The sequence below is a fragment of the Phaseolus vulgaris genome, unplaced genomic scaffold, assembly GCF_000499845.2.
Source record: "Phaseolus vulgaris cultivar G19833 unplaced genomic scaffold, P. vulgaris v2.0 scaffold_13, whole genome shotgun sequence".
In the NCBI taxonomy this organism is placed as follows: domain Eukaryota; kingdom Viridiplantae; phylum Streptophyta; class Magnoliopsida; order Fabales; family Fabaceae; genus Phaseolus; species Phaseolus vulgaris.
The window spans coordinates 876,413-937,030 of NW_027174082.1; the positions used below are offsets into that span (position 1 = coordinate 876,413).

The window sequence follows — 60,618 nt, forward strand, 5'->3', positions numbered from 1 at the left end:
AAATAATTGTAGCAAAATTCAAAATTAAAAAAAAAATGATAAACGAAATATGTACAAAGTGCAAAATTCTGACCCTAAAAAAAAAGTGAAGCGACAGTGATTTTGAAAACTTTATCACAATTAATTGGCACTCACTGTTTTGGTACAATTCCAGTGTCTAATTTGAGCTAAGACATTGAGTTTTTTGTGGTTTAAATTTCACATTCAAATTTGAAATATTCGGCTCAGCATAAATTTTTAAACTCACGCAAATTTTACACAAACTTCCAGTAGTATTGTTTTTGGTTTTCTTCATCCAATTCTAGTACCATTCTCTAGGTTCAATTTGTGTACTACCTTTTCTTGAGTACCTTAATTTTTGTTTGTCAGTTTTATTGAATACTCTTTCAAGTCTTGTCATATATCAATTTCCTTTGTTGTGGTCCAATTTTTAAATTGAGCTTTTGTTGTTTTAAACTTGTTTGATCTCTTTCTTGGAGGAAACAATTCAAAAAGTGCCTTGGTGAGTAGTGGAGCTGGAATTTTGGGTGAGAGCTATATCACTAAAGAGGTGCATATTTGGATACTCAAAGTTGAATATCCTAAAGAGGTATAACAAGGGACAACAACAAACTAGCACAAAAAAAAAATACACAAAGGAGCTACAAAGTGAAGGAGTGCATAGAATAGGTCTTAAAAAATTTTGTGCTTCAAAATTTGTTGATTCAATTTTCATTGTATTTTCTTTGATTTGTATCTCACAAAACCTTGAACAGTCAGTGGATTAATTGCGCATTAGACGGTGAATGATATGAGTTGTGTTGAACAAGATGCTTTGATGTCTCCAAATCCAAGAGGAAAGCTTGAAGACCTTGCTGCTGGGTGTGTGTGTGTTGTCTAGTTGTTTGAAACTTGTTAATTCACTCCTTAAGATGATCCAAGTTCATTTGAATCTTTAACCTTTTGAAAATATGTGTTTTCTAAAAAGCTGTAAAAAATTCAACAGGTTGTTTTACCTTAGCTGTTTTTGAAAATCTTGGTTGACTTTGCTGTCAAACCAAAACAATCGATTGTTTCGACAAAACAACCGATTGTTTTCCTGCAAACCTTAACAGAATTTTGTTAAGCGGTTTTAATATGTTTTAAATGATCCTAACTAACTTGGCTCCTTTATTAAATACTTTTAACCACTTGGTTGGTCTATATAAAGGTGGTTTTACTCTCCTAATCTTGGAGTAACAGAAAGAGTTTATCAAAACAGTTTTTCCAAGATTTGAAAGAGCTTTTGGATCATTCTTAAGTGTGTGGAATAGGATTGGGTTGTAATTCTGAACTTTAAGCTTTGTAATACCCAGGTGTATTCTATTCCCTTCTTCCTTGATTACTGTATTTCTGTATTTGTGTTGCCAAGGAGTGTTGTGTGTTCTTGAGGGGTTCAAGATCAACACTCTTGGTGTGGTTTGCCAAAGGTAGTGTGTTTCTTGAGGGGTTCAAGGTCACTACTTTGGTGTGTGGTGTTTGTAATCTGGTTTTGATTGCATAGTGGAATACCCGGTGGTTTCTGGGGACTGGATGTAGCTCTTGGTGTAAGAGTGAACCAGTATAAATTGCTTGTGTGCTTATCTCTTACCCTTAACTCTTTAAATTCTGTTTTTAAGTTGTTTTTATAAATTGCTGATAAAAACAACCGATTGTTTTTCTGATATCATCTTAAAATAGTTTTGGGTATTTGTTTCCTAGATTCTTTTCTCTGCAATTCAGCATTGATTTTCATTATACCTTCAAAGTTTGCGAAAATCCCTCTTAAACAATTCACTCCCCCCCCCCTCTCGTTTAAGGCCATATATTCTAACAATTGGCATTAAGAGCTTGGTTCTTGAAAGATATTCAAGTTTTGATCCTAAATCTTTTTTAAAATGGCTGAAAAGTTTTCTTTTGGGGAAGGTGCCTGTTTAAACAAACCACCTTTGTTCTGTAGTATGAACTATGAACTGTGGTGCATAAGAATGAAATTCTTTGTTGAATCTATAGATAGAAAAATATGGAATGTTATTACAAGTAGCTATCTCATGCCTATATCTGAAAATGTTTCTTCTGAAAGAGAACATCTTGATTGTGTAGCTATGAACATCATTGTATCTGCACTTGATTCTAATGAATTGCTCAAGGTTTCAAAATGTAGTTCTGCCAAAGAAATGTGGAATACCCTTGAAGAGTATCACAAGAATCCAAGGAGTGCCTTGATGGACAAAGAAGAATCTGGATCAAGTCAAGCTGCTGGAATTAAAAACTGTCAAGACTAAAGTGATGAGAGTGAAGAGTAAACATTTAGCTTGCTGTTTAAGAAATTCAGCAAGTTCCTAAAGAAGAGAAACATCAAAAGTGACTTATTCAACAGGTATGATAACAAGAAACCTACTGAGTTTAACACTAACAAATATACATGCTTTGGATGTGGTGAACAAGGTCATATTAAAACTGAATGTCCCAACAAAAAGAGGAAAAACTTTAAGAAGCATGAAAAGAAAGGAAAATCAAGAAAAGCTTATAATGATGACTCACCAAGCTCCTCTTCAAGTGATGAAGAAGAAGCAAATTTATGTCTAATGACAAGACAAGAAAGTGACATAAGCAGTGTAAGTTCAAGTACTTCTATTAATTTTGAGAATTATAGTCAACTTCTTGAGGCCTTCAATGAGACTCATGAAGAAGCTAATAGGTTGGCCCTTTTGAACAATCGGTTGAAAGGTTTAAACAACTGGTTGGAAAATCGAGTCAAGACTTTGGAAGAAGAGTTGAACTATTCAAAAACAGATTTTGAAAGTTTGGAAATGATTTACAAAAACTCTTCTTGCAAGTGTGATTCTAGCTTTTGTGAAAATTGTGAATCTCTTCAAAAGAAGGTTCACTGTCTTTTAAAAACCATGGACAAGTTTTCCAAAGGCCAATCCAATCTTGAAACTGTTCTTACTTCTCAAAAATGTGTTTTTGGCAAGGCTGGGTTGGGGTTTAATCCAAACAGCAAGAACAAATCTGTTTCAAAACCCTTTTCAAGTTTCTTTGAAAAACAACCTATTGTTTTATCGAAACAACCGGTTGAAATTTGTCATTACTGCATGAAAAGGGGCCACACTATTAGATTCTACAAAGTAAGAAGGTTTTCTGTTCCTAAAGGTATTTTGAAATGGGTTCCTAAGGTTTCTAAGGTTCTTAAGACTCCTACTAACATCATAGGACCCAAATTCATAAGGGGACCAAATCTTGCTTCTTAATCTTTTCTTGTAGGGATCTTTGGCAGCCAAGAATCATCTTTGGACTTGAAAAATGACTGCTAAAGGGAAAAGATTTTTTCTGGACTTCCAATTACTATTGAGTACAAAGCCTAGTTTTCTTGAAGGTCAAGAGAAGTTACTTGATTATGGACAATGACTCATTGAAAGAACTACATTGTCAAAAGGATAAGACTTTCCTTGTTTTTATTTTCTTCTCTTGAATTTTTCTTTAATTTTGTAGTATGAAAAATATTAATTGATGTCTTTATCTTTCATCTATGTAATGTGAATATGAAGTCTATCATTCTGATTCATCTTTACCTGTCAATTCTGAATATGTGAAATGCTTAAATTGCTGTCACATAAAAACAACCGATTGTTTTCACGAAACAACCGATTGTTTTTCCTCTGGCACCTTTGTATAATGCTTCCAAGTTTGCTTATGCATGATTAAACCTATTTCTCTTTTTCAAATCTTGCTTTTGGTCAAATATACATTGAATGTGCCTCAGAATTTGATAATAAAAGTTTTATCCACTTGTTTTCTTGAAAGCTCTATGACATGTTCTATTCTTGAAATGTCAAAATTGTTTGTACTGTTGGTCTACTATATTATCATTCTGTTTTCTGCTTTGTACAACCCTTCTCTTTTTCTATTTGTGAGAGCAAATAGGGGGAGTTGTTTATGCTTGATTTGGTTGTATAAGATAGCTTTAAAATTGATGTATTATGTTGTTGCTTCTCTGCACTTGAAAGCACTTGATTACTTCAATTTTTCTGGTTTTTCTGCTAATGTTGTATATGCAGAAAACTGGTTTGTGTGTGTCGTGTTATCTTGTTGCTATACTTGCTTTGTATATGTATCAATTCTATGTTACAGGACCCTTCAAGTACAAGTGCTATGATGAAGAATGATCAAAGTGATCTTCTGGTTCAAAAGCATACACCTTACTCAAATTCTTGATAAGTCAAAATTTATGACCTATGTAAAGTAAGTTGTATATGTTCATCCTATGCTTTTGGCTTCATAAGACCAAATGAGATTCTAAACATGCTTGAGGTAACGCAAAGGTACGAATGTATTTCATTATGCATTTCCCATCACTTTGAAAGATGATTTGCTTTGAAAAATAACATTTTCTTGCTGTCTCAGAAAAACAACCGATTGTTTTCACAAAACAACCGATTGTTTTACCTCTGGAACATTTGAATAAAGCTGTCATGATTTCTTATGCATGATTACAACTGTTTCTTTTCTTTCATAACCCATTATGAGTCAAATATGCATTCTTTGTGCCTTTGAATTAGATCATAAAGAGATATATTCTTTGTTTTCCTTGAAATTCAAAGCTTTTTATGAATGGCAACCACATTGGTGGTCATGGGGTTGATGAATATTTGTGAATGTAATCTTTGGAACATCTGGAAGGTTTGCTCTTAACAGAAGAAAGAATATTTCTACCAAATCCACCTCTTGAGCAATCATTTGACCAACTTGAATTGCTGGATGAAGAAATGATAGGGGGAGAAATTGTGGTCTCCTTGCTGAAATTTCTGGGGTCTATGGTACTTTGATTATACTGCTGTCAAAGATTTGTTGCTGCAATGGTGCTGCTACAACACACAGGTTTTTTGGTTTATCATGTTGCTGTTATATGTTGGTGTTCAATGCTGGAAATTCTGCTGTTTGTATCCCTTCTTTCATTCTATTTGAGAAGACAAATAGGGGGAGAATGGTGAGGTTTTATGTGTTGTGTTGCTGCTACTACACTATGGTGTTATCTGGTTTTATCATGGTTTAAATTTTGTTGTTTCCATGCTCTTATTCACCATAAGTTTTGCTGCACACAAGTCTCATTTTGACACTGGTTTCTATGGTTATTTGACTGGTTTTTCTGCTTAAAGGCTTATGCAGAAAACTGGTTTTGTGTGCCTTGGTATCCTGCTGGTATACTTGCTTTGTATATGTACAAATTCTGTTTTGCAGGACCTTTCAAGTTCAAAAACAACAACACAAACAAACCAGGGATTTGCTTCATCAAATAGGGGGAGATTGTTGAACAAGATGCTTTGATGTCTCCAAATCCAAGAGGAAAGCTTGAAGACCTTGTTGCTGGGTGTGTGTGTGTTGTCTAGTTGTTCGAAACTTGTTAATTCACTCCTTAAGTTGATCCAAGTTCATTTGAATCTTTAACCTTTTGAAAAGATGTGTTTTCTAAAAAGCTGTCAAAAATTCAACAGGTTGTTTTACCTTAGCTGTTTTTGAAAAACTTGGTTGACTTTGCTGCCAAACCAAAACAATCGATTGTTTCGACAAAACAACCGATTGTTTTCCTGCAAACCTTAACAGAATTCTGTTAAGCGGTTTTAATATGTTTTAAATGATCCTAACTAACTTGGCTCCTTTATTAAATACTTTTAACCACTTGGTTGGTCTATATAAAGGTGGTTTTACTCTCCTAATCTTGGAGTAACAGAAAGAGTTTATCAAAACAGTTTTTCCAAGATTTGAAAGAGCTTTTGGATCATTCTTAAGTGTGTGGAATAGGATTGGGTTGTAATTCTGAACTTTAAGCTTTGTAATACCCAGGTGTATTCTATTCCCTTCTTCCTTGATTACTGTATTTCTGTATTTCAGTTGGCAAGGAGTGTTGTGTGTTCTTGAGGGGTTCAAGATCAACACTCTTGGTGTGGTTTGCCAAAGGTAGTATGTTTCTTGAGGGGTTCAAGGTCACTACTTTGGTGTATGGTGTTTGTAATCTGGTTTTGATTGCATAGTGGAATACCCGGTGGTTTCTGGGGACTGGATGTAGCTCTTGGTGTAAGAGTGAACCAGTATAAATTGCTTGTGTGCTTATCTCTTACCATTAACTCTTTAAATTATGTTTTTAAGTTGTTTTTATAAACTGCTGATAAAAACAACCGATTGTTTCGACAAAACAACTGATTATTTTTCTGATATCATCTTAAAACAGTTTTGGGTATTTGTTTCCTTCATTCTTTTCTCTGCAATTCAGCATTGATTTTCATTATACCTTCAAAGTTTGCGAAAATCCCTCTTAAACAATTCACCCCCCCCCCCCCCCCCCCCCGTCTCGTTTAAGGCCATATATTCTAACAAGTTGATTTTAGGATTGATCGTTTAGGTGGCACTTTTAGAATTAGAATTGAGATTGTTAAACAAATAAAAGTGAAAACCTAAGGAAAATCCCCACTGGACATTAACTTAACCAAGTGGTTAAGTAGATGTGAAGGTTCATTTCACAAAGGCAAAAGGAAAAACACAATTCTATGGTGAATATGATGACAAATATGGTGCGGAATTGAACAGACAAAAAATAATGGAAGAGATTATGAAAGAAGAACTTATGGATGGTGAAGCAAGAATGTATCACGCCACTTGATGGGGTGGAATCACCAAGATGAGTGTAAGGAGGCCACCACTTGAGAGCATCATATCTCACAAGATAAGACCAATTTGGAGGAGACTCACTCACTCACTACTCACACAAAAATTGTGCAGAATTTCTTTACTATAATTTTAACTTGTGTTTACAAAGGGGAAGGCCTCCTATTTATAAATTTAGGAGCCTTGGAAAACAAGAAAAGAGGGTAGAAGGGGAAGAAGCAAAATATGGTGCGGCTAGGGTATTGATCTTCGTCAATGCCGCACCATTCAACATATTCTAGAAGGTAGGGTTTCCTTCCTAACCCTAATGGACATCTCATAGGCCCATTCTTATGTCTTCACCTCCTAATTATGCTATATAGACCTACTCTATGGAAATTACAAAAAGGGAGACCAACTAATGCTCAACACCCAGAGTCTGTGCTCTGCTCCTAGTAATCCTCTGAGGTATGGGTGTTGAGGTCATGGGTTGGGCTTGGTCATCATCATGGGTAGGCGCCCTCTCTCCTTGGTCCTCATCAGTGAGTGTATCTTCAATGGTTCTAAGTGCCTAGAAGCCTCACCTTAGGATAAGTCTAGTTTAAAGCTTTCTAGTTAGCAATTTTCAATTGTGTTTATTGCTTTGCATTGTTTTCTTGCATAAAACTTTGTTTTCATCTTTGATTGTGCTCTAAGTGAATTACTTAGAGAAGGGTTTGTGAAAGTATTGTGGAATAGAATCTGGCTAGGAAAGGCTTGGTACTTAAGTGATCCAAGTGATCCACCTCCCTTTCCTGGAAATCTACCTACATTACTTCACCTGTCTTTCTTGTGGTAAATTGCTTTTAACACATAACTTTCAACATGTCTTCTCATTCTTCTAGTCCAAGTGAAAGTGATAGAAAGTCTATAAAATCTCTTTTAAAACAATTAGCCAAAGACTTTCAATCACTATCACATAGACAAAGACTTCATCAAAAAATCTAAGTGTAGAAGAATATTGGCAAAAGATGGTGTTATATATAATAAGGGCAGAGATTAAAGAAAAGAGTAATACCACCATATCAAGGTTCTTAAGTGGTCTTAATCTTCAGATAAGAAACAAAGTTGAACTTTTAGCTTATAAAGATTTAAATGACTTGATTCAACTTAGCATTAAGTTGAATTTTTTTTTTTTTGAGAAAACAATCAAGTCAAAAACAAAGTTCATACTCTGTATCTTATAACAAAGATGAGTTCCAAAGAGGGGGAAAGCATACAAAAGAAACATCTTTAGAACCTTCTCAAAACCTATCCGTCTCACACACTCGAGCTAGAGAAAATAAGTGTTTTAAATGTCTTGGTAAGGGTCATTTAACATCTCAATGTCCCAATGAAATAACTATGATCTTAAGGGAGAAAGATGAATATAGTAGCCAAGAAGAAGAAACTAGTGAGTGCAGAAAATGAGAAAAAAGAGAAAATAAAGAGAAAGTCCTTAGGGACCAAGCTAAGGCGTGGGAGAAGAGTGTTCCTTCCCACAAGGTCATTCAGAAAGAAGAAAAATTTGAAAATAAAATTGAAAAGATACTTCTATCTGAACAACCTTTTGGCCTCCTTCTTTGTAAAGGAACACTTACATGCACTGCCACACTTGCTGAAGTTTGTGAACTACCTTCTCAAGTCAAAAGACTTTTAAAAAAACTTGGTGATGTATTCCCTAAGGAAGGAGCCATTGGACTTCCATCTTTTAGGGGTATAGCACATCAAATAGATTTAGTTTCTGGAGCTAGTCTACCAAATAGATCGTCTTATAGAACTAATCTTGAGGAGACTAAGGAGATAGAATCACAAGTTCAAGAATTGTTGGAGAAGGGTTGGGTTCAAAAGAGTCTAAGTCCTTGTGTTGTACCTATTTTGTTGGTGGCTAAGAAAGATGGCAAGTGGAGAATGTGTTGTGATTATAGAGCCATCAATAACAACACCATCAAATATAGGCATCCAATTCCTAGACTTGATGATATGCTTGATGACTTTCATAGGTCCACTATATTTTTCAAGATTAATCTTAAAAGTGGATATCACCAAATAAGAATCAAAGAGGGTGATGAGTGGAAAACTACTTTTAAGATCAAATTTGGACTATATGAGTGGTTAGTGATGCCTTTTGGACTCACTAATGAACCTAGCACTTTCACGAGGCTTACGAATCATGTCTTTAGGGATTGCATAGGTAAATATGTAGTAGTTTATTTTGATGATATATTAGTTTATAGTCAAAGCCTAGATTCCCACTTAAGTCACCTTAGGGAGGTTCTTTTAGTGCTTAGACAAAATAGTTTGTTTGCTAATATAGATAAAAGTACTTTTTGTGTTGATAATGTAGTGTTTTTAGGATTCATAGTCAAGAAAAATAGGGTACATGTTGGCCCCGAGAAAATCAAAGCCATCCAAGAGTGGCCAACCCCACAAAATGTAGGAGATGTTAGGAGTTTTCATGATATAGCAAGTTTCTATAAAATATTTGTTCCTAACTTCTCAAATCTAGCTTCACAACTCAATGAGCTAGTGAAGAAAGACACTTCATTTTGTTGGACGAAGAAGCATGAGCAAACCTTTCAAAGGTTGAAAGCTCAACTCACCAATGCACCCATTCTAACTTTACCAAACTTTTCAAAAACTTTTGAACTAGAGTGTGATGCATCGGGAGTAGGAATATGTGTTGTGTTGTTGCAAGGTAGGCATCCAATTGCATACTTTAGTGAAAAACTTCATGGTGCAGCCCTCAACTACCCCATCTATAACCAAGAGCTCTATGCACTTGTGAGGGCCCTGCATGAGTCTTTAAAATATTTGAAGGGTCAACACAAGTTAAACAAAATACATGTAAAGTGGATGGAATTTCTTGAGCAATTTCCATATGTTATCAAATACAAGAAGAGCAATACAAATATTGTGGCAGATGCTCTATCAAGGAGACATTCCCTCTTTTCTAAACTTAGAGCCCAGATTTTTGGATTTGAAAACATACCTGAACTTTATAAAGAAGATCATAATTTTGCACCCACTTTTGCTAAGTACCAACATAGAGCACAAGGAGGGTTTTATGTTTATGAGGGGTACTTATTTAAAGAAGGAAAACTTTGCATACCCTAAATAACACATAGAAAACTCCTTGTAAAAGAATCACATGAAGGAGGATTCATAAGTCATTTTGGAGTTATTAAAACTCTTGAGCTTTTGAAAGAAAATAAAATTATGTACTCCTCTCTAAAGAAATGTTGTGAAAAGTTGCCAAAATAATTGAACCAAATATTTGGGCCAAGTAGCAAAGGTTTTTGGGCTTGTATTTGAACCAATAGTAAAATAGGTCTAGTTAGGGTTAAAAGTGACTAGTTAGGGTAACAATTAGGCTTCTTTGAGCCCAATGTAACCCTAAAACATCCAGGGTATACTGGAGGACGAAAATCACCTTGACAAGGAGCACGTGGACGTCCACATGGCAACTTAGGAGTGGAGAGGATTTAACATGGAAGGTGTGAGCTAAACATGGAAAGCATGACTCCACATGGCACCTTCTCATTGTAGAGTTTTATTTTGAGTTTTAAAATTTTGGCTCCAAAATGTTCAGTCCTATCTCCTATAAATTGAGGTGCTTGGCTCTCATTTTGTAAGATTAATGAATGAGTGAAATTGTTGCCAAAGTTGCTAGCCTTTCTCACTCCCTTGTCTTGCCTCTCTAGGATAGACACTTTAATCTTCTTCTTCACCTAGCTCGAATGATATGGCTCAACCAATCACTCTCCCTACCTATCATGCACTTTCAAGGAAATCATAGCTCTATATGAGCCATCCTTGTTCATCTCCTTCATTGAAGCTTCCGCAAATCCTCCAAAATTCAAGAAATCAATTCGGTCATGAAGGCACAATCCATCAACAAATGTGGTTACGGATGCTCTTTCAAAAAGGTATACCTTGCTAAATGTTTTGGATGTTCAATACTTAGGTTTTTATCACATAAAGGAACTCTATAAAGATGACCTTGATTTCTCTCAAATCTATCAAGAATGCTCAAAGGGAGGACACAAGGACTTTTTCATACATGATGCCTCTCTCTTCAAACGGAAAAGACTTTGTGTCCCCCAAGGGTCTTTGAGGCAATTTCTTGTTAGAGAGGCACATGAGGGTGGTCTTATTGGACACTTTGGGGTAGCTAAGACTTTAGACACATTGCATCAGCATTTCTGTTGGCCCTACATGCGCAAATCCGTACAGAGCTTTTTGTGATAAGTGTATAACATGTAGTAAGGTTAAGTCTAAAGTGCAACCCCATAGTTTATATACCCCTCTCCCCATTCTGGACATGCCTTGGGTAGAAATCTCCATGGTTTTTATTCTCGATCTTCCCAAGACATCCAAGGGTATGGACTCTATCTTTGTGGTAGTGGACTGGTTTTCTAAAATGGCTCATTTTATTCCATGCCACAAAGTAGATGATGCTTGTTTTATTGCAAATCTCTTCTTCAAGGAAGTAGTTAGATTGCATGGGCTTCCTAGAAGTATTGTATCAGACAGAGATTCTAAATTCTTAAGTCACTTCTGGAGGACCTTGTGGGGAAAACTTGGAACTAAACTCTTGTTTTCTACTGCTTGTGATGGAGATCAAGTAAGAGAGGATTTCACTAATGGAGGAAGAGGCCATCCACCCAAACATTTAAAGTTCTTCCTTCTAGTCTTCTCAAAAATTAAAGAAGAATTAAATAAAGAGAGGACCAAGCCTAAAGCCAACAAGAAGACTACAAGCATTCAAGAATGGGCTCCAATTAATATCTCTCTTTATAGTTGCTTTTGTATAAATTTGTAAATAATATAGAATAGCTTTAGGATGTGCTAAAGAGGGAAACCTTAAAGACACCTCCATTGTATAGCACTTTAGGTGCTAGTTTTAGGAAAAATCTAGAAAGTTGTCTCTTCACATTCCTTTAGGCGCTGGAATAGAAGGAGTTAGAAGGCAACCTTTCAAGCTTCTCTTGTAAGCTTCTCTTGTACATTTGTGACCAACCCTCTCTATTATAAAAGGGGTGCTTAGGTCTTTGAAATAATAAGATTGATTTTTTAGAGTAAAGAACCTCTACCAAATTGGTGAGTGATTGAGAGAGACTTGTGTCTTCTTCTCTTCTAGTCTTACCTTGAGTGAATTCTTGGGCTCTCAAGTGGCGGCAACAACACTCATCTTGAAGCCAACCATCCTTCAAGTGGCGTGCACATTCCAAGAGCTTCATCCACATAAGTTCATTTTTCCCTTCATTCCAAATTACCCATTTTTGTTCTACTTGTTTGTTTTCACTTTCAATCAGTGCAATCTCTTCCTTATTATGTCCTCTTTCATTTGTTGCACTTATATTCAATTTTAATCGGTGCAAATTGGTTGTTCTTGTTGTTTTGGTCACGTCCTCCATGGGTATAAATGCTATATGTTGTGTTCTTGAGTTTCTATCCATGGGTTTGTTGTTCAAAATGGGTTTCTATGTGAGTTTGGCTTGGTTACTTGTATTTTGGTGAGTTCTTGAATGATAAGAACATTGATCCAATTCTTAAAATGTGCCTAATCATATTCCAACTCTTGTTGAATCCATAACATGTTCATATCATATCTCCATCATGTTACTGGAATCATATCAACTTGTCATTCCTAAACTGATGGTCAAACAGAAGTGGTTAATAGGACTTTAGGTCAAATGTTGAGATGCCTTATTTCTAGGAACCCAAGGGTGTGGGACAATTTGCTACCTCATATAGTAGTAAATTCTACTACCTTCCACACCCCTTTTGAGGTTGTGTATGGGTTCAATCCCCTCACACCCCTTGATCTCCTTTCTATTCCCCTACTTCATGAGGTGTTGTGCAAAGATGGTTTTGAAAAAAGCTTCCTTTATTAAAGACTTGCACCACCACATCAAGCTTCAAATTGAAAGGAAGGTAGGCAAGTATGTCGAGCATCCTAATAAGGGGTGCAAGGCTTTGATCTTTGAACCCGGGGATTGGGTTGGCTTCACTTGAGAAAGGATAGATTCCCTACTCAAAGAAAGTCCAAACTTATGCCACGAGGGGATTGTCCTTTTCAGGTCCTCAAGCGGATCAATGAATATGCTATGAGTTGGATCTTCCTTATACTTACTTAGGTAGTAATTCTTTCAATATCAGTGATCTGACTCCTTTCTCAGCAGGACTTCCAAATTCGTGGACGAATTCCCTCCCACCCGAGGAGCATGATGAAGACCTAGGAGAGAGGGTGCCTACTGACCAGGCCCAACCTTTGAGAAAGACGACTACGAGCATGACCCAAGACCTAAGGCCTGGGCAAGTTTCTCCAACCATAACCTTAGCACCTACCATACCTCAGAGAATCACTAGGAGCAGAGCACAAACTTTGGGTGTTGAGCATCATTTGGTTTCACTATTTGTAATTTAAGTAGAGTAGGTGTCTTTTAGCATAAATGGGGGGTGTGCCTAGCTTTTTAGCTCATGAAGCCTTGTAAGGAAGGAAGCTTAACCTAGCTTCTAGAACTTTAGGATTGTGGTGCAACATTGACCATAGTCAATGACCTAGGCCGCACCACTTTTACTTTTCCCTTCTTACCCTCACTACTTGTTCTCCAAGGCTCCTCCTCTTATAAATGGGAGGTATCCCCTTTGTATTTCACAAGTTGAAATTAATAGAAGAAAAGTTACCCTGCACAAATTGTGTGAGCTTGAGTGAGTGTTATCTCCTCTCCCTTGGTCTTATCTTGATGAGAATGAAGCTTTCAAGTGGCGTCCTTCCACTTATCTTGATGGTTACCACCCATCAAGTGGCGTGATCATCACTCTCCTTTTCCATAAGTTTCCTTCTTCCATTCTCCTTCATTTTCGCCTTCCATTTATGTTCATTATCTTTGTTTTCTTCCTTGTATTGCTCTCGGTTTTGTCATTATCAATTGAGTTTTGCATCCATTCTCACCATATCTTGTCTTTTGATCTTTGCCTTTGTGAAATGAACATTCACATCTACTTAACCACTTGGTTAAGTTAATGTCCAATGGGAATTTTCCTAAGGTCTTCACTCTTAAATTCCTAAAATCTCAATTTAAGTAAAGTGTCACACCATAAAATGAACAATGCTAAAATCAACTCACATCAATAATCATCCTCGAGTTCACACCTTAAACATGCAGGAGTGTCTTATCAAAAAGACAATAAACAATTAAGGAGCAAAGAACAATGAAATAAAGACAATCAATGCTAATATTTGACGAAAAAGTATTTTGTCCATATGGGGAAAACAAAGTATCTAAGAGAAACATTATGAATAAAGATGTGAAGTGAAAAGGAAAGAGAATAACAAAATAATAATGGGAAGTGGAGAAGAGGACAAATAAAAGAACAATAGAAAAGTAAAGCATTTAATGCATCTTTATGCATCACAAAGGACAAACAGAACATGAAGAAGAAAAACTTCTTTTTGTCTCCCAATGCCATGTGGACAGACCCAACATGGAGTATTATGAGTCTCGGATACTTCTCTTAAATGGGTGTATCCGTGTCGGACACACGTATCGGTGTCGACACTCGTAGGACACTTATCGGTGAAGTGTTCCATTCAAAAAATATTTGTTGGATTTTTTAAAATTCTAACACAGTTCTAACACAATTTTAAAAGGTATAAATACAATAATTTTCTAAAAACTCAAATTTATTGTATAAACTTTTATTATGATTATAAAAATAAGGAACAAATTCTTTTGAACCAGTCATGAAAAATATCTTTTTGCTTCCAAAAGAATCTGAAACATACTTTTGCACATAAATATTTATTTTTAATTTATATAATTCAAAATTATATAATATATAGATTCGTGTCTCCGTGTCCTACAATTTAGAGATTATACGTATCTCCGTGTCGTGTCAGTGTCCGTATCCGTATCTGTGCTATTAGCCATAAGTAGCTGAGATCCAATGAATGTGAAAAAATCATCATAATGCATCAATCAATTAATGTTAGTCAAAATGTCCTAAGGAAGAACAAAAATGAACTAAAGTGCTACAGTAGGGGCAAGAAAAAAATAATAAAAATTTTCATTTTTGAGTTCACACCTTAAATATGCAAGAGTGTCTTATGAAAAAAGATAAATGGACAAATAATGAACAAAGAACAATAAAATAAAGACAATGAAGTAGATGTTAATCTTTGAAAAAGCAATAATGACATAACATTTCATCCATATGGGAAAACTAAGTCTCTAAGCTCAAAAAGAAACATTACCTTATGAATGAACAAAAGAATAGTAGGAAATGATGAAGAAAAAGGACAAATGAAATAACAGTGGAAAGTAGAGCATTTATGCACCTCTACGCATGACCATGGACACGCCCAACATGAAAAAAATAACTACACTTTGTCTCCAAACGACATGTGGACAAATGCAACATAAAGTATTAGCCACAAGTAACTGGGATAAAACTAATACTTGCGAAAACATATTCACAATGCATCTATCACTTAATGTTAGTCAAAGAGTCCTATGGAGGGAGAATAATAATGTACTACAATGCTACAACAGAAGCAAGGAAAAAAAAAGAACTTTCAATTTCGAGTTCACACTTTAACCATGCAGGAATGTCTTGTCAAAGAGACAAGAGACAAGCAAAGAAAAATGAAATAGTTGCTAATTTTTTAAAAATAGTAACAAAATAGCTTTCCATCCATCTAGGAAACAGAGTCTATAAGCTTAAAGAGAAACATTACCTCATAAATGAAAGAAGAATAGTGGGGAATGAGGAAGAAAGAGGACGAATGAAAGAATAATGGGAAGTGATGAAGAAAGATGAGTCTGGCCAAGTATGGAGTACTGATTTATAACGAGAATAGAAGGAGTAATTTGTGTAGCATAAGTTCCATTAAGTGAGAAATTGGTCTGATGTAATAGATTGGTGTGATGTTGTAGTGAAATGTGTTCTATAGAATGCTTGTTTATTATAGATATTATATTTTGGGTTTTAAGATGATGTTGAAATAGGATGTTAATTTTTTATGAATTGTTGGTGAAAATAGTATGTGATAGTCACTATTCGACACAAATTTAAGTTGATCGGATCAAGTAGTGTGAAAGCTTGCAACAAGAGCACAAAGGTTAAAAAAAAGAGAGGAGGTTCACAAAAATAACGAGAAAGTAAAGTAAAAATCGGACAAAAGACAAAATAATGAAAATGGAGAAAAAAAAATAGACATACTACTAGAGATTTTCAAGATCAGTGATGAAGAACTGTCACTTGATCCCAAACAAAAAAAATAAGATTCATATTTACAAAAGAACTCTTTCTCTCGTAAATTTACTATAATATTTTTTCTCATTCAAATTCATGTTCAATTATAAGTGGTGAATGGTCTTACCTATAAACTAAAGGGTTGTCACTTTGATTCGCTTCTTGGTGAAACATTCAAATTCAAATAGCCTATCACTATGATTAACAATTATTTTTTTCGGATTAAACACTTATTATTAGGTCAAAAAAAACTATAACACATAATCAAGGTAAACTTTTTGTACTTAAGAATATAACAACTCAAACATCATTGTTTGATTATGAATTGATCCATCTAATCTCTGTCATAAAACAATTGATGTCACCTACAACAATTTCTCTCTTAACAATAGAGTTATCCCAATAGTTAAATTGGGCACTTGCCTTGCAACTAAAGCAAAAGTTATACCTAAAAGTTAGAATCGAACTTTTTCTATGTATAACAACGTAAATGCTACAATTCAATTATAACTTAACTTATCTTACCTTTACCACAAGAAAATTGATGTCACAATAATACTAACTATTATAAAAGATTGCATGTCGAACATTAATCTAAACCCTAACATCTTAATTAGACTCACATTGCAGAGCTTAACAATCATATGTACTTGCATATAAAATCATATATAAATGAAGAAAAACACAGAAAAATATAGAACACCAAATCAAAACTGATGCAAACCAAATACAATAGAACTCCAATAAAACAACTCAAAACACATAAAGTCAGGGAATTTATATCTATTACAAAAAGAATGTCTAGAATAAAACTTGAAGGACGAACATTAAACCAAATGAACTTTTTTAGTCGAAACAGAACTTAATCTTTTTCTAAACTTTCATGGTAAATGTAGATACCAATATTTGTTATAAATCTGTAAAAGTTCTTGATCAAATGTCAAGTTAATTCCATTAGAATTCTTCCAAATGCCCTTGCTCATTTTTACCCTGTATACTTTACTTTGATAAACCCATTTTCATTCGTTATTAGTGGGTTGCTTAACGGAGAGTATTTATTCAACTGCTTTGCATAAAACTAATCTGCCCTTAAGATATGATACATGTACAACAATAAGTTACTACAGACTTGTAAAAACCTATAAGTTAGCAAACTTCAAATACAATAGATACACTGCATTTTCTAAGCCTTTTTCGTAAGATATGTCCCATGAAAAGAAAATTTGATGCTTTACTTCTTATGCTTTTTAGATAGAGGTTCTGACTGTGCATCGTCCTGCCAAAATGTTACATCGAAACGAATATTAATATTTAAATAGAAGGCATTATCCAGTAATGAAACGGATTTTTGGATAAACCAATGTAAATTAAGCCCCAAAAACTGAATATATATCAATATTTTCGATAATAAATTACAAGGCATACTCGAAACATACTGAAAACTTATAACAACTCAGATCAGCAAAGTGTCATATGATCTATGAATATGTGCTTAGGTCTACGAACAGTACAAACCAATTTGAATGATAAATAAAAACTTTAACATTGCCTATATAATGCTACAAATACTAGCTTCAGTAGCAGGTTTTATTTTTGAAAATAATTTAATATGATACAAAATGCTAACGATAAGCTAACTGGTGCTTCAGCTCTACAAATCTCAAATCATTGTACTCATTTTCATGTTCTGCTTTTAGAGAAATTTCATGTGTTGCTTTGATCAATTAAACTCGTTAAGAGTTGTCCGAAAATTTTAACTGCTATATACCGTGATAAATTTGGAGAGAGGCAAACAGAAGACAATCCGGGAGCTTAATCATGAAATAGTCAAACTTCAAGCTTTAGGAACTACTTAACTTTTGAAGCAGTGACAACTTAAGGAGGATGGCCTCTTTTTTTTTCCTGTTCACATGGTTTTCTTCAAGAGAGTTTCCCGATCAGATACGCAGAGGGATTACACAGCTCTATTTAGATGGTTGATATACTGGGTTTCATTGCTCTAAAACACTAAATAGATGCTTAAATTAAAAATAGAACATCCGGATGCACCATTTCTTTACTCTTTCTAATAAATCTTTGTTGGAGATCCCACATAGAGATAAGGTCAACTAATAGAATATAAGTGGATGCATATTTCATCTTACAAATTGATTTTGTAAAGTTTAGTTAAGCTTAAAATTCACTTCTTAAGACAGTATCAAAATCATTTAGAATTTATTGTAACGAGAGTTTGTTGGACCTACCGTGTCACCCACTATCATGCAGTAATTGAATCACTAATAAATATCTAGTCTCACGCACAAGTTGGGAGGTCTCAAAGTGAATCTCACCTTATAAGTTGGTTTTATAAGGTTGAGTTAGCTTTAAAAATGTCAATTCTTAAGAATTATAAATAGTCGTTTTCATCTGTCATATAAAAGGATTCCACATTATCAAGTTTCTCGATTACTCTGGATATCTGCAAATTTTACATGGGCGGGCTGGTCGACAGACAACTAATTATTATACATGGTAGAAAACATAGAAGAAAAGAAAGAACACCTCAGATAAATTATAAAAGTTTTATATCATACGCATCCAATATAGAGATAACAGGAATAGAATACTTACAGCATGAGAAAGCTGCTCACGGATATAGGCCATTGATCGTAGCATAGCACCCAATGTATCCCGGGACACCTGAAACTTTACTTCTGACTCACCAGAGGTTGTCTCAGTATCTTGAAGCTGAAACATTTTCAAAAATTTCATTAAACAATGGAAAAGCTGGTCAAAGTAAAGAGACAAAGAATCAAAGGAAACCTTTTCAGTAGGTGAGATTTGACAAAGAGAATGTCACACTAAAGAGACATGGTATATGAATTGATGAGATAGAGAAAGGAATCGGAATTCCAGAGACCTTTTTCCAAACAAGGAATCATGAACAGTAGATTCTGTCTGTTCAATTTTCTACAATAGAATACCAACTACCAAATAGATAAATAATAACTTCTAAAGTTTTTTGAGACTGTACTTGAAATAGCAGTTCTTAAATCCCTAATCTCTACTTTCTAGCTTTTATATTTATTTCCATTTTATCCTTAAACTATTTATTAAATTTCCCCTCTAACATTTTTGTATACATGGTATACTTTTATTCTAGATTTTTTTTTTCTCTTCTTCCACTAAGATAACTTTTTATTACATAACATAATCACAATGACGGATAATAATTATCTTTTTGTTACTTTCATATTACATTATCTATTTTAACCATTTGCTATTTACACCATTTATTTTATTATTTTGACATTAAAAATAAAAATATTGATTGTGATATCAAAAAGATAATAGTTTTTTATATTGCATTTCTTAACCCCTATATTAATCAATATAAAGGGGGTATGATGAAACCATATGTTTGGTGCCCTATGGGTGTCAATCTAATTAAGATGTCAAAATTCACAATGTCTAGCATGAATTTTATCATCTATATGTATAATTTTACCGCGTCACTCTCATCTTTGTTAAACAATCTTTTCCTTTCCATATTTTGCAAGAAACTATCCAAAATGATGACTTTTAGTTTATTTTTTATGTTTTAATTGTATTAATTGATTTTTATTGTCATAAAAAATGTAGATACATAGACACCAAAGTGCTTATATTTGCATTAGTGTATTATAAAAAATTTAAAAATAAAACATATAATCAAAGTAATTGCTTTGCAAATAAAAATTATAAAAGTTTACATTTTTCTATTATTTTATATTTATCATCTTCATTGCCAAACACTAAATACAATTATTGAGCTTTCAACTATTAGCTAATTTTGTCAAACATAACCAAAATAAATTAAAAGGGCTCATGCTTAAATACCAAAACAAATATTTAAAGGCCTAAACATTGTCAATATTCCTAATGGATCATGTTCCCAGTCATTCCAACAAAGAAGGATGATCATTGGATTCATGTTATATGAATGAAGAGATGAGTGCATTGAAAAGGAATGAAACTTGGGAGATTGCAAAGAGACTGAAAGATGAAAAGGAAGTAGTTGCAAGATATGATGAGCTCCAAAAACAATTTTGAAGTAGAAGTTCACTCCTCATAAGTTTTTTACTCTACGTAAAGCATATTTATTTCAAAGAAACTATATGTTGGATCTCCTTAAAGAAATTGGTAAGGGTGGCAAGAGTTATGGAATACCCACACTACTAAGTGTTGCAAGACTTATGGAGTACCCATACTACACAGAAAATCACTAAATTGGGATTGATTGAAAAGCCCAAGGGTGGAAAAGAGCCAATACCAATCCTTCAATCGCTTTCTGATGAAGGTTTTAATAAAGTTGCAAAGGAAAAGACCTGAACAGCGACATGACTAAAATTGGAGAAGCTTTTTAGGACAACACCCATTTACACAAGCTACATTTGAATAGGAGGTTGCTTGGGCTTTGTATGAAGGAGGGTACGCGACCGATGAAGACCAGAGAGATAGAACATCCTCTGACCAAGTCCAACCCTCCGTAAGGATGACCCAGAGCATGACACAGGATCCATGTCTAGGTCAAGACCCACCACTAGCCAGTGCTTCAAAGCCCATCATTCCTCAGAGGATCACCAGGAGCAGAGCCCAAGCCATGGGAGCTGAGCACCAGCTAGTCTCTTTGTTTTTAATTTCAATAGAGCAGGGTCCATATAGCATAATAGGGGGGTGTATTTATCAAATTGGGTTTGTGCCAAGTCCATTAGGATTAGGAGGTAGCCCTAGCTTCTAGAAGCTAAGACTAGGGGGCGGCTTTGACCTAGGTCAACCCCTAGGTTGCCCCTCTCTTATTACTTTTCTACCCCTCCCTCATCTTGCCCACCAAGGCACCCATTCCTATAAATAGAGTGTCTTGTCTCATGTATTTTAACTTGATTTTGAATATAGTAAAGAAACTCTCCTTGAGTGATTAGTGAGCTTAGTCTCCTAAATGGTTTTGGGTCTTATCTTGAGTGTGTGAACATCTCAAGTGGCGGCTCTTCCTTCACTATCTTGGAGTTTCCCACCCTCCAAGTGGCGTTATCATCTTCTCCATTTCTCCATGAGCTTCCTTCACCTTATCTCTTTTCCATCCTTTCATCATGCCATATACCATTCCTTTCTATGTTCTTTTCAAATTTCTTAAGTTTGTTGTGATTCTTTGAGATCAAGTGTTTTTGGCTTTGTCCTCTTTCACTTGAGAATATTTTCAACACCAAGAGAGACCTTTTTGAGAGGATCAAATTCTTTTTGAGTGCTTTGAGTGTTCTCCTCTTGTTTCCTTTTCACCAAAAGTGACGCACTTTGAGAGTGTTTTCTAACTTCTATTTCACTAATTGTTTGTTCACTTGTGAATTATGGCTCATCTTTCTTCAGGGGAGTCATCAAAACCCCAATCTCCCCAAAAGGCATTCCTTATGGGTGAATTGGTGACTACTAGGAGATCCCTTGCCCAAAAAGAAGAGGAAATGAGACAAATGGAGGAGAGACTCCAAAGGCTTGAATTGGCTCACGTAAGACAACCAAGGAGGTGGGAGCATAGAAGAGCTACAAGAAGTTTCACTCAATATGGTAGCCATGACGAAGAAGAAGATTGGAGATTGAACCAATTTGAGGAGAGGCTAAAGTTGGTGACCCCAATATTTACTTAGGATGGGAAGCTAAAGTTGAACAAATTTTTAATGTACATGAGGTCCAAGAAGACCAAAAAGTCAAGTTAGCCTCCTTAGAGTTTTTAGACTATGCCATGCAGTGGTGGCATAAGACTGTAATGGACATTGGACTTAACAAGAGGCCAGTCGTGGTCTCTTGGGAGGATTTAAAGTTATGCATGCACGCTAAATTTGTTCCTCCTCACTATAGGAAGGAACTCTTGTTGAAGCTCCAACGGCTTCAACAAGGAACAAAAAGTGTTGATGAATATTTTAAAGAACTTGAAACTACTTAACTAAAATTGACATGCATGAAAGTGAAAAGTCTAAAATTGCTAGATTTGTAAGTGGATTAAGGGAAATCCAACATGTGGTAGAACTTTATGAGTATTCATCTTTAGAAAAATTGGTTCACCTTGCCATCAAGGTTGAATTTCAACTTTCAAAGAAACTCATTTAAAAAACTCTCATAATGATGGCTACTACCACTCATCTTGGAAAAACAAAAACAAGTCTTCTTCAAAAACTTTTCCCTCAAACTTTGTGAAAGATTCCACTTACAATCCTAGGAATTCTAATCCCTCCACTTCAACACCTAAGTCCCCTACCAAAACCTCAAGTCAAAAGTTTTTTAAATGTTTAGGTTTTGGGCACATTGCAGCAAATTGCCCTTCTAAAAGAAATATGATGGTTAAAGAGGGGTTGTCATGAATGACCATAACTCTCAAAGGTCTAAATCCCCTACCTCTACAAAAAGCCAAAGTGAAGAAGAATATGAAATTCCATGTGAGGGAGACTTGTTAGTAGTGAGACGCATGTTAGGCCAAGTTTTAAAGCCTTTTGATGAAAGTCAAAGGGAAAACATTTTTACACTAGGTGCCTCATTAATGACAGTTGTGTTCCTTAATTGTGAATGGGGGTAGTTGTACAAATGTGGCAAGCACAAGAATGGTAGAAAAACTTGGGTTGCCTATCATCTCTCATGCCAAGCCCTACAAGCTCCAATGGCTTAGTAAGTTGGGAGAAATCATGGTTAATAAACAAGTCCTCATAACTTTTGCTATAGGAAAATATAAAGATGAGGTTTTATGTGATATTGTGCCAATGGAAGCAACACATATTCTATTGGGAAGGCCTTGACAATATGATACACAAGTTCTACATGATGGTCTAACCAACAAAATGACTTTTTCTTCCAAGGGCACAAGGTTACCTTAAAACCTCTCTCTCCCAAAGAGGTTCATGAGGACCAATTAAAAATGAAAACAAAAAGAGAAAATGAAAAAGGGAAAGAAAAAAAAGATAAACCGAGTCACAAAATATCACATCCCACTCCTTGCACTATCTTATTTGTGAGCAAACTGACTATGTTATATGCAGAAGTTCTAAATTTGAGGTTGAATTCTCTCGAATTTGGGGGACATGATACACCCCAAGTAGCTATGAAGATGACCAAGGAAGCAAAAGACAAAGCACATGATGAACAATCATCGTAGCGAACAATTCATAACCCTAACAAGGATCACATGGACCTTACCAAAGGAGATGAGCATAAACCAGCACACCAACTATTCTTTCTTTTGGTCTTCTTATAAGATACAAATATGTTGTAAATAAATTGGGCTCTCTTTAGGGGTCCAAATAGCAAAGATAGGCTAGAATAAGGTGTCTTTAGCATAATAGGGGGTGTAGTTAGCATTTTAGCTTGTTCCTAGCCCTTTAGGAAGGGATTTTGACCTAGTTTCTAGAAGGACAAGCCTAGGGTGCGGGTTTGACTTAGTATAGTTTGAACTCAAGAATTTATGTTTTGTAAATGTATGAACTTATCTATTTAGCATAGTTTGAACTTATATAATAGTCATGTGTGTTATTAAACTTAGTTATTTTAAAACTATGGAACTATTGTTTACTATTTTGATTAATTACAATGTAAAAGCATTTCATTAATTATAGTGTTGAATTTATTTTTTCATATGGTGTAGACTTTTACTAGTCTAAGAGGGAAGTTTGTGAAGCTCCCACGAGTCTAGGTAGATGAAGCTCCCACGAGTCTAGGTAGACTCTTAAGTCTGATAGAGATGATTACACCACTTAATTGACCATGAGATGTTGAGGAATGAGACTCTATTTTTTCTAATTGTATGTTCTTTATAATTTAAGAAAATTATGTATTGGATATTAGTGTCAAAACAAAAGAAAATTATGCCTTATCAATCTATAAGCATTTACTAAAGAAGAGAAAGTTAGAAAATTATAGAAGTTATAAGCACTTATAAGACAAGAAACTGAGAAAATTATATTAGTCACTTCTCTAACTAGGCAATAAAAACACTCTCATAACAATCATTTTAATAATCCATACCATTTCCATATACCACCAAAGCCTCCTTAAATACAGTTAACAAGCTTTGTTCAGTTACCAAATATCGAAATTTAAAGCATTAAATTATCTTCTAGAATAACAAAATCAATAGCAATTAGCAGCAACTACTCAAATTCTAACCCTATAAATCATAAATCAATAGTTTACATCTTTCTTTATAGTAACTTGTCATGAAGACTATTGTTGAGAAAAATTATCACAGAAGTATAAGGATGCATTATCATTGCTTTTCTAGTACTAGAAGTCTAGAACAATAATTCAGCGTAACTCAGTGAATATGAGAAGAATAAGCTTAGAAAATAAAATGAAGATACCTTGAGATTTATTACTGCAACCTTATTAGCTGGTGTTGAGAGCTGTTCGCTGATGTAAGCCATAGACTTCAACATTGGTTCCAAAGTAACTCTAGAAAGATGAAACTTAACCTCAGATTCTGTGGAAGGAACCCTGCTATAATCTTGCAACTGCAATATAATGCTTGAAATATTAATGGATTAAATTTCCAGACTAATTACCAAAAAATTGAGAAAAGTAAAGTACTTCACAAAATGAACACTACATAAGATATGTATACCCATGCTAATCAAGGATTGACAGCCAAGCTAAATTTGGGCTTAAACTAAACAAAGTAAAATACAATGTATTTTCTTGTTTGCGGTTAATGAGAATACCTTAAGATTGATAACAGCTACTTTATTCCCTGGAGTTGAGTTCTTGCTCTCCATTACCCATGTCATTGATTTCAGGCATGGAAGAACTACCTTCATGAAAGAACCCAAGGACCACAAAAATGTAATGGATTTCTATTTTGTTAGCCATAGAAATAAAAAACAGAGTTATGTTCAGTTACCATGTTTTCAGATGGACCATCATCACGATAAAGAGAGACTGGGGCCATCCGTGGCAAGTTTAGATCAGCAACCGATTGAACAGGACCACCAGCATCATTAAGATTAAACCTCCTCATTATCTCATCTTGTCGTGGCCATAAAAGAGGAGTGGTATCTGAAGTTGGAGTGGAAGTTTTCCTGTCATCATATGCAGTCCCACTGGCCTGATTGTTAGGAGAAACTTTTGGAACACTTCTTTTCACATTAGCGACCTTCTTTCCACCTTCTCTAATACCACTTATTGCAGCATTATATGTTTCCACAGTTACTGCCCCTTCCTCAGCGTATCTGATGGCTTCCTTACATAAATTGCTATATCTTGCTGTCAAAGACTCCTGTGCATGTGATTCACCAGTATGTTCATCCAATCCGGAACTGTTTTTTGCATTTCTTGTCCAACGTTTCAAGATGTAATGGGGTGGTAATGTAAGTACATTTGTCACAGTGAAAACTGTTAAAATATGTCTGCAAAGAATGCCTGAATACTCAAACATTTGGCAACTACAATTAGCTTTCAACTCAGAATGGTTTAATGAGACTGAGTATGCCTTTTGGTCATCCTCAAATTTTGCAACTCTAAATGTGCTATTTGGTCCATCTCCTTCAATTCTATTTGCAGTATAAACAAAAGTTTCAACAAGCTCATCTTGAAACTTTGAAAATATTTTTCTTGTATAAAGATTAGCAACCTGTTTCTCCATTGGTGAAGGTGTCTTTAAAACTGGTGTTGTGCAAAGTGTCTCAAAATCTGCTTCTATTTCCTTCTCAATCCAGCTCTCCAAAGCTCGTTCGTATTGCCTAAAGAACAACGATAATGTCGTCTGTTGGTTGACATAACCATCAAAAAAAGAATCATCAAATCCTTGATTAGGAGATAATGCTGCAAAAAACGAATCACGGAAGAATGCTGGAACCCATTGAGCACGAGCATTATACAATGACTGAAGCCAATCATTTCTTCTAAGTTCATATTTATCGAGGATACAATTCCAAAATGATTCAAACTCGTCAATGGTTTCTGTCAAGTTAATACAATTATAAAGTTCAGCCTGAAAATTTGGATGCGCAAGACATACATGGGCCAACCTTTCTTGGCCTTCTCTCAAGATATGCCACTTGCTAATACAGTGGCGGGCTTGTGGGAGAACTTGAGAAACTGCTGTCTGCAAGGCTCTATCTTGATCAGTAGTTATAGAGACAGGCTGACAATCATTCATTGCCGTCAGAAATGTCTTCAACAGCCATAAAAAAGATGCCTCAGAATCATCCAAAAGGAGCGCACAACCAAACAAAACCATTTGACCATGATGATTTACCCCAGTAAAAGGAGCAAATGGCACTCTATATTGATTTACTTTGTATGTTGTGTCAAGATGAACTGTGTCACCGTAACAACTGTATGCTGTCCTTGATCTTGCATCTGCCCAAAAGACATTAGACATTCGATTGTCTTCATCAAGTTGTATAGCATAGAAGAAACCAGGATTCTCAGCCTGCATCTTCTTAAAGTACTCCAGCAGATTATGAGCATCCCTCCCCAATGTCCGGTTTTGCAAAGAAGGCCTAATAGTATAATTCAACAATGAGGAATTTTTAACTGGGTGACTTCGTTCAGCAGGAGTGGTATGAATGTTCTTCATCCCACGAGTATTCTGATTCGAAACACGATTCCCATCCATAGATACATACATAACACCACTAGGAACAAGACCCACTCCTTGATAAGTTTCAGGCATTGTCCTTCCAACACTAGAAAAATGCTTACTAGGCTGATTATTGTATGCCTTACTGGAACTCAACAGGGAATGACTGTGCTCGTTCACTAATTTTGTTACCACCCATTTATTTTGACCCTTTAGCTCGATCCTAATCATTGCCATGCAACTTTCATTTAGTCCTTTTTTTAAACCTTCCCTCCCACATACGAACTCCCTATAATTTTCACCATCAACTTTAGAGTGACCATCAACTTTAGTGTGACCATATGGGCCAACTTTAGAGCTAAAACCCATGTGTCTGGCATATTCATTATAAAATGTCTTAGCAACATCTACAGTCTCAAATTCCATACCCATATATGGCTCAGAAATCCCATCCTCAACATGAATTCCATAGTTTTCAGCATTATTAACTTCACTGTCACTTGGCTCTGCATCCCCATTATCTGCCTTTGTTTGATGACCACTTCCTTCCGCATTTATCACTTGAACATCCATTTCAAACAATTAATACCGCTGTATTACTGTGTACCTATTTCATGGGTAAATATCCTGACCATGGACTGAATGCTTTAACCCTATCAAATAGAAAGTAGGTGCCATCTAAGTTGCATGTGTCCAAAGCAAATAATTTTTTTAAGAGAATACAGTTTCAGAAAATTAAAAAGTGATCACCTAAGACTGCACAAAAGTTCAGTATGTAAACACCATAACGACTTTCTGTGCACATATATTAAAAGCATTCCATATTCTCAATAACAAAATGGAGCTAAGCAAAGAAAATGAATTACTCAGGTACCCCAAAGGTAAATTTGTACAAACCAAACAACTTTGCGCAAAATTGATACGGAAATTTGGAAACCCTAACTTACAGCAAGGACTGTAAATTATTAGGAGCTGAAGACAAATTGATTCTCAAATTTCCCAATCTCGGGGTCGAAGAAGAATAACAGAAACCCTGATTGGCGGAAAACTTTTTCCCTTCCGAGCGGTGGCGGAAACGCACGTGAATAGTGAGGTTCGAGAGCGAAATGACGGCGTTTGGACGGTGGGTAGGGTTTCTCCGCCACCGGGAATTGCAGAGGACGAGAGGGGCAGAAAGAGCGAGGGAGGAGAGAGAGTGAGTGCGTGTCACACGCATTCGATGAGACATAAGTACACACGCGTGATGTGAGCCGTTGGATTGTAATCGTACGGTCATGTTTGGTTCAGACCGAACTGTTTACACTTTTATCAAAGTGGTATCTGACCTCAACTTGTGCTATGCGGTTGGATTTGCCAAGTGCATTATCTATGTAAGTGGGCTACTTCACACGCTTTCAATCATCACGCTTCTTTTTCCTTTTTTTCTTTTTTTTTCTTCTAAAATACATTTATATATTTTTTAGTTTCCTCTTCGAAACTTCTGAAAGTTTTATAAAATAAAGTCTAATAATGTTTCTACTCCGAAGTAGCGAATGTCACTCTGGTTATACCGGCCATTCAACCCAAACATTACAAAACTCTACCCAAAAATGACTTGGCTCAAAAAAAAAAACTAATCATAATATAAATAAATAATCATTCTTTAAATAAGGTTAATGTTTTTGTTTGGATTAAAAAGTAAATTTGAGATAGTGAATTTGAAAGAAAAGTGGGAGAAGAGTGAGATTGTTTGGATTAAAATAAATAGAGTAGAAAATGTTAGAAAAGTTCATAAAAATTTGTGAATGATGATGGATATAATTAAAATTGTATTTTTTTTAATTGATAAAAGTGTAAGTTTAAAAATTATCCTTATATTTAAAAAATTTTAAAAAATTAATTTGATTGATTTATCTATAAATTATAATAATTTTCAATTAAACTATTAATTTTAGTAATTAAAATCTAATTTTCGATAATATTTAGAACTATTTGATAAAAACAAAAAATGATAAAAAATTTAATAAAAATGTATTTAAATATTTATAATTGTACTGATCAGACCTCAGACATCGTCCTTGAGGAGGTCGATATCAGACGTCGACATCGGACCTCGGTGGTCCAACAGTAATAATGGGCCACGTAACCCAGGTCCCACAAATAGTATGAGTTAACACCCAGGTACCAGAAAGACCTAAATCACGAGAGGATCATGCATGGGGTGTGTATAGTACATTCAGGTACGGCACAAGCAAGTGTTCCCTGGAGGCGCTAAGGCTTGTAAGGGTTAGGGTTTCTAGGGAAAGACTACATGCATGACACGTGAATAATTAAGGCACCCACAGAACAGATGGCACCACAGCGCCGGTACATGAGTTGGTACCCTGGCGGCCATACTATTAGAGATATTGCACTCTAGAAGAGGCAATTCTTGTGTCACGGCTGCGCTAAGCTTGTGCAACGCATCACAAGATGCCTCACTAGTAACTCTAATTCCACTTACGGAAAGATCTTTGTGGGACAGGGAAGTTGACCTAATTACAGCCTATATAAAGGGTGGTAAGAACCCTAGAAAGGTACGTCATTTCTAAGAATGAAACTACTTTACATACTTTACTATTTCTTAGCCCAATACTGACTTGATCGTCGGAGTGCAATCAACAAGTAGGGCCCCCTTTGTTTCAACGGAGCCACTCTCAGTTACCCAAGGAGAGAGCGGAAACCATCAGGAGATAGGAGAAGCCATCATTTACCTTTGGAGTCAACGGCGGCTGAGTCAACAGGCGAGAACATTTGGCGCCCACCGTAAGGCCCGATAAAACTAGGTCCCATTCACAATCGTGTTGAGAGCCACCTAGCAACATGAGGAGTACGAGGCAAGGTGCATTTGCACTGGAAGGAGGAGACAGTGTCTTCATATAGCAATTAATGGAGACCATTCGCACTCTCCTGCAGATCGTAGCGGTGTCCAAAGCGGACCAGGACAGGATTCTGGCTGAGATGCAAGTCGAGCAGGCGGCTAGCCAGAACCGCTACCAAAATGACTTGGCAACGTCGCACACAGCCAACGAAGAACTACGCAGGGATTTGCAACGCATGGGTGAGCGTACAACTGGTGAGCGAACCACGCCCGTACCAGTTAGTGTTCGCCTAATGCCGTTCTCACAAGCAATTATGGACACTGTGATACCAGCCAGCTTCATAGGTCCAAAGATCACCTTCATAGGTGTAGAGGACCCAAAAGCCCACATCACGGCTTTCCACACTCAGATGATGGTTTCGGGAGGCACTGACGCTATGCACTGTAAGTTGTTTATGAGTACGTTCTCAGGCACAACGTTGGACTAGTCCGTCAGTCTCCCTAACGAACACATCACCTCTTTCGACCAGTTCTCAACGTTATTCAAGGAATAATTCATCGTCAACCAGGTTCCCCCTCCTGTCTCTTACGATCTTCAATGTTAATCTTTTCCTTCCAAGAACCTGATCAGATGACTCAGAGCCTCATTTTCTTCTAGATTCCCTGCATAAACATGAATTCAAGCAACAAGGTTTGGTCCCCTTACAAATGTGGGTCCATTTGATTTATTTTTATCATTTGAAACCTCACAACCTTTGGGAATCCATTTCATAAAACCTCTGGGAACATAATATTTCATTATTTTGCAGAATTTGATAGAATGGCCTCTCTTCATGCAATAAAAGCATGTAACAACCGGTTGTTTCGACTTAACAATCGGTTGTTTTACTGGCAGTTTTGAAAAATTCTTTGAAAAATTATCTTGCTTGTTTTGTGGATTAAAACCTAATCCAGCTATTCCAAAAACACAATTTTGAGATGCCAAGACATTCTCAAAGTTGGATTTTCCTTTTAAAAGCTTATCCACAGTACTAACAAGACAATGTACTTTCTTTTCAAGATTTTCACAATTTTCACAAATGAGAGTGTCACACTTGCAAGAAGAGTTTTTGTAATGATTTTCCAGATTTTCCAGATTTTCAAAATCACTTTTTGATTTTTCCAGCTCTTCTTCAAGTGCCTTAACTCTCTTTTCAAGCCAGTTGTTAAGCCCTTTCAAACGATTGTTTGAGAGAACCAATCGGTTAGCATCTTCATGTGTTTCTTGAAAAGCTTATAGCAATTTACTATAATTTTCAGCATTTAGGGAAGCACATGAACTTACATCGCTTGAGCTACATGACTCATCATCTCCTTCTGCAATCAAGCATATGTTTGCTTTTTCTTCTTCACTTGATGATGAGCTTGATGAGGAGACTTCATTCTCATCCCAAGCTATGTATGCTCTTCTTGACTTTCCCTTTTTCTCCTTGTGGCTTGATTTCTTTTCATTGCTTTCTTTATTTGGGCAATTTGCTTTAATGTGCCCTTGTTCACCACAACCAAAGCAAGTATAGTTGTTAGAATTGAAATCACTGGTTTTCTTATTGCCATACCTTTCCTTGTTGGCTTTTTTGTTGTGATTTCTCTTCAAAAATCTACTAAACTTCTTGGACAACAAACTAAGGTTTTCTTCTTCACTTTCATCACTTGATTCTTGCTTGCTTTTGTGCTTGGCAACTTTCAAGGCAATGCTTCTCACATGCTTCTCTTCACTCTCTTGAACATTGAGTATATTCATTTCTAACTCATGTTCTCTAAGCTTACCAAATAAAGAAGCTGTTGTCAAGGATGTCAAATCTTTTGACTCAGAAATTGCTGTCACTGTTGGTTGCCATGTGGGTGAACCTTTTTTGTACTTCAGCGATTGACTCACCTTTAAGCATTCTAAACATTTCATATTCCTGAATTAGAGTATGCTTTCTATGATGTGATTCCAATAGCCACATAGAGAAAGGTTCTTGACCTTCTTAGGAATCAACTTGAGTTGGACAATAGTTAGGCACTTTTTCTTAGAATTGGATCATTGTTCTAAGTCAAGAACTCTCCAAAAACTAGCACCAATTCCAAACTCATATGGAAGTTCCAATTATAGTCAAATTGAATCGAACAAAATGGAACAAAAGATAAGCAAACTGAATTAGAAGTGCTAGAAATTAAAATGCACCGAACCAAAACAGAAAAGAATAAGAACAGCTGCTGGAAAATGAAAGATAACCAAACCAAAACTCAAGAACACAAGCTAAACATGAACAATTGAAAGAGTAGGAAGGAAGGAGAAGAGAAAAGCTTATGGAGATGGAAGAGTAGGTGAGTGATCACGCCACTAGAAGAATGGTTGCTCCTAGATGAGTGTGCTGCCGCCACTTGAGGACACCATGGATCCTTCAAGATAAGACTAGAGAAGAAGGCTCAAAAGCTCTCCAATGCTCACTCAAAAATTGAGTATAGTTTCTTTACTCTAATTTCAATTCTGAATTGTACAAGCTAAGCACCTTTATTTATAGCCTAGAGGTGCTGAAAAATAGGTGGGAAATTTCAAATAAACTCATTTGAAATTCCCACCAAAAACAAGTCACATGGGAGGTGTGACTTTTTTCTACTATGACACCTCCTAAAAACTACACCTACACCACTCTCCTAAGTCACATGGACAATGTGACTTTATTTTACATTTTCACACTCTTTTATTTAATAACCACACCTCCTAAAACTATACAAGAGTATTTCAAAGCTTGGCCTTGCCCCTCATGGGATGGACTTGGGCTCTTTGGGCTTTGGCCTTCTTGGGCTTGGGCTTGGGCTTTGGGCTTGGGCCTCATCTTTTATTTTATGTCTTCTTTTAATTTTGAGAAGACTAGAAGGAAGAACTTCAAATGTGAAGGTGGATGTCCTCTTCCTCCATTAATAAAAGCCTCTTTTATTTGATTCTCATCATACTCCTCGAGTTGGAGAGAATTCGTCCACGAATTCTGAATCCCTGCATATAACAAAGTCAGTTTAGTTTTACAATTAAAAGTGGAAGAAAAATGTAAACATGACTTAGCATTTGTAAACAATGGGATTTCAGAAAAGGAGGTTCTATAAATCGACCAAGTTGGAAAAATTTGTTTGGGAATGATGTGATGTTTTGGAAAAAGAGAAGGTATGGAAAAATCATCCCTAACATTTTTTAACCAAGATGGTGTTGAAATAGGAACCTTGGGTAATGAAAAAGATAAGGAAGGAAAACACCTTGGAGGTGAAAGGAGAAGACCCATGTCAACTTGGCCTTCTTTGTCTTTTTCATTTTTACTTGTGGGAAGTGGGTGAGTTAGGTCTTGTTTTACCTTGTTTATCTTTACGATTTGCTTTTGTGGACAATGAAGAGCGATGTGCCCAAAACCTAAACATTTAAAACATTTGATATTTGAAGTTTTGGTAGGTGACTTAGGAGTAGAAGGATTTGTAGTAGAAACTTTTTTTGGAAACATGGTTTGTTTGGAAAAAGTGGAAGGAGAAATTTGAGTAGAAATTTTGTTTGCATCCTTCCTAGAAGAGTTGTACAAATCATCATCATGAGTATTTTTGAAAGTTTTTTTCAAAAGATATGATTCTACCTTGATGGCTTTGTGAAACACTCTCTTTAAAGAAGAATATTCTTTTAATTCTACAAAGTCTCTAATATCTCTTCTCAAACCACGTACAAACCATTTAATCTTTGACTCTTCATTAGCATGCATATTCATTTTAGTCAAAGTTGTTTCAAAATCTTTAAAGTATTCATCTACCATCCTATGTCCTTGAGGAAGCCTTTGGAACTTCAACAAGTGTTCCTTCCTAGAAGGAGGAACAAACCTCGCGCGCATACACTCTTTCAAAGCATTCCAAGAAACCACGGGAGGTTTCTTGCGATATATAATGTCCATTACAATTTTATGCCACCATTCTTTGGCATAGCCCAAAAAGGATGAAGAAACTATCCTAAGTTTATCGTCATCTTGGACCTTATACACATGAAAATAATGGTCCACCTTAGTCTCCCAATCTAAATACACCTTAGGATCACTATCACCATTAAAACTAGGGACTTTTTTACAAGCAATGTTGAACACCTTAGGGTCACGGTTATAGCTCTCTTCATGAGAATGATGGTGATGCTTCCTTCTTCTATGTTCCTCTTCACGGCCTAAATCATTTGAAGAACCTCTTGAAGAAGGTCTATGTGAATGATGCCCATCATGGATAGAAGGAGATGGCCTAGCTTGTTGCACCTCCATCTTTTGCAATTTCTCTTCCAAACGCCTAATGGTGCGTTGTGCTTCATGCAATTCTCCAAGAACTGAAGCTTTGGAAGGAGAATGTTGCTTGTAAGATGTATCACTTGAAAATCCAGCCATTTGCAAATAAAAAACAGCAAACACACAAAAACAGCAAACAAGTCAAGAAACAAAATTAGCAAAAATAGTGAATTTGGCAACCAAATGGCCGAAGTGAATTTGAGGCAGAAAAAAGAGGTCACTCTCAAAGAAATAATGTCCTTGCACCAATCTGATCTTGAGGTCTTGGAATCCTCAAATGAAAGATGTCAAAGCAAGCACACCAATCTCAAAGGCAACCACCACAAAACCAATGAAACAATAAAGACAAACAAGAAAAGGTATAAGCAAAGAAAGGTAATTGCAAACGGAAAACTATATGTAAGACAAACTCAAAGATTAAGGAATGAAAGACAATCAAGAAAATAAAGAACTCAATGAGGAAAGAAGGCACATCAAAAGAGTCCTAGAGAAAAGTACTAGAGTAGATTTAAAAAAACAAAAACAGAACTACAAGAAAAAGTGTTGTATGCAAACTGTGCTATGTTTACAGATTTAACTGGAATGATTGAAAGTGAAATGGAATGTGAAAAATTAACCACACAAACTTCAATGTCTCAACTCAATAATGGCACTGGAACGAACAAAAAACAGTAAGCCAATTGAGAGAAATAAATTTTTCAAAATTGCTGCCCAATTACCGTCTTTTTTTCGGCAGTAATGTACACTTTTCGTATTTTATTTATCATTTTTTGTGTACTTGGAATTTTTGAGTGCTTCTTTTTTATATGGTTTTGTAACACTTTGAAGAATGTAAATCCAAATTTTCACAAATTTCCAGTGAGCCAATTAATTGAAGTAAATTAAAAACAGTAGCACGTTTGTAAGAAAACAGAGGAACCTATTTAGGAATGAAAAACAGTATGATGAACTAGCAAAGACATAATGAAAATTGTGTAAAGGAACTTGTATAGAACTAGAATACAAGCATGAACTCAAATCTAAAAATGAAAATGCACAAAGGATCAAGCAATAAACTCAAAACAGAAAGTAAACCAAAGCAAGAAACAATCAAAGCAATAAAAGTACTACAAGAAGTAATGACAATTATGGAATAACATGACTAAGACAAAACTTGACATGATTACAAAATTAAAAGACATATCACAAGATGTAACAACAAGTGAAAGGAAGCTTAAGGTCAGCTCTAGGAAGGAGAATGCCTTTCCAAAAGAGCAACCATACTCATATGAATAATGAGTGCCATAAACCTTTTCACAAACACTTGGTGTAACAAAAGAAAAAACAGCAAGAAAACTCAATTAATGCCTAAAACAGAAACTTAAATTGCAAGAAATTAAAAGAGCTCTTGAAATAAAGTGCACACAACTCAACAATTAAACAAGAATGAACCTAAGACTCATGATACCACATGATGTGATTCCAATGGCAAAATAGAGATGATTCTTTGACATTTTATGGAATCAACTTGAGTTGGAGAATGAATAGGCACTTTTAATAGAAATGGATCAATGTTCTATGTTTCAAGAACTCACCAAAACTTGCACCAAACACCAAACTCACATGGAAGACCCATTTCTTGCCAATTGAACCGATTAAATTGAACAAGAAAGTAAATGAACCGATTGAAACTCTAAAGAAAGCAATTGAACCAAACAAAACATGAAAAGGAGCTACTTAACTGAATTAAAATAGTAAGAAATTGAAAAGAACCGAACAAAAGTGCAAGAAAAGGAAGATGAACCGAATAAAAGAAACTACACTTGTTTTAGAGTTCATATGGACATGGAAATGGAAGAACTAAATGGAGAAGAGAGGAAACTTATGTGGATGAAGAACTTGGTTGATGAACACGCCACTTGAAGTGTGATTGCTCTAAGATAAGTGTGAATTGCCGCCACTTGAGGGAACCAAGGCTCTCAAGATGAGACTAGGAAGAGGAGAAATCGAATCTCACTCACTCAATCACCAAATTGGGAGAGTTTCTTTACTACAAATTCCAAATCTGCATTATGAAGGACCTAAGCTCTCCTTTTATAGGAGCAAGGGCTGGTCATGAAGCTTACAAAACAAGCTAACCAAAAGTCCCTTGCATGCTACTCACTTCTAGCACCTAAAGTTAAGCATGAAGAGTCACCTTCTAGAAAATTCTAAACTAATGCCTAAAGATGCTTTTACAAAAGAGGTATCTAAGGTTTCCCTCTAAGCACCTTCCTAAAAACTATATATTTAAACATTCTACATTTTATAAAAGAAACTATAAAGAGAGATATTTATTTGAAGCCCATTCTTTGAAGGCTTGTAGACTTCTTTGGCTTTAGGCTTGATCCTCTCTTTATTTTATGTCTTCTTTTAATTTTGAAAAGACTAGAAGGAAGAACTTCAAATGTGTAGGTGAATTAGAGTATGCTTTCTAGCTCTCTTCACATCATTGGTTCCTTCATGAATCACCTCCAAAGTGTCCCACATCTCCTTGGCCGAAGAGCATTGAGAAATCCTGAAAAATTCATCCGAATTCAAGGCAGATGTTATGATGTTCTTAGCGATACAGTCAAATTTGGCCTTCTTGTTTTCAGAATCAGTCCATTGAGACCAAGGTTTTTCAATGGAAGATCCATCTTTTTCAATTTTTGGAATAAAAGGACCATTTTTAATTGCATCCCAAATTCCCTTTGTCAAGGGATTCAACAAAGATTTTCATCCTAACTTTCCAGAATTGGTAATTCAAACCACAGAAAAGAGGTGGTCTGTTGATTTATGCACCCTCTCCAAAAGGTAGTTTTTCAGCCATTGAAAAAAGGTTTTAGGATCAAACTTGAGTATTTTTCAAGTACCAAGCTCTTGATGCCAATTGTTAGAATGTATGACTTTAAACTAGAGGAGGGTGAATGGTTTAAAGGGGGTTTTCGCAAACTTTTTGAGATAGAATGAAATTCTTTGCAAGAAACCATATTTAGGAATTCAGTTTGCCAAGAACAAAGCTCAAAACAGAAAAACAACAGAAAAACAATTGGTTGTTTCGCAGAAACAATCGGTTGTTTATACCAGAAAAATAACAACTAAAATTAAAGAGTTTAAGGAAGAGAGAATTGCACAAACAGTTTATACTGGTTCACTCTTAACCCAAGAGCTACATCCAGTTTCCCAGAAACAACTGGGGAATCCACTAGGTAATCAAATCCATATTACATACACACACCACCAAAGAAGTGACCTTGATCCCCTCAAGACACACACTTCCTTTGGCTCAGCACATACACCACCAAGAATGTTGATCTTGACAACCTCAAGAGCACACAACCCTTCTTGGCTTTACAACACCATAATGTACACAAATCTCATGACGAATTACACTGTTACAGAATGAACTGAAATCAATACAGAGTAATCCTATTCCACTTCTCTCTTAAATAACCAAAGCTCAAGTTCAAACTCAAATTGCTTTCAAAACTCTTTGAAAACTCAAATCTATTTTTCTGTCTTGTTGTTTGTTATAAAACATTAACAAACTATTTATAGTTTTCAAATCTTGGTCAAAGCATTTAAAGCAGGAGCGTATTCAGTTATGAAATCAATTAAAGCTCTTTTAACAAACAAAACTGTTTTTCTGTTAGGATTCCAAACAAACAATCGGTTGAAATAGCGAATCAATTGGTTGTTTGGGTTTGACAGCAAGTCAACCATCCAAAACAGTTTTCAATCTTTTTCAAAAACACCTAAGTATAAAACAATCGGTTGTTTCGAAAAAACAATAGGTTGTTTTTCACTTAGTTTGAAAAACACTTTAATCTTAAAAGATTTGAAAACACTTAAGCTTTAGATTCAACAAAGAGTGGATTACAAATATAATCTACCCAGATCCTATTCTAAAGCACCTCAGCAACAACAAGCACATCCAACCTTCCATCAAACTCAAAGGATTTGGATTCTTTAAAGCTTAGACACACTTGATTCAACAGTAGTTTCCCAGGAAAGGGAGGTGGATCACTTGGATATCTTAAATACCAAGCCTTTCCTTGCCAGAATTTATCCCTCAAGACTTTTCACAAATCGTTTTGTAAGTAATTCACTTAGATCACAATTAAGGATGAAAAACACAATTTTATGCAAGAAGAATGCAAAGCAATTAAACAATACAAAGCAAGTAAACAATACAAAACAAGTAAACAATGTAAAGCAATTAACAAAAATACAATTAAAGGTAGCTAACTAGAAAGCTTTTAAGTTAGACGAATCATATGGTGAGGCTTCTAGGCACTTAGAACCATTGAAGACACACTCACCATCTAATACGTAATTATTCCACTAATTAATCAAAGTTTAATGCAATTACAATTCAAAGAAGTACAATGACAAATTGAATTCACAAAAATTTAGAAATCCTATTCTATGTTCTTCTTTTGCTTCTTGGTGTACTTCTTTTTTGTTGTTGGCACTCCTTCTTTGTGAATGTGTTTAAGCTCACTTGTTGTTGCCCTCTTGCTCAGCCTCTCAAGGATATTCAATTTGGTATTCAAATTTACACCTACTAAGTAATAATGCTCTCACCGAAGAGGTTAGCTCCAAACTTACCAATGCACCTTTCTAGAATTTTTTTTACCACCAATCAAAGAGGTCAACAAGACTTAAAGCACTGAAACAAATCAATTTGGAATTGGACAACAACAAAGGGAGTAATTATATGACACAACTTGAAAGAGTATTGAATGAATATGACAATCAACAAATAAGACACTCAACAAAAGGTGGCACACAAATTGAACCTAAAGAATGGCACTAGAATTGATTAATAAAACCAAAACAGTACTACTGGAATTTTGAGGCACAAAATGCGTGACTTAAAATATTTATGTTGAGCTGTATATTTTGAATGTGAATTGGAAATTTAAATCACAAACAGTTCAAGATCTTAGCAAACTTTTGGCGTTGGAATCACACCAAAACAATACACCAATTAATTGTGATAATTTTTTTCAAATCTGTTGCCAAATCACCGTTTCTGTTCGCGCCAGAATGCACACTTTTCGAATTTCATTTATCATTTTTTTTTCTATTTTAAATTTTGATTCACTTTTTTTTCACTTTTTTTTAATACTTCAAACTATTAAGATCCAGAATTTCATAATTTTTCTCCAACGAATTTTTAATTTCATAAGCTAAAACAGTCAACACAAAATCAAAAACAGAGGAAGCCTAATTATGGATTTAAAAATAGTTTTAAGAAACTTCAAAAACACAATGGAAGTGATATATAAGAACTTGTGTGGATCTATCACTCAAGCATGAACTCAAATCTAAAAGAAAAATGTACCAAAGGATCAAACAATTCAGATTATAATCTGGACTCAAAATCAAATCAAGAAACCAAATCAATCAAGAAAAGTAATATTAGGATTTGATGACAATTCTTGGAAACACATGACTTGACAAAACACATTTGCATTCCAAAATTAAAATGACTCAAATCAACACCATATGAACCAATTAAAATTACAATAAAGACTCAAACAAAGAAAAAACTGAACAACACCACAATTAGGAACCTAAAAACAGTTTGTAAATGGAAACTCAAGAACAATTTGAGCCAAATGCACCGATTAAAATTGTTCAAACATCAACATGAACCAAAAACGAAATTAAAACAGCAAGACATGTAAGGAATATTATAAACAACTCAGAATTAAGAAAAATACAAAAGTAAAATCAAGATAAGACACTTATCTCTTGAAGATCATAGCTCATGATACCAAATGATGGAAGAAGTGCCTTCATGTGTGACGAAACTTGAATGATGGTGACGAAAGCATATGAAAGAGGCATTCAAGGATCTCCTAAGAGGTGTGGTATCCTTGAAGGTGCATGAGATGTATGGTGAGTGATAGGTGAGGCCTAATCACTTGAGGGTGAAAAATGAAGATCAAACGACTATCTATAGTATCTAGAGGGCTGAAAATTCAAATGAAAGTGGAGGGAGGCGCCAATTTCCTAGTCACAGGGGAAGTGTGACTTGGTTTCTTTCTTTAGCACCTCCTAAATCTACACCTACACCTTCTTTTTATGTCACATGGAAGGTGTGACTTATCTTTATACATTTGCACCTCTTATATCTATATCTACACCTCCTTTTATGTTCTACTAAAAACTACTCAAAAGTAATTACAAAAAGAGACATCCAATGATGCTTAGTTGGCCCAAATCTTCTATGTGTTGGGCTTGAGTTGAAGCTTAAACTCTTATTTGGACTTGGGCTTGGGCTTCTTCTATCATGGGCTTGGGCCTCTGCCATCAGTCCTCATCCATGCTCTCCATCCTCTCCTGATCTTGGAAGGACTGAAGGGCCTGTTGAAGGAGGGCAGGCAAGACAGTAGGAGTCGCGCCATGATTGCCCTTAGAGGCACTCTCCCCCCACCTTCTTGTGCCATGAGGTCGCGAGGGGAAGAGACACTAGGGGGCTGCTCCCTGAAGGATGAGGCGCAATCATCTGAACCTGAAGCCGCAAGAACTGCAGCATCAACTTTCCTTTTCCTCTTGAAGACGAGGCCTGAACAGGTGTCCTCATCTTCGGTGGCAGCAGCTTCAGCTACCCCCTTTTGCCTTTGGTTTACGGGGGGGTTTAGGGTTTAGGCTGGGGTAGAAGGCCTGGAGTAGAAGTGGCAGGGGCTGAGGCGTCGGCGAAAGAGGGGTCAAGAGCAACCCTGAGCTGAAGAGCTACAACAACAAACTGCCTCCTTTTCTCAGCATTGAGCACCATCTTTGCATACAAAGACAATAATACATAAGAACCAACAAAACACACAAGTAAAGAAACGCGTAAACAAAGGCAGGGGGAAGGGGAAATACCGATATAACTCTTAAGGGACCTGGGGTTGTACTGAAGCTTGATCAATTCAGCGGTGCTAAACACCACCCCTAGTCTAGAGAAGAACTCGCACACTTCTCAGTCGTGCGGGGTCAAGTCCTCAAGGCCCCTAGGCTTCTTGAGCTCAGGTTCTTTCACCCAGTAGAGTGGGAACCCGTCCAACAGGGTGGGGTCAAATTTGTTGCACTGAATCTTAAAGAACTTCCCTTTGAAGCCCTTATACAATTGTTGGAAGAGGGACAACAAAATTGTCGTGCTCCTTCCTAAAGATGCAAAATTTCTCGTTAGACTCACCCTCCTTATATGCTTTTATGTCCTTGAAGGAAGTGATTTTGGAGGTTTCAGCTAAAAGGCTGTTAGGAGCCCAGCGGTATAGAGTTTTGTAGTTGATGGAAGGAGGTGGGTTTGAAGTAGTTTTCGTTTGAGCCATCTCAAGAAGGAAAGCTAAAGAAGGAGGTGACAAAGGGAAAAAGAAGGGCAGAGTTTAGAGAAAGAGGTTGGTGCGCTTCAGAAATTCGAGAAACAAAGAGATGCGAAAATATAAAGTGCAGAAAACATAAACAGTCCCAGAATAGTTAAGACAGATTATAAGCATCAGAATAGTAAAATAGGTGCGATCATAAAGTAAAAAACATACCTTTGAGTGATTAGGTTTCGAAGGGTTGAAGTGGTTGAGGAAGAAGAAAGAGCGTTTGAGAGTAGGAAATGCTTGAGAAATGTTAAGAGAAGTAATGAAACAGTGAGAAGCGTAGGGGTTTAACGTATACGAAGAAGCACAAGCGGCAACGAGTATTAGCCGTAGATCCTGCCACGTGTACGGTGATTAGAAAAGTATGGTGAAACGTCAGTGTACTGTTCATGTTCCGTCACTCTAGCGCCACGTAGGAAGCCGTGGGCGACCACTTAACCTCTTCACTGAAACAAGTTACAGCTTGAGCCTGGGGGGCTTGTGTACTGGCCAAACCTAAGACATCGGCCTTAAGGAGGTCGACATCGGACCTCGGTGGTTCGACAGTAATAATGGGCCACATAAGCTGGGCCCCACAAATAGTATGAGTTAATACCTAAATACCAAAAAGACCTAAATCACTTGAGGATCATGCATAGGGTGTGTATAGTACATTCGGGTACGACACAAGCAAGTGTTCCTTGGAGGCGCTAAGGCCCGTAAGGGTTAGGGTTTTCAGGGAAAGACTGCATGCATGACACATGAATAATTAGGGCACCCATAGAACAGATGGCGCCGCAGCGTCGGTACATGAGTTGGTACCCTGACAGCCATACTGTTAGAGATATTGCACTCCAGAAGAGGCAAGTCTTGTGTCGCGGCTAGGTAAGCTTGTGCAATGCGTCTCAAGATGCCTCACCAGTAACCCTAATTCCACTTAAGGAAAGATCCTTGTGGGACAGGGAAGTTGACCTAATTACAACCTATATAAAGGGTGGTAAGAACCCTAGAAAGGTACACCGTTTTTAAGACTGAAACTACTTTACATACTTTACTGTTTCTTAGCCCAATACTGACTTGATCGTCAGAGTGAAATCAACAGGTAGGGGCCCCTCTGTTTCAACGGAGCCACTCTCAGTTACTCAAGGAGAGAGCATAAACCACCAGGAGATAGGAGGAGCCACCATCTGCCTTTGGAGTCAACGACGGTTACTCAATAATGTTCTCGCCGGTTGACTTGCCTCGCCGATTGACTTCAACGGCTACTTTGGCCCTTCTATCCTTGCTTCAGAACCATACCTTCTTCGTCAAGAAACTTCTCACCTGCAAAGACAAAGGGGTGCCTTAGCGGCTGTTTGCACTCCGGCGCTCAAGTCAATATTAAGGGCAAAGAACACCAAGTGTATAGAATAACTTCAGTCTTAAAAGTTACGTACCTTTCGAGGGTTCTTAGTATCCTTTATATAGGTTGAAGCTAGGGTTTACCTTTGTTCTGTTACCCTTATCTAGGGTTCCTTGGAGAATGTCCCTGTGCCGCTATCGTGTAATCTTAGCGTATCTGGCACATGAACTTCCCTTAATTGGAGTGCAACGAATAACAGAGTGGCCGCCTAGGTACCAACTTGTGCACCTGATATCCAGCGCCATCTATTTTGTGGGTTCCCTAAGTATCCACATGCCATGCATGCAACTTCCCTGGAAACCCGAATTCTAATAGGCCCTTACGCCTCCTAGGATTATCCATGATGTTGCGCCTTCATGCGTCATACACACCACATGCATGGATCCCTCGTGCCTTAGGCTCCCCACATATCTCTTGTCTTTAACTATTATCTTAATGAAATTCTAGGGCCCACCTTACGGGGCCTTCCACTTCATCCTGACGGTCGATGTTTGATCTTCTCCCTCTACGGGCGAGGTCCGATATCGATCTCCAACATCGCGCTTAGGATAGAAACCTCAAAGACTGACCATCTCCCGGGTATGCGTCTGGGGCCCACTTCGCGTGGCTCCCCTCCATTACCAAGTTTCGGTGCGCGATGTCTGAGGTCAGCCTCTGAGTCCATAACCGAGGATCGGTCGGGACACAAGCCCCCAGTCTCGAGCTATAACTTGTTCCAGCAAAGAGACTAAGTGACCACGCTGCACGACCTACGTGGCACTAGGTAGCGAGTGTGAACAGTACACCGAAGTGACGTTGCATCATTCTCCGCGTAATCTATGTACATGTGTTGAGATCGATGGCTGGGGTTCGTTGGCGCTTGAACTTTCCTGTGCACTATTCAAACATTTTAACCCTTACACTCCCACTACTGTTTCATCACTTCATTTGCACGAGCCTCCTCTTAGCTCTCTGCACAGAAAAACGCTCTTTGTGCAGAAAAACGCTCTTTGTGCAGAAAAACGCTATCTTCTCTTTCCCCTTGTTCAAGCCTACGGATTCCAACGCTCGAAAGGTATGATTTTTACTTCCCGATTGCTTTGGCACTTACGATTTTATTGTTCACGACATGATTACACCTGCCTGGGTTTGTTTTTGATTTCCGCATTTCCTATGCATTTATTTTTACTGTTCACGCTTCAGGTTTATGTTTACTGGGTTTCTTCTGATGCTGTCGAGTCGCGCCGCTTCCCTTCTAAAGTTTCTCCTTTCTTTTTCTTTTTAGCTTTCTCATCAAGATGACTAAACGAACGAAGTGAGTTCCTGAACCGGCTTCTCCTTCGGACTCTGCTTCAACCTCATCATCATCTTCCACTTCTCCACTTTCCTTAGTCCCCCTCCCCCCTCCTGCCTCTTTCTACGAGTCTCTATACCGCTGGGCTCCAGCGGACCTCTTAAGGGAGACGTCTACCTTTACTACCCTGAAAAGCACATCAGCTTATAGAAAGAGACAATTGTGCCATCCGTCACGCGTCTTTGGCAAAGACCATGACAAGTTTGTGCGGATGGTGGCTTGCAGTGTGGGAGAACCGGTGTGTGCCGATGAAGCCTCCGACCCTGAGGGTCCTTTCTGAATTGTATACTCGACCCTCTTCTGAAGGATGGGGTTTCAGTTTCCTTTTACCTCATTCGGGCGTACTTTGCTAACCGAGCTAAACTTGGCCCCCGCCCAACTTCATCCTAACTTGGCGTTCGTGCGAGCATTTGCAATTCTCTGCTGCAGTCTTGGTCTTATGCCGTCGGTGGACGTCTTTCTCTACTTCTTTGAGGCCAAAGACCCGGGAAAGAAGTTGTGGGTTAGCCTCAATGGCGTGGCTGGGAGAGTACTCTTGACATTCTTTCAGCAATCGTACAAAGGGTTTAAGAAGAACTTTTTTAAAGTTCGCTGCAATCGGAGGGACACTTTTCTTTTAGATGGGTTTCCCTTGTACTGGACAGAGAGGCCGAACCTACGGAGGGTCCGGCGTCCCGAGGATCTTTCTACCCTGGAGAGAGGTGTATGTGAGCTTTTGTCCGAGTTCACTGCCCTTCTGAGTACTTTGGAGCTGCTCAAGCGTGAGTATAGCCCAAAGGATCTTGAAATCTACACTGGTACTCCTTCGCTCCCGTGCTTCTTATTTTGTTTTGGTCTTGCATGTAACCCGGTCTTGTTTGCTTGTTCATATTGACTTGTTTCTACTACACAGATATGCGTCTCAACGAGGATAAGAAGAAGAAATTGGTGGATCTCCTGGCCAAGCAAAGGGCAGCCGCCACTGGGACGAGCCTTTCAAAGCCCTTGGCTCCTTCGACATCGGCTGCCCCGGCCTCTCAGCCCGCTAATTCGGCCCCTACCACCGGTGAACTCAGGGGGTTATTGGCGGTAGAGTCGGACGGCGAAGACACTTGCACCGGCCTGGTCTTCAAGCGACCGAGGGTGGATGTATATGCGGTGCCTTCAGCTTCTGTTTCGGCTGGCACTCCGACCTTCATAGACCACCCTCTTAGCGCCTTCTCCCCCTTCCAACTGTTGCTCTGGAGGGTGGGGGAGAGAGTGCCACTAGAAGTCAGGAGACGGACTCTCCCATGCCCCTCCCTTTGTTGCTCAGACAGGTGCTTAGTCGTTTCCAAAGCTGCGAGGCGGAGGGCTTAGATGATAATCTCCTTCAGGAACGCGTAGCTGAAGTTTTGGGGGACCTCTTGTTTGCCTCCAACCGGGCACTTGCTAGGATGCAAGCTTCCAGGGACCTCGAGGCCAAAATGGTGAAGCTTGAGGAAGATTTTGCTGCCAGGGCCAAAGTCTTTGCCAATCAAGAAACTGCTCTGTACCTGGAGCTGGCCAACCTTCGTCAGACTGAAAAAGGCGCCAAGAAGGCCCTTCAAGACAAGAGCCTGGAGGCGGTTGAGTTGGAAGCAAAGATCCTGCCTCTACGTACCCGCACGGTTAAGCTAAATGACATTGTGGCTGAGCTGAAAGGGAAGGTGGCTGATTTGGAGAGTAGGGGCACACAGTGCGAGATCCTCCTAGGGCAGGTTGAGGGCGAATTGGCCGAGAAGACCGAGTCTTTCAGAAGGGCTGAAGAAGAGCTGATGAATGATGCTACTATGGCCTACGGCGAGGGGTTTCAAGATGCTGTCGCTCAGTTTGCCTGCGCATACCCTGAAGTAGATCCCTCCCTCTTTGACGAGTCCAAATGTGTTGTGGATGGCCAGATCGTGCCATGAGACTGACTTTCTCTATAACTCTACTTTATAGCCAACCAAACTTCTTTGTATGCATACTCCATAAGCATTTATTTCTTTATAACTGTTGTTACCTTGCGTGGTTGTTTGTCCGTTTGGAGTTTGATACGTGAGAGGGGGCGTACGCCTTCCTCTTCCTGATGTTGGCTATCCTAAACGGGCGACTACTTTCTTAATTTCACCCTTGTTGTATAAAGTCAGGGTATAGCTGGGAATCCGATACTCGAACCTCACTTTCTTTCACCTTGACGTATTTACGCAGGAGGGGTTTACCTAGGGAGGCCAAACTACCTCCGTTTTCTGTGTAATATCTCAAGGGAAGAGGTTCCTTTAGTTTTATCGAACCATATTCTTCTTCGCCTAGGTGAACTTGCACCAGAGGGGCTTATTGGGAAGACCAAACTGCCTCTACTTCTCTTGGCATCACTTCGAGGGAAGGGGTTCCTTTATCTTAACGAACCATACCGTTCTCGAACTAGGTGATTTTTCGCAAGAGGGAGGTTCCCTCGGGGAACCATACTACTTCCGCTCTTGACTACCACCACAAGGGAGAGGTTCGTTCATTTCTACGAATCGTACTATTCTCGGGCTTGGTGAACTTACGTAAGAGGGAGGTCCACTTGGGGAACCATATTGCTCCCGCTCTTAACTTTATCACTACAAGGGAGAGGTTCATTCGTTTCTACGAACCGTACTATTCTCGGACTTGGTGAACTTACGTAAGAGGGAGGTGCACTTGGGGAACCATATTGCTTCCGCTCTTGACTTTATCATTACAAGGGAGAGGTTCATTAACTTTGCAATGTACTTTTAACTGAATAACTTTAATTTGGGTGACCTCGTTAAAAAACCCTCTTAAGGGAAAAAGAGTGTCCCCATAAACGTGTACAAGTGCAAGATTTTAACTAAAGTAAAACTTTAGGTTGGTCGCATTCCAAGTGCGAGGAATCGTGCCACCTTCTAATGTCTCGAGTCTATATGCTCCATTCCCAATGGCCTCCGTTATTCTGAAAGGACCGGTCCACTTGGGAGATAACTTGTTTTCTAACTGGTATGGGTGAGCCTTCCTCATTACCAGGTTGGCGACCTGGAACTGCCGAGGTCTTAGCTTGGAGTTGTAATTGTACTCCACCCTCCTTTTCAAGGCTTCAACTTTGATCTTTGCTTCTTCCCTCACTTCATCCAGTAGGTCTAGGTTCACCTTTATTTCTTCATTCGATTCCTCGACCACGAAGTTTTGGAAACGTGGTGAGTTCTCCTGGATCTCTACTGGGATCATAGCATCCGAACCATACACCAAATTAAATGGCGTTTCCTTGGTTGTGGACTGAGGGGTGATGTGGTAAGCCCACACGATTCTAGGAACTTCTTCTACCCAGGTCCCTTTGGCTTTGTCCAATCTTCTTTTCAGACATCTAAGCTAAACTCGGTTGGCCGACTTGACCTGTCCGTTCGTCTAGGGATGTTCTACTGATGCAAATACTTGCTTTATCCCCAACTCTGTACATAGTTTACCCAGTTGCTGGCTTGCGAATATGGTACCATTATCAGATACTAACCTCTTCGAGATCCCGAAACGGCACACTATGTTTTTTTACACGAAGTGCTGGACCTTGTGGGCCGTGATCTGTGCTACTGGTTCGGCTTTGATCCACTTCGTGAAGTACTCTATGGCAACCATGAGGTGCTTCATCTGCCTTATTGCCAAAGGAAAGGGCCCCAGAATATCGATTCCCCACGTATGGAATGGCCATGGGCTGTATATCGATCTCAACTCATCTGGGGGCGCGTTGTGCCAATCAACGTGTTGTTGGCACTGCTTGCATCGTTGGGCGTATCTTGTGCAGTCCTCCCTCATTGTTGGCCAGTAATAACCTGCACGGAGGGCTTTTGATGAGAGAGATCGGTCGCCGATATGGCTACTGCATATTCCTTCGTGTAGCTCTGCCAAGATGTGTGGGCATTGCTCACCATCCACACATACCAGTATGGAATGGGTGAATCTGTGCCTGAATAACTTTCCATCAATTATAGTGTACTTGCTTGATTTTTTCTTTATTTTCCGGGCTTCTGCGGGATCTAACGGGAGCATTCTGTCGGCCAGGTAACACTGGTAGGCTGTCATCCAAGTTTCTCCTACCTCGATCTGGTGAACCTATGTCACTATCTCTCCAGCAACCAGATACTGCTTATTCTGGGCGTTTTCATCGTCTCCTGCGTTAACGATTGATGACTCCTCCTCGTCCCTTCCGAAGTGTCAACATGCTGGATTTCTGCCATTTTGTCCGTGGTTGTTCGAGGTGTGTTCAATGTTTCCTGAATCACCGTCCTCTGCCTGCCCCCCTTGCCCGAACTGACGAGTTTTGCGAGCAAGTCAGCTCGGGCATTTTGTTCTCTGGGTACATGGACTAACTGGAACACGTCGAACGATTCTTTCAGCATCTGTATGTATTCTAAATATGCAGCCATCTGAGGGTCTTTAGCTTGGTACTCCCCCGTGACCTGTCCTGTAACTAACAAAGAATCACTTTTTGCCAACAATCCCCTTGCTCTCACCTCGTTTGCTAGCAGCATTCCTGCAATCAGGACCTCGTACTCCGCTTGGTTGTTGCTGGCTTTGAAAGCGAAATGGAGGACCTGCTCGATTAGCAACCCATCCGGACCTTCCAAGATGACACCTGCTCCACTACCTTGTTGGTTTGAGGAACCATCTACTGAGAGGACCCACTTGAAATCCGCCTCTTCTTGATGGGTGTTGTTGAAGAGAGTTCTACTACGAAGTCGGCATAGATCTGACCCTTGATGGGGCCCCAGGGTTCATAATGTATGTCGAATTCAGATAGTTCCATCGCCTATCGCGCCATTCGTCCTGCCACATCCAATTTCTGCAAGACTTTGCGGATAGGAAGGTCCGTCATTACCATGACGGTGAAACTTTGAAAATATTGGTGGAACCTTCTTGCTGAAAATACTACTGCTAAGGTCGCCTTTTCCAAGGCCTGGTATCTTACCTCCGACCCCTGCAACACCTTACTGACGAAGTAGATTGGTCTTTGTACCTGGTCCTGCTCCTGTAACAGGGCTGAACTGATAACCCTTTCTGTAACTGTGAAATACAAGTAGAGTGGGGTACTTAGCTTGGGTTTGCACAATACTGGAGGGCTGGCCAGGTACTTCTTCAATTTTTCGAAAGCCTCCTCACACTCACGACTCCAGACGAACCTGTTGTTCCTTCTCAGGCACTGGAAATAAGGGTGACCCTTGTCTCCTCCTGCCGATACGAACCTGGACAGAGCGACCATTCGCCCTGTCAACTGCTACACTTCTTTCACCGAGATCGGGCTTCTCATATTTATTATGGCAACACACTTCTCGGGGTTCGCCTCGATTCCTCGTTCAGTGAGCAAAAAACCCAAGAATTTCCCTGCCTATACTCCAAACACGCACTTCTCTGGGTTCAACTTTAGCCTGTACTTCGCTATTGTAGTGAATAACTCTTCCAAGTTAGTTGCATGTTGTTCCCTCTGCTGGGTGGTGACGACCATGTCATCTACATATGCTTGGACTTTTCATCCCAATATGGGTGCTAGCACCCTGTCCATTAGCCGTTGGTAGGTAGCCCCTGCATTCTTCAGCCCAAAGGGCATGGCTTTATAGCAATAACAGGATGATTCGGTCATGAATGCAGTCTTGCATTCATCCCTGGGGTGCATCATGATCTGGTTGTAACCAGAGAAGGCATCCAGGAAGCTGAACAACCTACACCCCGAGGCACTATCTACCAAGTCATCGATGCTGGGCAGCGGGTAAGAATCCTTTGGGCATGCTTTGTTGAGATCTGTGAAGTTGGCACACATTCTCCACTTGCCATTTGCTTTCTTTACTAGCACCACGTTGGCCAGCCATTCAGGGTACTGGATTTCCCTAATGTGGCCAGCCCTCAACAGTTTCTCCGTCTCCTCCCGGATGACCTGTTGTTTCTCTTCGTTGAACTTTCGTCTTCTCTGACGGACAGGCCGAACGTTGGGGTCCATAGTGAGGCGATGACACATGAAATCAGGGTCAATGTCGGGCATGTCAGCGGTGGACCACGCGAAGGCGTCGAGGTGTCGTGCTATGACCTTGGAGATTTGGTCCCGCGACACTCTGCTAAGAGATTGCCCAAGTTTAAACATCTTCCCCCCAATCTCCCTCTCTACCACACCTCTGACAGGCTCGGGTTGGTTTTCTCGGATGATCTCTTCTCGGGTCACTCCATCTTCCCTTGGTGGTCTGGACGTGACAAAGAATATTCCTCCTTTTGTCTTTAGGTTATTTTCGTAACACTTCTTAGCTTCTCCTTGATCGGACGCGATGGTGATTACCGTTCCCTCAAGGGAGGGAAATTTCACTTTCATTTGTTTTGTGGAGGGAAATGCCCCCAGCTTGTTTAAGGCTGGTCTTCCCAATAGTATGTTGTAAGCCGAGTGTGCATCGATGAAAAGGTACCTGATATTAGTAGTGCGCGAAGACAAGTTGTCTGTGAACGTGGTACCTAGTTCGATGTACCCATGGACTTCTACCTCGTTCCCTGCGAAGCCATACAAGCATCTGGCGTAGGGCTTTAATTGGTCCGTGGATAACCGTAAGCAGTTGAAGGTTGTTAAGAACATAACATCGGTCGAACTTCCTTGATCTACAAAAACATGGCGCACCTTTCTCCCGGCGGCGACTAGAGAAATTACCACCGGGTCATTATCGTGAGGTATGACATCTCGGAGGTCGGCTTGCGTAAAAACGAGGTCGACGTCGGGAACAAGATTTGCCCGTGGTGCCTCTACTGTTGTTTGGGAGGCGGCGCATTCCTTTCCTGAAAACCCTCCTAAGATAGTGTTTACCTCTCCATGAATAGGCACCTCATGCCCCTGATCCGCTCCCGTAGCTACCAATGTCTGATCGTTCGTCTCTTCTTGCAGATAATCCTTCAGGAACCCGCTCTTTACTAACTCGTCTAGTTGATGTGCCAAGGCCAGACAATTTCGTATATGGTGGCCATTTGCTTGATGGAATTCACACCAAGCATTCTTGTTGGGCCGCATTTTCCTATCAGTCTTCGCTGGTACCTTCAATTTTGCCGTTATGCTAGGGATGGCGATCAACTCCTTGTGCTCCACTCGGAAGTTATGCTTTGGGGGAGGATCCCTTCTCGTGCGTGCCCCCATTGGGGCCCGCTCGTAGGGTTTTTTCGCCCCCTTTTTCTCTACTGTCGCTTCGTGGACTCTCATATTTTTGAAAGAGTTTTTCTTAGCAAGTTGGGCTTCCACCTTCATTGCAAGATGAACTAAAGATCCCAATGATGAATACTCTTGTAACTCAACAAAGTCTTGAATATCCTTCCTAAGACCACTCACAAACCTAGCAATCATAGCTTCCTCACTTTCCTCTAATTCAATTTTAAGCACAAGCGTTTCTAGCTCTTTATAATATTCATCCACATTTAGCGTGCCTTGTTGAAACCGTTGGAGTCTCAACATGAGGTCTTTCCTAAAATGTGGGGGCACAAATCTAGCGCGCATTTGATCCTTTAAAGAGTTCCAAGAGTCCACGGGAGGACCCTTGTGATAGATAATGTCCTTTACAATTCCATGCCACCATTTCATGGCATAATCACTAAACTCTAGGGTGGCTAGCTTAAGCTTATGCTCATCTTGGATCTCATGGATCTCAAATATTTGTTCACACTTAGCCTCCCAATCTAAATATACATTAGGATCACTTGAGCCATTGAAACAAGGAAGCTTGACCGAAGGTAGCCTAGCCTTTGCATCTTGGTAGTAGCCATTGCCATAGTGAGGTCTCTCCCCTTGGTTGTGATGTCTATGTCCAAGGAATTGGGGTGGAGTTCTCCTTCTCCTATGGTCATCTTCACGGCCAACATCATTTGAAGAAGCTCTTGAAGATGGTCTATGAGAATGATGTCCATCATGGATAGAAGGAGATGGTCTAGCTTGTTGGACCTCCATCTTTTGCATTTTCTCCTCCAACCGTCTAATGGTTCTTTGAGCTTCATGTAATTCACCAAGGATTGAAGCTTTGGAAGGAGAATTCTGCTTGTAGGATGCATCACTTGAAAATCCAGCCATTTGTAATTAAAAAACAGCAAACACACAAAAACAACAAACAAGTTAAAAATTAGCAAAAACAGTGAGCTTTGGCAATGAAACTGCCGAAGTGAAATGAAGCTGAAAAAAGAGATCACTCTCAAAAAAACAATGTTCTTGCACCAATCTGATCTTGAGGCCTTGGAATCCTCAAATGAAGTATGTCAAAGCAAGCACACCAATCTTAAGAGCAAACCACCACAAAACCAAAGAAACAATAAAGACAAACAAGAAAAGGTATAAGCAAGGAAAGGTAATTGCAAAAGGAATACTATATGTAAGACAAACTCAAAGAGTAAGAATGAAAGACAATCAAGAAAATAAAGAACTCAATGAGAAAAGTAGGCACACAAAAGAATACTTAAGGAAAAGCTCTAGAGTAGATGAAGAAAACAAAAAAATTTAGCTACTGGAAATTTTTTTTTTTAAAATGCAAACTGTGCTTGATATTCACTGATTTAACTGGAACGTTGTAGAGCGAACTGGATTATGAAATTTATACCACAGAAACTTCAAGATGTTAACTCAAAAATGGCACTGGAATCAATTAAAAACAGTAAGCCAATTGAGAGAAATAAATTTTTTAAAATCGCTGCCAGATTACCGTATTTTTTTCGGCAGGAATGTACACTTTTTTTATTTTATTTATCATTTTTTGTGTACTTCATATTTTTGAATGATTCTTTTTTCTATTCTTTTCTAACACTTTTAATATCTCAAATCCAGAATTTCAGAATTTTACAGTACGTAAATCAATTGAAATAAGGAAAAACAGTAAGCACTTTTTTCAGAAACAGAGGAATCCTAATAGGAATAAAAAACAGGATGATGAACTAGCAAAGACATAATAGAAAATGATGTATTGGAACTTGTATAGGTCTAGAATACAAGTATGAACTCAAATCTAAAAAGAAAATGCACAAAGGATCAACATCAATTCAGAAAAATTATATGACACCAAAGCAAGAAACAATCAAAACAATAAAAGTACTACTAGAAGTAATGACATATATGGAATAACATGACTAAGACAAAACTTGACATGATTCAAAAATTAAAAGACACATCACAAATTGTAACAAGTGAAAGGAAGCTTAAGGTAAACTCTAGGAAGGATAATGCCATTCCAAAAGAGCAACCATACTCATAAGAATAATGAGTGCCATAAACCTTTCCACAAACACTTGGAGCAAAAGAAAAACAGCAAGAATATTCAATTAAAATTCTAAAACAGAAACTTAAATTGCAAGAAATTAAAAAGAGCTCTTGAAATAAAGTGCACACAACTCAACAATTAAACAAGAATGAACCTAAGACTCATGATACCACATGATGTGATTCCAATAGCCACATAGAACAAGATTCTTGACATTTTTAGGAATCACCTTGAGCTGGAAAATATAGAGGCACTTTTCTTAGAGTTGGATCATGGTTCTAAGACAAGAACTCACCAATAACTAGTACCAAATCCCAAACTCATTTGGATGAACCAAATATTGTCAAATTGAATCAACAAAGGAATGAAAACTGGAATGACCGAACAAAATTAAACAACAATTCATATGAACCGAACAGAATTAAGAACAAAAACAGAACAAAGTGCTGGAAAATAGAAAAAACCAAAACTGAAAAACTCAAGAACACAAAGCAACATGAACAATTGAAGAAGAAGAAAGGAAGGAGAAGAGAATGCTCATGAAGATGGAAGGAGGATGGATGATCTCGCCACTAGAAGTGTGGAATGCTCCTAGATGAGAGTGATGCCGCCACTTGAGGACTCCATTGATCCATCAAGATAAGACTAGAGAAGAAGGCTCCAAAAGCTCTCCAAAGGTCACTCAAAATTTGAGTAGAGTTTTCTTAGATTAATTCCAATCTGAATTTTACAAAGAGAGCACCTCTATTTATAGCCTAAGGTGCTGAAATGTAAGCTACACAAATTCAAAAAAACTCCCTCCCAAAAAGCTTCTAGAATTTGCGCCTAAAACAAGGCATGAGGAAGGTGTGATCCTTTCTCTCACTTTGGCACCTCCTTATTTACTCCTACACCTATCTACTAATACACCCCCCCTAAGACTCTTAACTAAAGACTAAAAGATGCTTTAACAATAGAGGTTTCTAATGTTTCCCTCTAAGCACCTTTCTAAACAATATTTATTTAAAACTTGGCCTTGCCCTTCATGGGATGGTCTTTGGGCTTTTGTGGGTTTTGGCCTTCTTGGGCTTGGGCTTGGGCTTGGGCTTTATCTTTTGCAAAGATTAACAAGAAAAACTTTAAATGTGAAGGCGAATGATCTTGTTCTTCATTATAAAAAGCCACCTTTAGTTGATTCTCATCAGGTAGGGTGGTTGCCCGCAGTCGAACAGGGGCGACGAGGCCTTGCTTTTGCATTACGCGATCATCTGCGGCAATGTGTGCTAATTCTCGGCATCGAATCTCTGTGAACGTCTTCGGGTAGACCCTTAGCAATGATTTGCTGAAGGGCCCAGGTAGCATTCCCTTGAAAAAGGCATGAACTATCATGGCCCCATCGGTGGGCTTCAAGCAGACCATTTGAATCCCGAATTTGTTCAGGTAGTCCTTCATGGATTCCCCCTGGTACTGCTTGACTGTTGAATCAAGTGTGTTCAAGCTTTGAAGAATCCAAATCCTTTGAGTTTGATGGAAGGCTGGATGTGCTTGTTGTTGCTGAGGTGCTTTAGAATAGGATCTGGGGTATATTATCTGTGTAAATTCACTCTTGATTGAATCCAAAGCTTAAGCATTTTTAAACCTTTTGAATTGAAAGTGTTTTTCAAACTAAGTGAAAAACAACCTGTTGTTTTGTCGAAACAACCGATTGTTTTACTCTTAGGTGTTTTGAAAAAGGTTGAAAACTGTTTTTGGTATTTGACTTGTTGTCAAACCAAAACAACCGATTGATTCGCACATTCAACCGATTGTTTGTTTTCAAATCATAACAAAAAACTATTTTGTGTGTTGACTGAGCTTTAAATGATTTTGTAACTGAATGCGCTCCTGTTTTAAATGCTTTGACCATTCTTTGAAAGCTATAAAGAGTTTGTTCATCTTTTGTAACAAACAAGAACTGAGATTTAATCATAGAAAAATAAATTTGAGTTTTTCACTGATTTTGCTTTCAAGAGTTAAAAAATTGCTTTGAGCTTGCTTTGATAAAGAGAGAGTGGAATAGGATTTCATTTTGTATTGATTTCAGATCATTCTATAACAAGTGTAATCCTTCTGTACTTTGTGTAAACTCTGGTATGATAGGCCAAGAAGTGTTGTGTGCTCTTGAGGTTGTCAAGATCAACATTCTTAGTGGTGTATGTGCTGAGCCAAAGGAAATGTGTTTCTTGAGGAGATCAAGGTCACTTCTTTGGTGGTGTATGTAAGTAATCTAGGGTTGGTTACTTAGTGGATTCCCCAGTGGTTTTCTGGGAAGACTGGATGTAGCTCTTGGTTTAAGAGTGAACCAGTATAAACTGTGTGTGCAAACTCTCTCTCCCTTAAACTCTTTAATTTCAGTTTGTATATTTGTCAAATGGTATAAACAACCGATTGTTTCTGCGAAACAACCGATTGTTTTTCTGGTGCTGTATCAAATTGCTTTGTGTTTTTGGCAAACTGAATTCTGAATCAAGTTTTCTGAAGGAATTTCATTCTAGACTAAAAAGTTTGCAAAAACCCTTTTTAAACCATTCACCCCCCTCCAGTTTAAAGCCTACATTCTAACAATTGGCATCAAGAGCTTGGTTCTTGAAATTTATTCAAGTGTGATCCTAAAACTGTTTTTATATGGCTGATAGATTACCATTTTGGGAGGGTGCTTCAATCAACAGACCACCTCTGTTTTGTGGTTTGAACTACCAATTTTGGAAAGTCAGAATGAAAATCTTTGTTGAATTTCTTGACAAAGGAATTTGGGATGCAATTGAAAATGGCCCCTTTGTTCCAAAATTTGAAAAAGATGGATCTTCCATTGAAAAACCTTGGTCTCAATGGACTGATTCTGAAAGCAAGAATGCCAAATTTGATTGCATTGCTAAAAACATCATAACTTCTACCTTGAATTCAGATGAATTTTTCAGGGTCTCTCAATGCAAATCAGCAAAGGAGATGTGGGACACCTTGGAGGTAACTCATGAAGGTACCAATGAGGTGAAAAGAGCCAGAAAGCATACTCTAATCCAAGAGTATGAAATGTTCAGAATGCTCAAGGGTGAGACTATTGCTGAAGTTCAGAAGAGGTTCACTCACATCATCAACCACCTCATGAGCCTTGAGAAAACCTTTCAAAAAGAAGAGCTAAACATCAAGATCCTCAAATGTCTTGATAGATCTTGGCAACCTAACTTAACTACTATATTTGAATCAAAAGATCTAACATCATTAAGTATGGCTTCTTTGTTTGGCAAGCTCAGGGAACATGAGTTGGAGATGAATAGACTCAATTTTCAAGAAAGTGAAGACAAGCATGTGAGAAGCATTGCCTTAAAAGCTGTCAAGCACAAAGGCAAGCAAGAATCTAGTGATGAAAGTGATGAAGAGAACCTTAGTTTTCTATCTAGAAAGTTTAGCAAATTCTTAAAAAGGAACCACAACAAAGACATCAACAAAGAAAGGTATGGAAAAAAAATTCCAATGATTTTAATTCCAATAACTATACTTGTTTTGGTTGTGGTGAGCAAGGGCACATAAAGGCAGATTGGACAAATAAAGAAAGCAAGGAGAAGAAGTCATGCTACAAAGAAAAGAAGGGAAAGTAAAAAAGGGCCTACATAGCTTGGGATGAGAATGAAGTTTCGTCATCAAGCTCATCATCAAGTGAAGAAGAAAAGGAAAACATATGCTTGATTGCAGAAGGAGATGATGAGTCATGTAGCTCAAGTGATGTAAGTTCATGTGCTTATCTAAATGCAGAAAATTATAGTAAATTGCTTGAAGCTTTTCATGAAACACACGAAGAAGCTAACCGATTGGTTCTTTCAAAAAACCGATTAAAAGGGCTTAAACAACTGGCTTGAAAAGAGAGTTAAGGCACTTGAAGAAGAGCTGGAAAAATCAAAAAGTGATTTTGAAAATCTGGAAACTCATTGCAAAAACTCTTCTGAGAAGTGTGACACTCTCATTTGTGAAAATTGTGAAAATCTTGAAAAGAAAGTACATTATCTTGTTAGTATTGTGGATAAGCTTTCAAAAGGAAAATCCAACTTTGAGAATGTCTTGGCATCTCAAAACTGTGTTTTTGGAAGAGCTAGATTAGGTTTTAAGCCACAAAACAAGCAAGATAATTTTTCAAAGAATTTTTCAAAACAACCAGTAAAACAACCGATTGTTAAGTCGAAACAACCGGTTGTTACATGCTTTTATTGCATGAAGAAAAGCCATTCTGTCAGATTCTGCAAAATAAGGAAATATTTTGTTCCCAGAGGCTTTATGAAATGGATTCCCAAAGGTTGTGAGGTTTCAAATGATAAATATAAAAAAAATGGACCCACATTTGTAAGGGGACCAAACCTTGTTGCTTGAATTCATGTTTATGCAGGGAATCTAGAAGAACATGAGGCTCTGAGTCATCTGATCAGGTTCTTGGAAGGAAAAGATTAACATTGGAGCTGAATCAATGTTATGTACTAGTCCAAGTTTCTCAATAGTCAAAAGAGGCTTCTTGATCACAAACAAATGACTCATTGAAGGGACTTCATAAAGGATAAGACCTTCCTTATCTCTATCGTTAATTCTTTTTAAATTCAAATTCATGCTTAAATATCTCTTGTTAAATGTTCAATTACATCAACATTGAATCTTATCTGCTCATTCTTAATAATTCAAAATCTGTTTTATTGTTGCAAAAAAAAAACCGATTGTTTCCTCTCTGACAGCACTGTGAAAGAATGGATTTAATTCTTTTTTTTAATTTTGTCTGTTGCAGATCTCAATTATGAAAGAATCCTGAGTCAATAAAGTTGTGTTGAAAGTCTGATCATGTTCTGGAGGAAGTTACAACATGTCATAAAGGAATATATTCCAAAAATCTTGAAAATTTAAGAGCCTTTATGACTAGTCAAAGATCACATGTGATGACCATGTGATTTTCTGCTTTTTCTGACGTTTTCTGTGTAGGTCTTGGTCAAGTCTTTTCTCTTTGAAGACTGAAACCTAGTCTTCTTCTGTTCTTCTGGCCAAACCTCTAGTTTATGTTTTGAAGAGTTGGAGGTCTTCTTGGATATGTTTGTACATTCCTTCACCCTAAAGTTGTCCTCTTGATTGGGCCTACAAAAATAAACAAAAGCCCAATTTGATAGAGATCAAATAAGAGAGGATTTTACTAATGGAGGATGAGGCCATCCACCCAAACATTTAAAGTTCTTCCTTCTAGTCTTCTCAAAATTTAAAGAAGAATTAAAATAAAGAGAGGACCAAGCTTAAAGCCAAAAGAAGACTACAAGCATTCAAGAATGGGCTTCAATTAATATCTCTCTTTATAGTTTCTTTTGTATAATTTTGTAAATAATATAGAATAGTGTTTAGGAAGATGCTAAAGAGGGAAACCTAAAGATACCTATTGTATAAAGCATCTTTAGACATTAGCTTTAGGAAAAGTCTAGAAGGTATCCCATCATTCTCCACTATAGGCGCTAGAAGTGGAAGAGTTTCAAGGAAACCTTGGATAGCTTCCTTTGTAAGCTTTTTGTAAACTCATGACCGGTCCTTCTCCTATAAAAGGAGGGCTTGAGTCCTTGAAATAATAGATTTGATATTTTGAGTAAAGAAATTCTCCCAAATTGGTGAGTGATTGAGAGACTTGTGTCTTCTCCTCTTCTAGTCTCATCTTGAGTGCATTCTTGGAACCTCAAGTGGCGGCATCTACACTCATCTTGGAGCCTTACATCCTTCAAGTGGCGTGTTCATCTCCAAGAACTCCAACCACATAAGTTCCCTATTTCATTTCATCTTCTTCATCCATTTTCATTCCAAAACAAATCCTAAAACATGTCTTAAATGTTTCTTTCAATTTCAATCGGTTAATCTTGTTTGTTTTGTGTTTTCATTCGGTAGTTCTTCTTAGTTTGTTGTTCTTGTGTTTTTAATTGAGTTTCATGGAGATTCAATCGGTTCATTTGTGTTCTTTTATGTTTCTAATCGGTTCTTTTTTATTCTTTTGTATTTCAATCGGTTCATTTGCCTTTTCATGGGTTTCTATATGAATTTGGCTTGGTTACTTGTGATTTGGTGAGTTCTTGATTGTTAAGAACATTGATCCAATTCTTAGAAAGTGCCTAATCATATTCCAACTCAAGTTGAATCTATAACATGTCCTTATCATATCTCTATCATGTTATTGGAACCACATCATGTGGTATCATGATTCTTAGGTGTGTTCTTGTTTGTGTTTGAGTTGTTTTGGCACTTTTAATTCAAGAACTTTACATTCTTGTCCTTACCATAAGTTTTGTCAAAGTCATGTTTCTCCAAAAAATGTTATTAATTCTATGTAGTTCTTTTGTTGATAATTTTTGTTTCTTGATTTTGTTTTGAGTACAGTTTTATGTGTTTGTTTTCTTAATTCTTTGGTGCTTTTTCTTTTTAGTTTTGAGTTCATACTTGTGTAATAGACCTATACAAGTTCTTAAACATCACTTCTATTATGTCTTTTGTAGTTCTTAATTCTGTTTTTCATTCTTGTTAGGTTTTCTCTGTTTTCTTGAAAATGTGCTGACTGTTTCGATTTATTTCAATTTTTATGTTTACTGGAAATTTCTGAAATTCTGGATTTGAGTTCTTCAAAGTGTTATAAAAAAGTAGAAAAAAGAAGTACATCAAAATTCCAAGTACAAAAAAAATGATAAATGAAATATGATCAGTGTGTAATTCTGCCGAAAAAAATACGGTAATCTGGCAGTGAGTTTGCAAAATTTATCACAATTAATTGGCTTACTGTTTTTGTGTAATTCCAATGCTAGATAAGATCTTGAACTTTCTGTGGTTTAAATGTCATAATCCAGTTTGCATTATACAGTTCCAGATAAATCTGTAAAGTCACGCACAGTTTAAAAAAATAAATTCCAGTAGTTCTGTTTTTGTTTTCTTCATCTATTCTAGTGCTTTTTCTTTAGGTTTCTTTTGTGTGCCATCCTTTAATTGAGTACCTTATTTTTCTTGCTTGTCTTTTCTTCATTATTCCTTGAGTTTGTCATCTATCTTGTTTTCCTTTTGCTATAGCCTTTCTGTGTACACCTTTTCTTGCTTGTCTTTTATTGTTCTTTAAAGTTTTGTGGTGTATTGGCTTTGAGAAAGAGTGCTTTTGCTTTGACATATTTCATTAGAGAGTTACAAGACCTCAAGAGCAGATTGGTTGAGGGAAGTATTCTTTCTTGGAGTGTTGAGTGACTTTTAATTTTCAGTACATCTCTATAATTGTTCTTTTTGCTAACCTTGTTTTTCTTAATATTGTTCGCTATTGTGTTTGCTGTTTTCTTTGTAAAATGGATACATATTCAAGTGCTGAATCTTCCAAGCCACATTCTACTCATAAGGCTTATGTTCTTAATGAGTTAAAAGAAGCAAAACAAGCCCTTGCTCTCAAAGATGAAGCTATGAAAAGATGGGAAGAAAGATTAGCAAAAGTTGAATTGAAGCAAGAAAGATCTTCATATTCCATTCATGGAAGACGTCATTCTTCTAGGCATTCTTCCAATGCTCACGGCCATGGAGAAGATTATAGAAGAAGTAGGCATCATCATCATTCCCATGGAGAAAGCCATCACTTTGAGCAAAGACATCACCAAGAAGCAAAGCCTCAACTTTCTTTT

General features: G+C 37.7%; 2 protein-coding genes across 5 annotated transcripts; both read right to left on the reverse strand.

Moving 5' to 3' along the window:
* Positions 1–16,975: 16,975 nt before the first annotated feature.
* On the reverse strand, positions 16,976–28,013 carry LOC137816900 (protein FAR1-RELATED SEQUENCE 3-like). Of its 4 annotated transcripts, none has more exons than XM_068620070.1 (6): positions 27,369–27,962; positions 24,812–27,147; positions 24,633–24,722; positions 24,276–24,425; positions 18,532–18,648; positions 16,976–17,197 (listed from the first exon to the last, which is right to left on the reverse strand). In XM_068620070.1, the coding sequence occupies exons 2-6, from the start codon at positions 27,065–27,067 to the stop codon at positions 17,153–17,155; spliced, it is 2,658 nt and encodes an 885-aa protein (XP_068476171.1). In that variant the 5' UTR covers positions 27,068–27,147; positions 27,369–27,962; the 3' UTR covers positions 16,976–17,152. The 4 variants fall into 4 exon arrangements, with proteins under 4 accessions (XP_068476171.1, XP_068476169.1, XP_068476170.1 ...); XM_068620068.1 differs by having other exon boundaries at positions 27,442–27,834; XM_068620069.1 differs by having other exon boundaries at positions 27,245–27,691.
* An 18,549-nt stretch (positions 28,014–46,562) lies between these two features.
* On the reverse strand, positions 46,563–47,415 carry LOC137816932 (uncharacterized). The gene is made up of 2 exons (XM_068620107.1): positions 47,221–47,415; positions 46,563–46,988 (listed from the first exon to the last, which is right to left on the reverse strand). Exons 1-2 carry the CDS (start codon positions 47,413–47,415, stop codon positions 46,563–46,565), a joined length of 621 nt encoding a protein of 206 aa, XP_068476208.1.
* Positions 47,416–60,618: the final 13,203 nt, after the last annotated feature.

What these genes read in the sequence shown, in the direction of transcription:
- LOC137816900 (XM_068620067.1), bottom strand. Translation starts at nt 27,067, where the DNA reads ATGGATGTTCAAGTGATAAATGCGGAAGGAAGTGGTCATCAAACAAAG. An exon ending in TTGCAGTAATAAATCTCAAG is followed by an intron (nt 18,649 to 24,275) that starts GTATCTTCATTT and finishes AAAATGTTTCAG; the next exon opens with CTTCAAGATACTGAGACAAC. An exon ending in GTGAGCAGCTTTCTCATGCT is followed by an intron (nt 17,198 to 18,531) that starts GTAAGTATTCTA and finishes ACATTTTGGCAG; the next exon opens with GACGATGCACAGTCAGAACC.
- LOC137816932 (XM_068620107.1), bottom strand. Translation starts at nt 47,415, where the DNA reads ATGGCCATTCCATACGTGGGGAATCGATATTCTGGGGCCCTTTCCTTT. An exon ending in CGTTTCGGGATCTCGAAGAG is followed by an intron (nt 46,989 to 47,220) that starts GTTAGTATCTGA and finishes ATCACCCCTCAG; the next exon opens with TCCACAACCAAGGAAACGCC.